This window comes from Xiphophorus maculatus, chromosome 22 (genome assembly GCF_002775205.1).
Source record: "Xiphophorus maculatus strain JP 163 A chromosome 22, X_maculatus-5.0-male, whole genome shotgun sequence".
NCBI classification, from domain to species: domain Eukaryota; kingdom Metazoa; phylum Chordata; class Actinopteri; order Cyprinodontiformes; family Poeciliidae; genus Xiphophorus; species Xiphophorus maculatus.
In genome coordinates, this window is record NC_036464.1 from 25,180,006 (window position 1) to 25,251,513 (window position 71,508).

General features: G+C 38.8%; 3 protein-coding genes across 4 annotated transcripts in view; 2 read left to right on the forward strand and 1 right to left on the reverse strand.

Moving 5' to 3' along the window:
- The first annotated feature begins 229 nt into the window (after positions 1-229).
- LOC102227130 (B-cadherin-like) lies at positions 230-27,246 on the forward strand. Its single transcript, XM_023327861.1, has 18 exons — positions 230-529; positions 1,297-1,411; positions 2,863-2,951; positions 4,214-4,384; positions 7,924-8,046; positions 8,240-8,395; positions 9,375-9,519; positions 18,435-18,607; positions 19,422-19,550; positions 21,414-21,599; positions 22,521-22,765; positions 23,155-23,297; positions 23,624-23,715; positions 24,406-24,538; positions 25,364-25,585; positions 25,989-26,125; positions 26,323-26,466; positions 26,565-27,246. The coding sequence occupies exons 1-18, from the start codon at positions 479-481 to the stop codon at positions 26,775-26,777; spliced, it is 2,667 nt and encodes an 888-aa protein (XP_023183629.1). The 5' UTR covers positions 230-478; the 3' UTR covers positions 26,778-27,246.
- A 780-nt stretch (positions 27,247-28,026) lies between these two features.
- LOC102227391 (cadherin-1-like) lies at positions 28,027-40,758 on the reverse strand. Its single transcript, XM_023327862.1, has 17 exons — positions 40,480-40,758; positions 39,530-39,638; positions 38,881-38,969; positions 37,769-37,978; positions 37,454-37,576; positions 36,984-37,139; positions 36,499-36,646; positions 35,343-35,515; positions 33,665-33,793; positions 33,219-33,404; positions 32,821-33,065; positions 32,415-32,557; positions 31,385-31,476; positions 31,104-31,236; positions 30,509-30,730; positions 28,955-29,085; positions 28,027-28,510 (listed from the first exon to the last, which is right to left on the reverse strand). The coding sequence occupies exons 1-17, from the start codon at positions 40,525-40,527 to the stop codon at positions 28,436-28,438; spliced, it is 2,412 nt and encodes an 803-aa protein (XP_023183630.1). The 5' UTR covers positions 40,528-40,758; the 3' UTR covers positions 28,027-28,435.
- A 10,576-nt stretch (positions 40,759-51,334) lies between these two features.
- Positions 51,335-71,508, forward strand: part of LOC102232938 (blastomere cadherin-like) — a 24,885-nt gene continuing 4,711 nt past the window's right edge. The window contains exons 1-23 of one of the 2 annotated variants that reach the window (XM_023327858.1): positions 51,335-51,513; positions 52,765-52,879; positions 54,184-54,272; positions 54,767-54,940; positions 59,758-59,892; positions 60,037-60,192; positions 60,581-60,716; positions 61,294-61,466; positions 61,825-61,932; positions 62,218-62,337; positions 62,893-63,048; positions 63,498-63,633; positions 64,211-64,383; positions 64,743-64,850; positions 64,955-65,050; positions 65,670-65,768; positions 65,861-66,016; positions 67,836-67,980; positions 69,083-69,255; positions 70,124-70,228; positions 70,305-70,376; positions 70,623-70,778; positions 71,439-71,508. The exon at positions 71,439-71,508 is cut by the window's right edge and continues 75 nt beyond it. In XM_023327858.1, the coding sequence (XP_023183626.1) occupies positions 51,463-51,513; positions 52,765-52,879; positions 54,184-54,272; positions 54,767-54,940; positions 59,758-59,892; positions 60,037-60,192; positions 60,581-60,716; positions 61,294-61,466; positions 61,825-61,932; positions 62,218-62,337; positions 62,893-63,048; positions 63,498-63,633; positions 64,211-64,383; positions 64,743-64,850; positions 64,955-65,050; positions 65,670-65,768; positions 65,861-66,016; positions 67,836-67,980; positions 69,083-69,255; positions 70,124-70,228; positions 70,305-70,376; positions 70,623-70,778; positions 71,439-71,508 (2,902 nt within the window). In that variant the 5' untranslated portion in view covers positions 51,335-51,462. The remainder of the gene's footprint in view (positions 51,514-52,764; positions 52,880-54,183; positions 54,273-54,766; positions 54,941-59,757; positions 59,893-60,036; positions 60,193-60,580; positions 60,717-61,293; positions 61,467-61,824; positions 61,933-62,217; positions 62,338-62,892; positions 63,049-63,497; positions 63,634-64,210; positions 64,384-64,742; positions 64,851-64,954; positions 65,051-65,669; positions 65,769-65,860; positions 66,017-67,835; positions 67,981-69,082; positions 69,256-70,123; positions 70,229-70,304; positions 70,377-70,622; positions 70,779-71,438) is intronic. The other variant, XM_023327859.1, reaches the window with a different exon arrangement.

The following is a 71,508-nucleotide window of genomic DNA, read 5'->3' on the forward strand; positions in this document are numbered from 1 at the left end:
TTTGTTGTATTAGATCAGCCATATATGGTGATATGAATCATCATTCTGACAGTAGATTGCAAAGTGAAAATAAAACTGTGGCCGGAAAATATTCAAATAAGTGTTCTACACAGCTCTCTTTTGGTACTTGTGGGCGTGTGTGTGTGTGTGTGTGCGGGGCTGTGTGTACTTACCTGTGGGTAGGTGTGCAATAGTTGTTTCCTTACTAATGCATTAAATACCTACAAACCTTGCGGTACCTGCCACTTCAGTTTTGCTCTGTTTCCGTGACCATACAAAGAATCCGGAACAAGTTCACCTGTAACATGATAAACACTGAAACCACCCACAGCAGCTCATCCACACTCTGACACCTCTTCAGAAAACATCCCAGAGAGGCTCTGCATATCAAGTTTACAGATAAGATCTACACATTTATTTTTGTTTTCTTCCTTCCTTTTCTTTGGTGAAGAGTTTTGACAGAAGGTTTTCCACACAAATGGGAACCAATTGGCTCATTATTTGGAGCGTTGCGATCACTTTATTTCAGGTAAGACTTCCTCTTCTCATCCCAAATAATATCCGTTGTGTCAAATATTTGTTTAATAAAATGTAAATCTTTTAAAGACATTTTCTTCCCTCTTTTGTCAGAATGGTTGTTTTTTTAAAGCATGTTTTAATATTTTTTCTCTATGTCCTTCTTGCATCAAATAGTAATTTATGTTGCGAAATCATCTATTTGTTGTAATTTAATTTAAAAATAACATATTACAAATTCATCACACTGTGAACCAGCTGCTTCTGTTGAAGTTCATGGTAGATCCACAGTAAACTCACTGCATTGTTGGCTAAAATATCCGTTAATAAAATCTTTTCAACTGTAAGGGTTATACAATGTTTCTCAAATGAAAGGAACTGGTTTATTTTAAATTAACTTAGTTAGGAGATAATTTACTCACATAAAGAAAAGGGAGGCATTTCCTTTAAACTCATTTAAAGGTACTGGTCTCCCATTACTGCTAGTCTTTAGCGTTTTAATGAATGCTTCAGTTCTGACTTTTGATACCCAGGAACAAAACATTTCTTCCTGCCAAAACAGCCATTTCTATAGTTTCGTCTTTGTGTTTTTTTTTTTTCTTCTTCTTCTTTTACTGTTTAAATATTTTCTAAAGACAATTTCAAAACTCTCTTTGATTTGACATTATTTCACTGCCTATTTGAACATATTTGGCATTCACTGCCAAATATGTTCAGGTTTCAATTACTAAGGTTCCGCAGCAACTTGATGTTCTGCTGGGTGTCGTTCTTCTCATTCAGGCCTCCACAGTCGCGGCTGCAGAGGAGTCATCATGTGTGCCTGGGTTTCAGTCCAAGCTGTTGATATTGAATGTGACCCACAAGCACCTGAGACGTGGCACAATACTGGGCAAAGGTGAGAACATTTCATCAAGTCATCTGCTCACTCACTTTTTCATACTCACATTCTCAAAATGGGATAAAATCTTATTATTTAATATGACCTTTTATCTGAATAAAAGGTCAATGGTCATTGATTGCCTGAATTATGAGCAGGCAGTCATTGGGAAAGCCACCCATCTCACGGTCTCAGGTTTTATTTTGTACTCATGCTTCAACGCTTCCCCCATCAGGGTAAAACATGCTCCCAAACCTGTTTTTCAGGTTTTGCTTTTAAGGGTTCAGAATGTTAGATGCCATAGCCCCAAGCAACAGGCATCTGAGAATGTACATATAAACTGTACATGTGTACTAACAAATACTAGACAGCTGTTTCTTGAAATACCACTTAGCCATTTATTTGTTTGCTTACACTTTTTCTCCAAAATGAAAAGACGTGCACGCTACTAAACTTGGTATAGTAGAGTGTGTTTATGATAGATAGCATTTCGCAATCTTTTTAATGAAATCGTTATGCGGTCAAATGATAAAGGTTGTTGTCGTCTTTCTGGTTGGTATAGGAGTAGCGTGAGCGTTTCACATTCTTCCAGAGTTACTTTAGTTGGAAATGATTTGATCATTCCTGTTCCGGCACATTGTTGTCTCAGACGCTTCACTACGTTTTTACGTGCATCGTCATGATTTCAGATGTTGAGTTTCTGTGGTCTGTACTGTACTTCAGTCATACTAGCTCAACAAGTTTTAAAAAGAGAGAATCAGTTAAAAAAATTAATTGTATTTTTTCCAATTTAAAATGTGTTTCTTTTCAAACAAGATCAAGTAAAATTTTATGCTCCATTAGAACTTTTACATTTCATCATTCGTACATTTCCTTGTTACTTACTTTGGTCTTAGTTCATCCCTTAGTTTATTTCTTCTGGAATCTCTTTGTACTTTATCTCCTTAGCTTGTCTCAGAGTGTGTATACATAGATCAGGTTTATATCGTATATTCTGCACTATAAGCCGTTACTTTTCCCCCCACACTTTGAACCATGAGGCTTTTAGCCCGGTGCGGCTTTTCTGTGGATTTTTCTTCAACCTGAACTCTTTAGCAGGAAGTGAATCATTGGAAGTCAAAATTGGAAATCAAAGAATAAAGCGCTAATTTTCATGTAGAGCAAGCACATGCTAGCAGCAGGCACGACAGAGAAATTTCTTCAAACTCACATCCCCTCATCATGGAAAAGAAGTTCATATGATGCAGCTTTTAAGTTGAAGGCTATTGATCTGGCAGTAGTATTGAGGAATTTTAATAATCGAGGTACTGGAGTCATTCGAGGAATCGTTTCAGCCTTTATCAATTAATACTATGATGTTCTTTTTATTATTTTTATTTTAATTCTGACATAATTTCCTAATAGACATAATTCCCAGTAGCAGTTTCTAATATACATGTTTAACATTTTGTTATTTTGTTGATTTCCAGTTGGCTTCACTGACTGCTCAGACCACACAAGATCCCTTTTCAGCTCTGATGACAACCGTTTTCTGGTCCGGACAGATGGGCTGTTAATGGTGAGTACAAACATGCAGAACCCAGACAATATATAATCATCTAGAAGCCTTAAAATAATTGGATTATAATCTGTGTTAATTGAGCACTACTGGTGTATTTAGATTAAAAAAACAACTTGCACAATATAAAACTTACAATGTGTTTAAATGCCAGGATAATTTTGTGTCCAGGCAACGTTAATTATTATCACTATGTTATTCTTAGCTTTCTAGTATTTGAATATATTCAACATTTTATTATAAAATGCAACTTCTACTCATTAGTTGTGGAAACCATGTCATTAGTTTGTCCGTGCTCAAAAATATTCAAACTCTAAGCATAACTTTGATTTCATAACATAGTTTCTCAAATGACACAGGAAAATATGTTCCAGATATGTTTTTGGTATTGCAACAATCAAACATTTTAGAGAATGCATGTTAAAGCTGCAGTATGTAAGTATGTATGTCGTGACAGTTCGGTATGAGACAGAGCACTGGGAGAAGACTTCTCTGCCTTCTCCCAGTGCTCCCAGTGCTATCGAGAAGCAACCAATCAGAGCCATGAGGCAGATTTTAGTGCTGTCAATCACAATCACTCATGGCGCTGCTCTGACCCCCCTTCCCATCCCTCGCTCTTCCCTTTGCTCTCTGCTACACTGCAGCTGTCAGAGACTGACTGTAGTGAATGATCATGCTAGTTGGCATGGCCATTGATGACGGTGGATAAACGGTTTTCCTCCGCTAATTTAAGCACATTTAGCAGCCCGTACATGAGGTTTTTTTCTGACAGAGCGAAGACCTGCCTATCGCTCTGATTGGTTGGTTGTTTTTGGTCGGGATCAGTGCAGTTCTTCAATTATAGCTCTGGGGAGGAGGTGGAGGAGATGGATTGTTTTTTCACAAATTATCTGTCTCATAGTAAACTGTCACGCCATGGTGACCGTTTTAACAAATGAAAAAAATATACTTTTTATGAGATGGACTGGCAACCCCAGTAGGGATAAGTGTGTAAAGATGATGGATGGATGGATGGATGGATGGATATTTTTTATTAAAGTTACATACTGCAGCTTTAATCAATATCATATTCTCACATCTATCTCTGCTTTAAGTAGAACGACGGCGTGCCCTGGTTCCTATAGTAACACTGAGGGGCTAATGTAAGGTGTACAAACAGTGTTACATTTTGAAATATTTTGAATTGTTTCCATAGAATTAGTTTGGGAACCCAGACTGGTAGAAACATTGTACTAATGACTGTGGTACTTGGCCTAATGCAGGTAAAGAGACAGGTCATTCTTCATGAGGGGAACCAGCGCTTCTCCGTCCACTCCCTGACTGCACGAGGTCAGAAGCTGACTCTTCCTGTCATGGTTTTGTACCGACGGATTCACCACAGGAACAAGGAGCCGCTCGATCACACTGAAATGAGTTCCACTAATGACACAAAGGTAGGTTTAGAGATTCTTAGTGTAGTTCAGTTCCCTCAGGTTAAAATGAAACAATTCATGTTCATAGTTCAAAGCTCAAAGCTCGAGCATAAAGTAATGATTCTTCATCCATCGTTTTATCTCAGCTAAGTCTGAACATATCAGTTGTCGTCATGCAGCATTTTCACCTAAAAAAATTATTTAGGTGAAAATTTCTTTTCACATAACTTAGAAGTTGGTGTAAAACTAATGTTTGTTTTATCCACATAAATTATCTTGCTCAGCAGTAAATTAATATATCGCCAGCTACACCTTAGAGTAGCTCATTGATAAATTAATGCAGTAGCCATGTAGCCTGATGTAAAAAGATTTTGCTAGACAATGTCAAATATTTATACGTTTGATTAGTGTAATCAAACGTTATCAAACACATCGTTTTGAAGCCAAAAAGCTCTGAAATGTTTAGGGCCAACCATTAGAATCAGCTCATTTAAAGTTAAAGCTCAGTTTCACACAAATACAAAGATGCTAACTAAATGCTTGGCTGTTGAACTGGACCATTCATGTTGCTGTCAAGCCGTTTCTATTAGCAGCTCCACAAATCTTTCTGATAAACATTACATTACCAAGACTCATGAAAACATACCTATATTGGCTTTTTTTTTCTATTCTTCTTCTTTCTTTTCTCTCTCTGAAGGAGAAATCCTTTTTTGAGATTGTTTTGCTAACTCATCTTCCACCGGAGCTTTGGAGTTTTATGTGCACGTTGCACGGCAGCTCATGTAACCGGTACATCGTGACCTAGTAGGTCACCACAATACATTGCAAAACAATTAATTTTTTAAAATTTTTCTTGTCCGTATAAAAATAATTTCTGCATACATTATCAAATATATATTATTGTAAAAAAAAAATCCCTACTTTATAATAAAATTGTGTGTTTTTGTTAATATAATCACATAGAAGTCATTACTAAAAAAAAAAAATCACTTCCACTTAGTTTGAGTTTGCTTATGCCTGAGAATCATGGCAGAAAAATGGATGAATATGCACTTTAAAATATTAGTTTTAATTTGTACCCACATAGGCAGCCAGGTTATTGCAGTTTTTTATTCTGTTCCTTCCAACATATTTGCTTGTTTATTGAACAGAACACATTTATGAAATGATTTGTTATGGCAATGAGCCGCTGTTTATGAGTGCGTATTTTGATGTAATAAATGCTTGTGTTCAATATTCCTCTGTGTGTTTGAGATTGTGCTATCATCCATCTCTGGGTAAATGTTACAAATGTTTGATTGTCTGCTGTCACTACGTGGACAAACACGTAGTGACAGCAGACAATCGGCTGCATTCTGTCGTTGACTTTACAGCAACTCCTCATAACGAGTATGCATGTAGTGACAGTGGAGAGGAAAAAAATATTTTAATAAAATACAGAGAAATCCTGGAGGACAATTTGATTCCATCTGCCAGAGAACTGCAGCTTTGGAGAGCATTTATCCTTAAAGCAAAACTATGGCCCTAAGCATTCGGCTAAAGCTACACAGAAATGGTTTGAAGACAACAAGGCGGATGTTCTTGAGTGGCCCAGTCAAAGACCCGACCTCAGTCGGATAGGGAAATTTTGGTTGTACTTCAACCAAAATTGAAGTACAATCAGCTGTTCACAGCTGATCCCCACCAACCTGACAGAGCTTGAACAGTTTCAAAGGAAGAATGGAGTAAATTTGCAGCCTCCAGATGTTAACGTCTGACAGAGTGTGATCCACACAGACTCAGGCTAAGTCAGCAGTTTCATAAGGCCCCGAGGGCTTCAGGGGCCCCATAAATGCTAATATTTTAACTCCAATCACAGATGTATAATTGTAACATTTGTTTATTGAGATTATCAATGTTGCTAAGTTTGATTTAATGGTTTCAGCATACATAATTTAAAATATTTTAAATTGTTTCACAACTAAGTGTAAGATTTTAAGGAGCTGGCAAGTTTGCTTTGTAAAGGCTCAAAGAACAACATTCATAGTTAAACTGTTTTGTTACCATAGCAACAATCTGATGCTGTGAGTTTAATCTTTGTTTGTTCACAAATACAAATTAGTAAACTGCGATTATAACTTATTGCTTTTTAGGTTGGCCAATGAAACTACTCCCCTCCTTCCAGATTTCACTAAATCTAACACAGAGGTTATTAGAGGTGCTGGTGTTTTTAGTGGCAAGAGGGGCCCCCAAGTCAAATTCTGCTGAAGGCCTCATGCAGCCTTGGACCGGCCCTGCATGAGTTAAATCCGCTGCACTGCAGAGAAATGCGCAACAAACGGGAGATTTAATTAAATGCTGCTAATGTGATGTTAGTAGCTCTTCCAGTTTCGTGTCTGTTGAGTTTTTGTTTTTTTACCCCTCCAGGGGGTCTTTTTGTGGGCTCTAGAGTCCCTTTTTACAAAGTAGGCTGACAGGAAAGGGGGAAGGAAGACATGCGGTAAATGTCGTCGGGTCCGGGAGTCGAACCCACGACAGCCGCGTCGAGGACTTGAGGCCTCCAAATGTGGGTCGCGCTATGCCCTACGCCACCACGGCACGCCCGTGTCTGTTGAGTTTTTAATCAGAGTCACAGAAATTGTTTTGGTTGGTCGAGTTTATGGGAGGAGTTTCTCAGACCTTTGTGCGGCCGCTCGACTAAGTGAACAGGACGTTTTATTTTATTGGGACGTCACAAACGTTTGATCGTCAATGCCTCAAGACTCTGAAACCGATCGATTGAAATCCCTAGGAGAAGTTTGATCAAATGCAGGGGCTGTAAACGAGGTGAAATGAGGTCAAAATTGGAACTTCAATCCAAAATGGTCAACTTTCTGTTTGGTGTTGTGCATGGCTGCAAGAGACTTTTCTGTAGGTCTTGGGGAGTTCTAGTAGTGGACCAGATTGTATGCCTGCACAATAAATATTAATGCGCAGGGTGTTTTGAAAATTGTCAACTGCACCAGTTGAGCCGTTTCTATTCCAAATTTTGCGATAATGTTAAAATGCGGAGATTTCATGCAGGGATGCTAAGTTCACCAAGTCTGGTGAGTTTTCAGATATGTTTAGGCCTCCAAAGAGCCAATTTGTTTAAACTGAACCATAATAAAAACATTACAATAAGCCGACTCAGCGCTTTGCTGCTTGGGCTTAAATATAAAACATCCAAGGAAGTGAATACTCTTTGTGGGCTCTGTACTTATGTAACCCTCACACTACCAAGGAGCTGTGTTGTGTTGAACAAATGCTTTTTAAAGCAGAGAGGTTTTTCTGTGAAACACTGCCACTTTGTGGCTGTATTTAACATTTTCTGCTTCCATTCTTCTTTTTTTTGCATTCTATTTTTTTTGTACTGTCTTCATGTCCCACATGTCTTTTTATGACTGGTTTATTTGAACTTCTGGCCCAGAGAAAATTTATATTAAGAGCTTCATGTCAGACGGCAACTTTATTGTGTTAAATTTGAAGTCGGGATGCATTTGTCTATCTGGAGGCCATTTAGTTTCAGTAGTTTACTGATTAAAATATTTTTGTTTCCACAGGTTCCCATTCTGTATTTCCCAAAATCTAATCCAGGACTGAAGAGGAGGAAGAGAGCCTGGTCTATCCCTCCCATTGGTTTTCCTGAGAATTTCAGAGGACCTTATCCCCATTCTCTTGCTCAGGTTGGAGAAATTAAAATGTATATGGTTGTGCTTGTATGTATTTGTGTATGAATGAATGAAATTGGAAAAATGACATTCAGTGTAATTTTATTTGCTCTTTCAATTATACCTTGTATTTTAAGATTTATTCCTCCACTATGTTTTGTGCTTTGTTTAAATGTGTCTCGATATAACCTTGGTCTTTGTTGTCCAGATTCGCTCTGATGAAGATAAAGTGAAGAAGATCTATTACAGAATCACTGGACCTGGAGCAGATCAGCCTCCTGTTGGTCTTTTCACCATGGATAGAGTCACTGGTCATCTGTATGTCACACAGGAACTGGACAGAGAGAAACAGGACAAGTACATGGTCAGTGTTTTGTGTTGTAGCTTTAAGCCTGACACTTTTCTATTCGCTATTTGTTAAAGATTCTAGTTAAGGTAAAGTAATTTTATTTATACAGCTCATTTTCAGCAGTAAGACAGTTCAAAGTGCTTTGCATGAATTAGACCGAAATACAAACAAAAGAATAAAGGAAAGACCACAAAGAAAAACAGAAAAGTATAAATTAGATATTGGTTTTCCATGTTTGGTAAGATTAGTGAGGCATGAAACTAAATGTTGGTTCTCTGTGTTTTATTCTATAAAGTTGATGGTGCTAAATGTTGATCTAAGGCAGTGGTTCCCAAAGATTTTCTGGGCCCCCCTATGGACTACAATAAAATCCCCCAAAAAGAAAAAAAAATCAACTGACATAAACCTATACACATATTTTATTTTCAAACTCCACTGAAGTTTATTTCACACTTCAGGTTGCAACAAAACTACAAACCATCTTTACAGTGAAACACTTTTGTGTAACTGTTTTTTGGTTTTTTTTTTTAATTCATCCATACCGCTTCCCGTGCCCCCCTGCAATGGCACGGCGCCCTCTATAGGGGGCGCGCCCCACACGTTGGGAACCACTGATCTAAGGTAATGAGTTAGGAGTTTCTCTGGATTCTAAGTTTGTTCTAATTCCCAGTTTGCTCTGGGTTGAGTGAAGTATCCTTTTGTTTTAATAGGTTTGATTTCTGTTCTGGGTTGAGTGAAATATATAAACTAATAAGAATAAGTAATTCATCATTTATAAACCAGTAGAGGGTTCTCTGGATTATTGTTAAGACTGATTACAATTAATTTTCTGAAACAATTCTCAAGTTTACAATAATGCTCAAATTGTTTGCCATCTGTGATTAAATATATTGAAAAAAGTTTGTAAAATGGAAAAATAAAATATACCCTAAATGCAACATAAAACTAAAGTGACCATATTGTTTTAATATGTTGAAATTGTAATTTTTTACAGCTTCAAGCTCTTGCCAAGACAGAGGGTGGTGCAAATGCAGAGGAGCCTACGGATATTATGATCAATGTAATTGACCAGAATGACAACAAACCTGTTTTCAATCAGTCTACCTATAAGGGAGAAGTTCCAGAGGCTTCAGAAAAAGGTAAAGTCCCAGGATTCAGATAATGAACATGCAAAAAGAAAATGTTCTACTTTATGCAAAGAAAATTGTTAGTATGCTTTGAACTGTTGGCAAGATCCTTTGAACAATTTTAAGACTACCTATAATTGGTGCATGCAAAGGGACCTATTATGCAAAAATGACTTTTTGCACTTTTTCGCTGTTAGTTGTTTTGATGGACAGCGGAAAAAGTCTAGCTGTCTGACTAGCTGTCTGTATATATTATATATATATATATATATATATATATATATATATATATATATATATATATATATATATATATATATATATATATATATATATAGAAGGGGTCTCACTCCCAGAAGGAACAATAGCAGACATAGAGGACAGTTACAAGTACCTAGGTATACCACAAGCAAATGGCAACCTCGATGAGGTCACAAGGAAAGGAGCCACAGCTAAATACCTCCAACGAATAAGGCAAGTCCTGAGAAGCCAGCTCAATGGCAAGAACAAAATCCGCGCAATAAACAGCTATGCCCTGCCAGTAATCAGATACCCTGCTGGAATAATTAGCTGGCCAAAGGAGGAGATAAAAGCCACTGATATTAAGACTAGAAAACTACTAACAATGCATGGAGGATTCCATCCCAAATCCAGCACCCTGAGACTGTACACGAGCCGCAAGGAAGGAGGCAGAGGACTAGTGAGTGTGAGAACCACAGTCCAGGACGAAACAACTAAGATCCATAAATACATCAGGGACAAAGCCTCAACAGACAATGTGCTCAGTGAATATCTCAGACAACAGGGAACGGAGGTTGAGGTGCCAGAGATACCATCATGGCAGGACAAGCCCCTACATGGGATGTACCACCAGCAAATAACCCAAGTGGCTGATATCAGTAAATCCTACCAATGGCTGGAAAAAGCTGGACTCAAGGACAGCACAGAGGCCCTCATCCTGGCCGCCCAGGAACAGGCCCTAAACACCAGAGCAATAGAGGCCCAGATATACCACACCAGACAAGACCCAAGGTGTAGGTTGTGCAAGGAGGCCCCTGAGACAGTCCAGCACATAACAGCAGGGTGCAAGATACTGGCAGGGAAAGCGTACATGGAACGACATAACCAAGTTGCAGGCATAGTGTACAGAAACATCTGTGCAGAATATGGACTGGAAACCCCGGGATCAAAGTGGGAAACACCCCCAAAGGTGGCGGAGAACGCCAGAGCTAAGATCCTGTGGGACTTCCAGATCCAGACAGACAAAATGGTAATGGCGAACCAACCAGACATTGTCGTAGTGGATAAACAACAGAGGAAAGCCGTTGTGATAGATGTAGCAATACCAAGCGACTGCAACATCAGGAAAAAGGAGCACGAGAAACTAGAGAAATACCAGGGCCTCAGGGAGGAACTGGAGAGGGCCTGGAAGGTGAAGACCACAGTGGTGCCTGTGGTCATCGGGGCCCTCGGGGCAGTCACCCCCAAACTGGACCAATGGCTACAACAGATCCCAGGAACAACATCAGACATCTCAGTCCAGAAATGTGCAGTCCTTGGCACAGCCAAGATACTGCGCAGAACCCTCAAGCTCCCAGGCCTCTGGTAGAGGACCCGAGCTCAGAGGATAAGAACCACCCGCGGTGGGTGAGAAGGGAATTTATATATATATATATACACTGCTCAAAAAAATAAAGGGAACACTTAAACAACACAATATAACTCCAAGTAAATCAAACTTCTGTGAAATCAAACTGTCAACTTAGGAAGCAACACTGATTGACAATCAATTTCACCTGCTGTTGTGCAAATGGAATAGACAACAGGTGGAAATTATTGGCAATTAGCAAGGCACACTCAATAAAGGAGTGGTTCTGCAGTTGGGACCACAGACCACTTCTGAGTACCTATGCTGTCTGGCTGATGTTTTGGTCAGTTTTGAATGTTGGTGGTGCTTTCACACTCGTGGTAGCATGAGACGGACTCCACAACCCACACAAGTGGCTCAGGTAGTGCAGCTCATCCAGGATGGCACATCAATGCGAGCTGTGGCAAGAAGGTTTGCTGTGTCTGTCAGCGTAGTGTCCAGAGGCTGGTGGCGCTACCAGGAGACAGGCCAGTATACCAGGAGACGTGGAGGAGGCCGTAGGAGGGCAACAACCCAGCAGCAGGACCGCTACCTCCGCCTTTGGGCAAGAAGGAACAGGAGGAGCACTGCCAGAGCCCTGCAAAATGACCTCCAGCAGGCCACAAATGTGCATGTGTCTGCACAAATGGTTAGAAACCGACTCCATGGATGGGGATGGTATGAGGGCCCGACGTCCACAGATGGGGGTTGTGCTCACAGCCCAACACCGTGCAGGATGCTTGGCATTTGCCAGAGAACACCAGGATTGGCAAATTCGCCACTGGCGCCTTGTGCTCTTCACAGATGAAAGCAGGTTCACACTGAGCACATGTGACAGACGTGACAGAGTCTGGCGATGCCGTGGAGAGCGGTCTGCTGCCTGCAACATCCTTCAGCATGACCGGCAGTGGGTCAGTAATGGTGTGGGGTGGCATTTCTTTGGAGGGCCGCACAGCCCTCCATGTGCTCACCAGAGGTAGCCTGACTGCGATTAGGTACCGAGATGAGATCCTCAGACCCCTTGTGAGACCATATGCTGGTGCGGTTGGCCCTGGGTTCCTCCTAATGCAGGACAATGCTAGACCTCATGTGGCTGGAGTGTGTCAGCAGTTCCTGCAAGATGAAGGCATTGAAGCTATGGACTGGCCAGCCCGTTCCCCAGACCTGAATCCAATTGAGCACATCTGGGACATCATGTCTCGCTCCATCCACCAACGTGCTTTAGTCCAGGTCTGGGAGGAGATCCCTCAGGAGACCATCCTCATCCTCATCAGGAGCATGCCCAGGCGTTGTAGGGAGGTCATACAGGCACGTGGAGGCCACACACAATACTGAGCCTCATTTTGACTTGTTTTAAGGACATTACATTAAAGTTGGATCAGCGTGTAGTGTTATTTCACTTTAATTTTGTGTGTGGCTCCAAATCCAGGCCTCCATTGGTTAATAAATTTGATTTCCATTGATGATTTTTGTGTGATTTTGTTGTCAGCACATTCAACTTTGTACAGAACAAAGTATTCAATGACAATATTTCTTTCATTCAGATCTAGAATGTGTTATTTGAGTGTTCCCTTTATTTTTTGAGCAGTGTAAATATATATATATACATATACTGTATATATATTTATGGATATAGATGTGTAGATTATATATATATATATATATATATATATATATATATATATATATATATATATATATATATATAGAGAGAGAGAGAGAGAGAGATATCTATATATATATTTATATCTATATCTACACTATATACATATAGAGATATCTATAGATATAGATGTGTAGATTATATATACATATATAAACAGATAGATCTATATACACATATAGATCTATCTGTATGTATATATATATATATAGAGAGAGATATGTATATCTATATAGATATATATTTCTTTATCTAGGTAGATGGATCTATGTAGATAGATATATCTATATATCTAGATCTCTCTCTCTCTATATATATATATTTAGATATATAGATAGATATCTAAATCTATATTTCTGATTTATTTATAAATCAGATATATATATATAGGTTTATGGATATATAGATCTATAGATTTATGGATTACAGATAGAGCTACAGATATAGATGTGTAGATTATATATACATACATATACATAGGTATATAGACATAGATCTATATATATGTAGATATATATATATATATATATATAGATAGATTGATATCTAAATCTATATTTCTGATTTATATAGAAATATATATATATATTTCTATAGATAGATAGATAGATAGATAGATAGATAGATAGATAGATAGATAGATAGATAGATAGATAGATAGATAGATAGATAGATAGATAGATAGATAGATAGATAGATAGATAGATAGATAGATATAGAGAGAGGGACATAAATTTAGATATAGATATATCTTTCCCAGAAAGATAACTAGTTTTCCAAATTTTTCCCAATTTGTATAGGTTTAAACTTCTAAAAGGCTCTTTTTGTTCCACGTTGTTTACATTTTCTTTTTCTAAATCTCCCTGTAATTAATAAATGTGGTTGTCTTATTTTCTGTTTAGAATTAGAAATAAAAATCTTACAATGGATGAACATGAGCACTGATGTCTTTGCTTTTTAATATTATCTAAAATGTCCAATTAACAACATCAGTAGCTCTTTTTAAATTCCCACCAATCACTCAACCCACACGTGGCCCCACCCCGTTGACTTCCTGTTTTGTCTTTGCTCTGAGAATACTTTCCTCAACAGATCGTTCTGGTATTTGAGTTTAGCACTTAGTTTACGATTTATGTCGAACATCTCATCAAGTTGTCTCATTAAGTATTTCTGTAGTTCGATATTTCCCAATTCAGGTTCCTTAGATTTGGCCTGACACAAACACGTTGCTTGACTTGTTGTGGAAATCACAGTGTCCTTGGAATAACACTGATTTTCCAAGGAAGCTACCTGTTCACCGTGTTTTGCCGGAACTGAAACATCTTGCCCTTCGATATGTTCAGCGAAGAAATTTAGGTCAATGCGAGGTTCTGATTCAGGGAACACTTTCCAAAATGTTTTCTTTCCTCTGCTGGGCAAAGCTGACTGATAACTTGGTTTTTCCGGCAGAGGGCCGTTATTGACGTCACTATTTTGTGTCAAAAACGTTAGATCTACACAAGCGTCTGACTCGGGGAAAGATTTCCATAATAGTGGCGTCTTCTTGATGTGCTTTGTCTTTGATGTCTGTTTCTCCCCTTTTTGATCCACTTTCTTCTGTGATTTCAAGATGGATTTCTTTTTGGTGACCAGCTGTGTTGTAAAAATCACAGGTTCTTCTGTACAAATCTCCTTTTTCAAGGAATCTTCCTGATCACCTTCTTCAGACAGAGAAGTGTCCTGTTTATTAACATTTTCAGGGCAAGACTTAAAGGACTCTTCCTTCTCTACTACATTGATTGTCTCCTGCAGTACAGAGATTGATGCTTTTTCAGTAACTGGTGAAACATCTTCCGTTCCAGTTCCTTCAGATGAAATCCTTAGATCAGTGGGGGTATGTTTCTCCAGCCAGATTTGAAACGGTATCTTTTTCTTCTTGTGGCGCCTGGTGGTTGGTGGCTGTTCCTCCTCTTGCTGATCCAGTGTCTCCTGTGTTTTGGAGATGAAATCTTGTTCAGTAACCAGTGGTGTTTCCTCGGCGCGTATCTCCTTTTTTAAGGAATCTTCCTGATCACCTTTTTCAGTCAGAGAAGTGTTTTGCTTATTAACATTTTCAGAGCAAGACTTAAAGGACTCTTCCTTCTCTGCTACATTGATTGTCTCCTGCAGTACAGAGATCGATGCTTTTTCGGTAACTGGTGAAACATCTTCCGTTCCAGTAGTTTCAGATGAAATCCTTAGATCAGTGGGGGCATGTTTCTCCAACCAGATTTGAAACGGTATCTTTTTCTTCTTGTGGCGCCTGGTGGTTGGTGGCTGTTCCTCCTCTTGCTGATCAAGTGTCTCCTGTGTTTTGGAGATGAAACCCTGTTCAATGACCAGTGGTGTTTCCTCGGTGCATATCTCCTTTTTCAAGGAATCTTCCTGATCACCTTCTTCTTCAGTCAGAGAAGTGTCTTGCTTATCAATATTTTCAGTGCAAGACTTAAAGGACTCTTCCTTCTCTACTAGATCGATTGTCTCCTGCAGTACAGAGATCGATGCTTTTTCAGTAACTGGTGAAACATCTTCCGTTCCAGTACTTTCAGATGAAATCCTTAGATCAGCAGGGGCATGTTTCTCCAACCAGATTTGAAACGGTATCTTTTTCTTCTTGTGGCGCCTGGTGGTTGGTAGCTGTTCCTCCTCTTGCTGATCCAGTGTCTCCTGTGTTTTGGAGATGAAACCCTGTTCAGTGACCAGTGGTGTTTCCTCGGCGCATATCTCCTTTTTCAAGGAATCTTCCTGATCACCTTCTTCTTCAGTCAGAGAAGTGTCTTGCTTATCAACATTTTCAGTGCAAGACTTAAAGGACTCTTCCTTCTCTACTAGATCGATTGTCTCCTGCAGTACAGAGATCGATGCTTTTTCGGTAACTGGTGAAACATCTTCTGTTCCAGTACTTTCAGATGAAATCCTTAGATCAGCAGGGGCATGTTTCTCCAACCAGATTTGAAACGGTATCTTTTTCTTCTTGTGGCGCCTGGTGGTTGGTGGCTGTTCCTCCTCTTGCTGATCCAGTGTCTCCTGTGTTTTGGAGATGAAATCTTGTTCAGTGACCAGTGGTGTTTCCTCGGTGCAAATCTCCTTTTTTAAGGAAACAGCCTGATCACTTTCCTCTTCAGTCAGAGAAGTGTCTTGCTTATTAACATTTTCAGTGCAAGACTTAAAGGATTGTTCCTTCTCTGCTAGATCGATTGTCTCCTGCAGTACAGAGATCGATGCTTTTTCGGTAACTGGTGAAACGTCTTCCGTTCCAGTACCTTCAGATGAAATCCTTAGATCAGCAGGGGCATGTTTCTCCAACCAGATATGAAATGGTATCTTTTTCTTCTTGTTGCGCCTGGTGGTTGGTGGCTGTTCCTCAGACTTAGAGGGCTGTTCCTTCTCTGCTATATCTATTGTCTCCTGCACTCTAGTGATGGACTCTTCTTCACTGAGCAGTGAATCGTTCTGCTTTTCAATATTTCCTGCAGAAATCTCTTGGTCAATGGGGACGTGTTCCTCCGACCAGGTTTTAAATGGTACCTGGTTCTTCCCATTGGTCTCACTCTCAGGTGTCGGTCTGTCCCCTTTGTGATCCACTGTCTCCTTTGCTTTGGGAATCGATCCATTTTCAACCACCATTGAAGCGTCCTGCTGTTGGATATTTTCAGCAGAAATCTTTAGCTCCTCAGGTGCGTGCAGCTCCCACCAGACTGCAAATGACACCTTCTTCTTCTTGTGCTTGGGTGGCTTGGGTGGCTGTAATTCCCTTTCGACAATGTTGTCGAATTCAACCTCTTCAACTCTAGGCTGGTTGGACTGCATTGTAACCTTTGCTTGTTTCAGGTTCTAAGATAAATCACTTCTCTAGAAACTCAGTAAAGATTTCAAGTTAAGTTTGATGTCGATCTCTAAAAGAAATGTTCACCAAACAAAGTTGAAGATCTTACTGTGAACTGCTCAATAAACTCTCAAGAGGAACGTATCAACAACGGCTGCTAAACGGTTGTGATGAAAGTAGATCGATGTGAGGAACTTATATAATCACTGGTGATGTCAGAATTCTGCTTTTGGAGTTTTATTATCATGTCACATTGTGATGTCACAGTTTCATTTCATATTCAGAAGGTGGACTGCAGAAAGCCTCAGTGGGCTTTTAAACTGTCACTGGTTGCCATAGTTACTGGGCTGAGCAAGAAGCAGGGACTATGGATGTTAATTTTAAAGTCCGTTCCCCAGACCTGAATCCGATTGAGCGCATCTGGGACATCATGTCTCGCTCCATCCACCAACGTCACGTTGCACCACAGACTGTCCAGGAGTTGGCGGATGCTTTAGTCCAGGTCTGGGAGGAGATCCCTCAGGAGACCATCCTCATCCTCATCAGGAGCATGCCCAGGCGTTGTAGGGAGGTCATACAGGCACGTGGAGGCCACACACAATACTGAGCCTCATTTTGACTTGTTTTAAGGACATTACATTAAAGTTGGATCAGCGTGTAGTGTTATTTCACTTTAATTTTGTGTGTGGCTCCAAATCCAGGCCTCCATTGGTTAATTAATTTGATTTCCATTGATGATTTTTGTGTGATTTTGTTGTCAGCACATTCAACTTTGTACAGAACAAAGTATTCAATGACAATATTTCTTTCATTCAGATCTAGGATGTGTTATTTGAGTGTTCCCTTTATTTATTTGAGCAGCGTATATATATACAGTATATATATGTGTGTGTGTGTGTGTGAGGGGGGGGGGTGCGGGCGTGTGTGTGTTAACAGTGGTGACATATGCACTAACTTGATGCACAGCTGTGGAGGCATCTCGAGCAGCAATCCTGCTGTGTGTACAGCCCTGTGCACACAGCAGTGAATGTTTATAAGAAAGGGACGGTCATTTTGACATGAAAGCCGTGCAGCTCTGGCCAGACAACCCATCATCGCGTTTGCTCTGTCACTTCCAAGTCCAACAACATGAGCCATGGTCTCCTCACGACTCGACAGCATACGTTTGATTTTTTTCTGTGACGCATTCAGCAGTGCCCGACTAAATTGCATAATTGCCAATGAACACAGTTTCAGACTCTTCTTTCTGTTGAAGTGTCAAGTACATGATTAGCATCTTCTCCACTGCAATATTGGTGGTTTCATCTGCTGCTTTTGTCGTTTTAATGGGTTAAGTTTTCAAATTCTTTGGTTTTCTCGGAAGCCTGTTCGCAGCGTGGTCATCACGATGACACTCAAATCAGAAATCAAAGTTTCTGCTTTTAAAAGTAATTACAATGGGTTTTGGCGCAGGGGTTAAGCACATCCCACCTATGGAGACCTTAGTTCTCAACTCAGTTGTCGCAGGTTCAATTCCCGGCCTGGCGACCTGTGCCGCATGTCTTCCCCATTCTCTCATTACCCACTTTCCTGTCAATTCACTATCAAATAAAGGCCAGTAGAGCCAATAAAACCTTTTAAAAATAATAATTACAATGCTAATTGATTTAAAATCAACCCTTTCCTGATCTAAAATAAACACTTTGTTATATTCATGCCAAATTGTTGTTGAGTTTCTTAGTTCAGAAACTCACCAACTCTTAAATCTAAATAGCTGCTGCTCTCACTGTTGTTCGTTGTTTCCTCTTGATTAGGTTTTGACGTGATTCAGGTTGTGGCCACAGATGCTGATGAGCCAAATAATGACAACTCTGATATCAGGTACCGTATAAAGAGTCAGAAGCCAGAGGATCCCAGTCCCAACATGTTTACCATCAATCCAACAACTGGAGTCATCAGAGTCAACGAAGCTGAACTGGACCGAGAGGTGAGAATTCTGACAGTTTTGGCTCATCTGACTAAAATCAGAATTAGGCTAATGTGTATTTTTATTATGAAACGCACAGATTTGGGAAGATGATGTAGAATTTCAAAAGCAGAAGTTCGAGAGGAAACCTGCTTTGTTCCTTTTGCACCTTGCAATGGAATCACTCAAACGCAAAGCTGCTGTGAATTACAGTAACAAATAAAAATAAATACATATGCCATTGACCTTGCTTGAGTAATACAGAGAAAAAATAGTAAGTAAATTGGCAAAATGCTTGAGTAAAATAGTGATTTCTATTGGTTTAACTAAATCCTGCTCTATCTGGACCATTTCACAATTCAATCTGGTCTGGCATTTAAGAACAGATCATTCAATAATTCCCAAGAATAAAAACTCCAAGAAACAAAGAGTTTCAATATTATTCTTAAATATTATAACTTATAATTAACTGAAGTTGACATGAAAAGAACACAAGGCAATTGTACTGTCCATCATTTCCCCTCCTCTCCTTCAGTGTCCTGTATCAGATTCTATGTTCTCTGCTTGAAGCTACAAACACACATACCTGTTGCAGATTTAATTTATAAATTAGCATGATTTCATTAAATCTTTTTTTATATGTTTCTCAGAATGTGCTGTTTGTTGGAACCTAAATAATTTCTAAACTAAGTTTTTCTTAAAGGCATCCAAGCTCTGCCTTGATAACTGAGGACTGAAATAGTGTTGAATATTTTAGAAAGCTGATTTTCTACAGTTCAGTGACAATGAACTAAAAGTGTCTTTGTTTAATTAAAGTCAACATTTCATTCTACAGAAAGTCCCAAAGTATGAACTGGAAGTACAGGCAGCTGACGACAAAGGAGAAGGTTTGACTGGATTTACCAAAGTGATTATCAAAGTTACGGACCGCAACGATCACGCTCCAGTCTTTACAGAGTCCAGAGTAAGTACAACACATGACTGCTTTTTAAAAAAATTTAAACCTGTTGATAGGTATTTTCTGAACCTATATAAAAAGAACCACAGACAACGTTACTTAGTTTTCAACCAAATTCTTGCAATAATTGAGAAGGCACAGAGGATCAGCTCCTACAGACCGATCTTCTTGCCTTCTGCCATTCTGCTGCAGAACTTTTCTTTTTATTAGCAGGGAATTTGAGTGAATGGAAAGTGAGAGAGTGATCTTAACAAAAAGGGGGGCTACCCTGATAACAAGGAAGGGAAAACAGAAATTAAATTCTACACACAGACAATTAGAGGCAACTAAGGAGTATCTCAGGAAGTCCTCCTAAAGAAGCAACTGCAAAAACATGCTTGAGTTCAAGGAAAGGTTAGTTAGTCTTACACACAGTTTAACAAGTTCTTCCTCTCTGAGGTGAGAACACTAAACCTTAAAATATGAAAACAACTAGTAATATAAAACTACTAATGTAAGAAAGATAACAAAACATAATAATTCTAACACCTGTTCATTTGTTAATGGATGGCTTTGTATGAAAGTCTCTACATATAAATTAGTTGCACTTCAAACTTGAACTTTTTTAAATAGAGAACCACCTTACAGATATCAATTTTTTTCATATTTTTAAAATATTGTCTGTTTTGTCCCAAAGAAATTCTCATTTTTGAAGGAGAAAAACCCAAAATATTCAATATTTTTCAAAAATAAACAGCAAAGTTGAATATTTTTGATGTGAATGTTCCAGTCTTGATCAGGTAAAAAAAAATAACAGGATTGATGTAGAGTATATGCATTATCATTTTTGGAGTAATAAGAGTTAAAACTGACACTTAAAACATTTGTCAAAAAAAAAAAAAATAATTTTTTGAAGGCAAAACCCCCCAAAATATGCAGTATTTTTAACATCACCAAATCATTCCATATATTTACTGATGACCTCCCCTGTAGCTAATCTTGCAGGATTAGCTGCAATAAGTCTGGAAAGAGAGATGAATATGTCATGTTGGGGTTTAGGTATCTAGCCCACATGCAGAACACCACAGGAGACAACAAATTAGTTGAATATTTATTATAAGACAATAACCCAGTAAAGATGTTGGCGTGGTTAGGGTCCAGACTGGGGGGGGATGCTGCTAACTGCGGCTCACTGCAGAACAGTGAAAAGGAAATGGTGAGTTCAAAGGTAGCTGGGAAACAGGATGTGGGAAACATCCTCAGACTTGTAATCTGGTAAAATCATCTCCTTTACATCATTGTCGTCTCACCAGGACTATTTGTTTGTTCAATATCTTTATCGCTATGCATTTTGGAAGGTTATAGAACCATTTTCCCATTTGAAAGTTGATCAAATAAATGAGCGAGGCCTGTGGTAATATCAGGGAGGTCATCACACCCAAACAAGTTTTTCTTGTGTTTTGAAGACAGAATCTTGGATTAGTTTGGTTTTCATTGAAAAGTTATTTTAAAATGCTGTGATAACTGTTCACTGAAAATATGTGGTTATAATAGCAGTCAGTGGGACCAAAATGGGACAGAAGGTTTTAAGTGTACACAAAGTGCTTATCTTTTGTTCTGCATACCTTATAATCAAAGGGACAATAATTTTTAAAAGAAAATTTTAAAAAGTCTTGGCCAAGTTTCATAGAATTAACTTTTAGTCCAACTGAGATGTTGAATCAAAAAAAAGCAGTAAAGCAGGATTTCCCATTTTGGTCAGCCAAGAATCCCCAAGGGTTAAAGGACAAGTTGTGTAGATAAATATGTATATATGTATGCAAATCTGTGAAGATAATTTGGAATTTGTTGTGGTGAGCAACCTTAAAAATGTCTTCTGTCTCCTCTCAGTATGAGGCCACAGTTGAAGAGAATAAAGTAGACGCTCTAGTTGTTAAGATGTTGGTGAAGGACGGTGATGAGCCTCATACCATGGCCTGGAATGCAAAGTTCAGCATCATTGATGGAGATCCAGGAAATCTGTTTACTGTGGAAACAGGAACAAACAAACAAGAAGGAATCATCACTACTGTTAAGGTAGGAGCCAAAGCCGAACAGTCGACGCTCAGTCACATGGTTTCAGCACACACCTTTCACACAGCGGCGCAGACCTTTTGGGGGACATCCTCATGCTTCAGTTTACTTCACGCCTCTACCCACTGGGAGTCCCGCTCCCTCCCTGAATTCTCTTTTTTGCTTTTATGAAACAGTCTCAGAGAGGGCGGCACATGTTTCTGCAGACACCCTGCTCCGTGAACAACAACATTAAAATTTCCATCCAGGAGGTTTAGGACATTAGACGGTCTTTTTGTTATAGTAGATATTTAGTGAAGAATCCTATAATTGTACATAATTGCTCATTGTGTCGGGTAAACATTGCTCAAAAGTGTTTATATCTGGGGGGCTGTGGTGGCGTAGGGGCAAAGCACGACTCACGTATTGAGGCCTTAGTCCTCATGGCAGTGGTCACAGGTTCGATTCCAGGCATGGTGACATTTTCCACATGTCTTCCCCCTCTCTCATTACCCTGTTTCCTGCAGAAACAAACACCGTATAGTGGAAGCCAACTAGTTGGAGATAAAAATATCAATACTGCTGCCTGAGTATATTTCGGCATAAAATACAGCAACAGACTTCTGACCAATCAGACAACACTTTGCACAGAGCTCTGTCGAAATAATTCAGCCACGGCCTGGTGTTCGGCACGCGGATGACTCTCTGAAAACAAAAGGACATTTTTGTCACACGTCAACGTCAATGACAATGAGAGCTGATTTTACCACTTTGGATGAAATATGTAGGAGCTTTAATTGTGTTTTATGTGGGGTAACTCATTGCTACATTTAATACAGTGTGTTGTAGTTCTGCTATGGATTGTACTGTACTATGTCTGTGTCAAAGCTTTAGCACTAATGTCTGATCAGTTGATCAATGATGATCTTTCTTCCACTAAACCAGGGTCTGGACTTTGAGAAAACCAGTAAGCACACTCTACTGGTCACAGTGGAGAATGAGGCTCCTTTTGCTGTCCCCTTGGTCACTTCCACTGCTACAGTGGTGGTGACTGTGGAGGATATCAATGAACCTCCCATCTTTGAACTCATAGAGAAGCATGTTTCCAAAAGTGAGGATCTTGCTGTGAACAGCACTGTGGTGCGATACACAGCTACTGATCCAGACGTTGGACGCAAACAGAAAGTCATGTAAGGAACCTTTAAACTCTACATTCCATCTGTTTGAAGGGAAATTTGCTACACTTTTTATTTTAGGGTTTATCAGATCTCTTTTCCCCAGCAACAACTGAGCAAACATTAATCTTGAAAACCTTATTACAATGTTTCTTTATGTTGAGCAAATGTTGATTATATGACCAAACATCAACTCCAAATTAACAAATTCAGTCACATTCTGTGCAATTCAATGCAACATTAATCATAATGCAGAACTACATATTAGTAAGTAAGTGCTCTGTCTGCTGAAACCAGCAGAGTCTTATCTAACTCCTCACGTTGTCTCTCATTTCAACATGTGCTACTTTGCTCCACATTATGACGTTGGGCTCATGCTATTTTTTACCGTCCTACATGTGCAGGTATAAGGTGATCAAGGACCAAGGTGACTGGCTCAATGTCGACAAGGAAACCGGAATAATCACAGTGAAAACCCAAATGAATAGAGAATCTCCACTTGTCACGGAGGAGAAATACACAGCCCTGATTGGTGCATATGATGATGGTAGGTGTGAGGGTTAATTGATTTGTACCGCAGCATAAGAGGGCATTTTGGAATCAAATGTGAAGTCAAACCTAATTGAACAGCTTCGTTTATATGGTCGGCTGTGAGCTGAACTCAAATGTAAGACCTCAGACGTTAAGGGTCCTCCACTTCTGTAGCCTTAGGAAGCCTTCTGCTTTAGCTTGCTTTGTGGGACTTCTCTCTAGAAGAATCACAAGTATTGCAGTTTTAGATTTCCTCACCTTGTCACAAGAGTCTCAGTAGATTGTTGAAGCCATCCGTGTCATTGCTCGCGATTTCCTGACCGATGTCTGTCATCTCACCAGATCAGATCCCAGCTACAGGAACCGGTACTTTGATTATTAAGCTGGAAGATGTCAATGACAACGCTCCCACCATTGTTGAGCGTGATTTTGAGGTACGTCAGCAGAGCATTTTGTTGCTGCATATTTTTCAGCCAGATAAAATCAAATGGAAATCTTTGTTTATTCTTATTTAATTGATTTTTTTTCTAATTTCTACTGAATTTTTAAACTTAAAAATCATCAATTATTTACAAGCAACAGTGTCTCAACACCAGCGTCATGTACTCGTACGATTAAAAACAAGTAGTTACTCAGAACCAATACCACTTTTGTTCTGGGTGTTTCCTCCTGAGCTGGGTTAGAACAAACTCCGTACCAGGTGGTGGTGGTAACACACCAACAAGTTATGTGCTGAAGAAAAAAATAATAATAAGAAAAGAGAAATTAGGTGGCAGGAGGGGGTCAAAATGTCCGTACTAAAAGATATTTGAAGATAAACATGGTAGATACTAAAATACATTTTATTTTGTTATTTATTTTCTCATTTTTATTACTTATTATTTTGTATGTCATGCAGTAGTTTTGATTTGTTTGCGTTTTTTTTAAATTATTATTATTTTGTGATGTATAAGTAAAAACTTATTAACTACTCGGTAGTGGTTCTGGGAATCTACAAGTACCTAAACTGAAGCAGTAGTACTTTGTACTCAGCCTGGAAAAAACTGCCATTGGGACACGCCTACTTACAAGTGTGCTGTAGCATATTCACCAGTGATTCAAATCCATTTTCTTTCCCCCTACAGATGTGTAACAAGAAACCAATTCCTCATGTGCTGAATGTGATGGATAAAGATGGAACAGGTTTTACTTTTCCATACAGTGTCAACCTGCGGCACGATTCAAAGGCTAAGTGGACCGTTAAGATGAACGAGAGTGGTACGTTTACCTTTTATACTAAAATGATTACAAATCTGTTCCTAAGAACAGGACACGATCCCAACAAATTGAAGAGCGCACCTCTTTCACAAATCGTCTTTCACCTGCAAAGATGTCCCATAGAGACCAACTGATCTGTTCTGTGAACCACTGAAGGTTTGTCAGGTTCGGTGTCTCCAACCCGGGTCCTCCAGGCTCACCGCCCTGCAGGTTTTAGGTGTTTCCTTGCTTCAGCCTGGGTGATCTCAATTCACAGGTTTTTGCTGAACTGCAATCAGCTGAATCAGGTGTAGTAAAGCGACGAATCAGCTACAACATTCAGGGCCTTGAGGGAGCCAGGGTTGGGAAACACTGATAGGGGACGCAGAGGTTTTGATGGACCATTAATAAATCACACAAAGTGTCAAAATAAATGACAGCCAGATGAAAAATATGGTCGACTTGGAGCAGCCTAATGAGTCACAGCTGACCAGGAAGATCCGTATCAATCCACTTCACTTCATGTTTTGTTAGATACTTGTTTTTAATTGGAGTTTTTTTTTTTTGGACCCAACTAAAACAGATGGGTCCCTCCTGACTCACTGTTTCTGCTTTCCGCTGCTCTTTAGTTTCCTACAAACCTCCCATATAAAATCTTTGTCTCACCGGGAAAGTGGCAAATGTAATTTAAGTTAAAACTGCCGATTTGTTTTCTAGTGCCCCTCTAAACCTCACCCAGGCTGCCACTGGCGTTTTTTTGAGAATCGATTAAAATAAAGATGTGAACTTGAGAAAAATCAAATGGTGGAAAAATTATTTCTGTTTTTTGTTTTTTGTTGCTTCCAGGCACAGGCATTATCGTGAGATTAAAGCCTGATATTGAAGAAGGAACCTACAAGGTGGCCTTGAGTGTTTCAGACAACCAAGGTCTGTCACAGGTCAGCACGGTCACAGCTAACGTGTGCGACTGCACTGGAACACCAATCTGCAAGAAATCAGAATCAAGAGCTGCTGGCTCCAGTTCTTGGGTCATTGCAGGAGTTCTTTTATTGGTGCTGGTGGGAGCTGGTGAGTTTTAAATGTTCATTCATGGATGGATAGAGAAATATTCTCTTTAATCATGAAACTCAAAATAACAACGCACATTGGGACCAGAAAATAACCAACCAAATTCAGTGATGCTGACCAAACAGCAAACAAATGGGAAAATATGCTTTGGTTCTGAAAATTATAATCACAAGTACTGGATAAAGCTGATATTATTTATATTTGTTGTTAAGATACTGACCCATTTGATACATTCCAATACAGTATTATTGAAAAGTCAGTTCATTTCAGTAACTCCATCACCAAGTGAGACACATTTGACAAAGCAGTCTTTGTTTTGTTTTAGCACATCATCACAACATTTAAAATGAACATATTACAAGAAACCAATAACATAATATACAATTTGTGCTTCTGTTTTTAGTGATTGCCTTGACTATGTATTTAAAGTCGAAAGGAAAAAATGAAGCTGGAGTGAAAAGAAATGAAAAAAGTAAAGATGATGACAGGGATGAGCTTATTATCTCTAATGAAGAGGGCGGTGGAGAGAGCATTCAGCAGGTAAACAGTGACATGTCTACAGCTGACACATAAAATATTGTTACATTTGTTTAAAATCCACAATAAATCGTGATTCCAACATAGTAATAATTGAAAAACATTCGACTTGGCATATTTCTTCCTAACAATTCAAATGGATGATTGCGAATTGGAAAATAACCCAATATGTTAACGGTAATTCTCTCTCTCTCTGTCAGAGTTATAGTGAGAGTGTGCTCCACTTTGCTCTGACCAACAAGCCTGACATGTCCAGGACCATCATGGCTCCTCCACTTGAAAGCGGTCCCCGGTACAGAACTCGGCCCACCAACCCAGATGAGCTCAGGGATTTTATTGACCATGTGAGCAAAACCCTTGAGAAATGAGAGCAAATGTTTCCCATTGTGTTACGTCTAGTTTTAAACACCAGATTTGTTAACTTTTGTCTGCCATAATTCAGAACCTGAAGGTGGCAGATAACGACCTCACTGCTCCCCCCTACGACTCCCTGCTGGTGTTTGATTTGGAAGGAGGCGGTTCTGAAGCAGAAAAACTCTCGTCTCTGTGCTCCTCGAGCGACGGAGACCAGGACTACGATTCCCTCAGAGAATTTGGCCCTCGCTTCAAGAAACTGGCCGACATGTACGGAGGAGGAGAGGATGACATGATGTGAATGTACCAGTACTGAGAAAAATGGCTGCATGCATGCAGTCTGACTGTGACAATGTGTGAAATCGATATCTGTGTGACAATGTGTAATCAGTCCTATTTCTTCCTCTTTCAGCTGTTCTTCATTAGGATCTTCAGGTTAAAGCCTTACATTAGTTTTAGTTCTTCATTTATGATTCTATTCTTTATTAGACATACAAACTTGAAAGCTCAGTTTTACTGGTGTGATTTGTGGAGAATGTAACCAATATAGTAAGCACTTTTCCTCTTGTTTTATTTTTTTTATTAATATTTCCATCAGTGTTTATTTTTCAGTACATTAGATCCATGCAAAGTTCTACAGCCATTGTGCCATTAGCAAGTTGATGAGGTTGTTTTTGTTTTGTTTTTGTACAAAAAAAGATGTCTGCAATATTTGAAGATAACATATGACAAATGCTTTTTAATAAATTCTTTAACTAAATATGTCTTTATTCACTGGTCCTGTGATGGTTTATTTGGTTAGGAGAGCGATTTTGCTCTTTTTAATGCATAATGACTATAATAAATGTAGTACATAATATCTATAGTTGTGCATGCAGTCATTTTCAATAAGTTCTATTTTTGTAAGTCCATTTATTTTAGTAACAAATAAGTGACACAGATCAATTCCAAAGAGACTGCTTTCAAACCTTTATTTTATTAATGATTTTCTGCTTACAACTGATGCAAAGACGACATTTTAGATTAGAAAATGATACATCAGTGAAAAAGTAATGCCAAAATGTTTGCTTAATGAAAACTAATACCTGCTTAAAGTTCCTGCTAAAAACTTTATTTATATGGTGCCTTGAAAAATTAACACAAGGTGTTTCAAGAAACAGAAAAAAACAAACAAGGCAAAATTAAACGGCAAATAAAACAAATATCTGGTCTATACAGGAAGCTACTGGATCAGCTGATCTCTGAGTCAAAGGAAGGAAATCTTGGATCTGGAGAAGAATGTAAATGGTTTATAGCCTTTTAAATATAGAACCGAAAAATCTTTACTGGCATTAAAGCAATGAACCTTTTGTTACAGAGGCTTAGCATGTTTTTGAATGTTTTGCTGATTTATCATAATGAGCTCCAAGTCTTCAAGGTCGAATTGCCTCCTTACCATCACCCTAATCTTTTGCTCACTCCACAGAAACTCTTAAGAGATTCCCTTATAGATTTCCAGATGAGCCTCTCCAAAAATGTTAATATTATGTCCAGGCAGTAGAAACATGATGGTGAATTTTGAAGTTTATCTTAAAACTCCCAAACACCAAAGATGCACATGTTGCACAACATTTTTGTTGCTCAGTGTTTGCTCAGTAGCACCAGCAATGGAGAAAACAAAGTCTATGTATTGGAAAAAAATAAAATAAACAAATATAACAAAGGTTAAAAGTTCCACCTTTGAAAGGCTTGCAGAAAGCTAACTCCCCAAATAGTGAACAATGGAAAACATCTTCTCTGACCTCTCAACAAGAGGTCATTACAATGAATGAAATTAAACTAAAACGGTTCATTACAAAATATCCCAACAACCACGAAATGTTCAGCATGTTACTACAGACACATTTAAAACCCATGCAGCAATTTTCTTTAAATGTACCAAACATGTACAATCCGTTTTCATCCTGTTCTCCATTATTATCAGACAGTTTCTGAAAGTGGTTCCCCTTCAGCCAGATATTCATATTCCGGGTCTTGCGAGTCAGAACCGCCTCCCTTACAGTCAAACACCAGCAGGATGTTTCAGGCCGGAGCAGTCAGGAAGAAAAGAAGGAAAAGTTAGTATAACATGGAACAGCTTATCTATAATAGAATTGATGCACGTTATTTTTGTTTAGGTTTCACAAAGAATAATGCGAATTGTCTTTAAAAAATGTTTGTGAAAGGAGAACAATAGCATTGCTGGGGTTTTACTTCACTTACAGGATGATCACAGCTGAAGAACTAAACAAGATCAAGAAAAAATATTTATATTATTGGTTTTTTTCCATCCATTGGCCTATGTCGTTTGGAAGAGTCTCCTAGGCACATGAACTTTTCCCCATCAACAGTTCAGCTTCAAGTAAGGCATAACACTTTGCTTACGATTCATATTGTCTAGAAGATGTTTTTGCTGAAACACGACGGGGTGAGCAGAATCAACCTCCATCAAATGTTCACCTGAATGTCCTCTCTGTCGTTCCTCTCCTCCTCCTCCAACATGTTGTCTGCCGTGCTGAGATCTTTGAGTTCAACAGGTTTCTCCTCTGCTCTCCTTCGTCTCACAAACAGGAACAATGGCAGCCCCAGCACTAAATGGAGAGAAGGCGACTAATCACCAAATTGTTCAACCCCAACACAATTCCATGAAGTTGGAAGCATCTCGGGCTCTTGTTCACGAATGAGGGAAGAAGAGAGCGGGAGGTCGACAGGCGGATTGGCAGTGAAGCGGGCGCTGTACCGGTCCATCGTGGTGAAGAGAGAGCTCTGTCAAAATTGAAGCTCTCGATTTACCAGTCGATCTATGTTCCTATCCTCTTCTATGGTCATGAGCTTTGGGTCATGACCGAAAGAACAAAGTCACAGATACCAGGGGCCGAAATGGGTTTTCTCCTCAGGGTGTCTGGCCTTTTCCTTAGAGGAGAGAAGCTCAGTCATCCGGGAGGGACTCAGAGTAGAGCCTCTACTCCTTCAAATCAAGAGGAGCCAGTTGAGGTGGATCGGGCGTCTCAATGTTCATATACAGCAACCACAGACAAAATACAGAAAGCAACCAGAGCCCAGCAAAAGAAACGGCTCCCAATTAGTAATAATTAGCTAACGATTTAGCTTAGCTTAGGAATTTAGTTGGAAAACATAGAAAGAACCATTCCAGATAAAATGTCACACAATACTGAAATAATAATTAATAAAAATGAACTTACAAACGAAAAATATAAAAGGAACAAACGTGTCTGATGTACAGTCACTGACGTTTACAACCAGGGCGGTTCTGCTCAGCTGGCCAAATTAAATACGATGAAAAATGTCCACTTGGTGTCAGTAAGGCTCTATTATACCACTTATGATTTAGTATAAGGAAAACTAAACATTATGACGGAGTCAGCACACAGACCAGTGCACAGAAAATCTGTTTTTATCAACCAAACTCAGGACAGGATTGATGGACAACACAAGGAGACGTTCTGAACAAAGACTGTCACTGACTCAATGTGACCTCCTGGTTTCCATAGTTAGAAAACGTTTAAACTATTTGTAAAGGCAGATAGTCCTACTTGTCAGATGTGGATACAGTTGGTATTTGTACCTTTGGAAATGAGTCAAGCAGATGTCAGGCCAGCAGGAAACGAGAAACAAATGAGTTTGTGAGGCAGGGAGCTGACTTGGTTTTCACTCTGACTTCACACCAGACTAATGTATGCTTTAATGAAGAAATCTATTCTAAGGTTGGACTGTTTTGATGCTTCCGGAATCATTGAAGGTAAAATTTAGTGTGTATAGCAATAAAATGCATTAGTTTTAGTGAAGTATTTAAAACATTGTTGTGTAAATTATTAAATGTCCAACTTCATGCGCCTCAGTGTTTGCCCAGCACGTTTATATTAGTGCAATGCTACAAAGTTTGCAGAAACTTTGAGTTTAAACTCATTCTCCATCTCTTAAATTAAAAGCTGTGTCTTTAATTTGAAGAAGGCTTTATATTTGTATAGCAACACAATCAAATTTCAAACTCACTGATCAGCAGCACCACGATGGCCTTCAGTATTCCCAGGATGACTGGAGAGTTGGAGCCACCAACATCTTTCTCCCGACAGCTCACGTCTTCTCCAGCGCAGTCACACACTCTGGCTGTGACTGTGCTGACCTGAGACAGACCCTGGCTGTCTGCAATGCTCATGGCCACAGTGTAATCTCCAATCTCCAGCTCACGGTTTAAAGTCAGGATAATTCCTGTTCCTGCAAAATAAGACAACAACAAACATTAATTTTGTCAGGAATTCCACCAGATTTAAGTGTTTTGGGTTTATTCACACCAGGAAAATGCTTCGATCATTCTTTGCAGTTTAGATTATGTTAGTGGTCAGTTTCTATTTGCCAATTCCTTCCTCTTAGTTTTGCTTTGTCTGCGTTTGACTCATTGGCAACAGTTTCATTCACTGGGAACTTGATGTGCTCACAGAATGAGCACATTCTCTGATGTTCTCATTCAAGCTCATCAGAGAATGTGCTAACCCTAACCTTAATGCTAGGGTTAGGGTTAGTGCTCAAAGAATGAGTAGATTCTTTGAGCACATTATGATCAAAGGTTGGGTATAGCTGATACACATACTGGTGCTGATCATCCTAGCAGTCCAGTTAGCCTTCGCAGAGCCAACTAGGCTGACGTTGTATGGAGAAGTAAAGCCTGGTCCATCTCGGTCTGTCACAGTCAGCAGCTGAGGAACTGGTATCTTGCTACACACCTGTGGAAACAAGCTAGATTTGAAACGTCCACTTTAATACCGATTTATTTTTTATTTCAAAAGTTAACAATTCTATATCAAGTATATGAAATTCTATTTTAATGTTTATATGTAAGACTATTTTAATTGCACCAAAAAAAAGACATACTGTGAATTTGCGTTCCTCAATGGTAGGGGGGCTGTCGTTGACATCCTGAAGATGAAGAACCAGAGTTCCAGTTGCTGTAGCTGGGATTTGATCTGGTAAGACGACAGACATACAGCAGTAGCAGCAGGAGCCATTCTGGGGACGCCTTTAGCAATCTGCTGAGGAAAACGTCTAAACTTTTCAAGAGCTGAAGAAATCATAAGAGTAAGATTAAAGAGCTCTATAAAGTACAATTTAAAGGGAGGTACAATGTATAAATAAACTTTTTTGAGCTTCAGCTCATTTTATAAGGTGATTCCCTCATCCGAGCATACATTTAGGGTTGCTTTGATACTTTCATGTATGTTTGAGGAATCATTTAATCTCCCATGGCAATTACTTATGGGTGCCTAAACACTGGCTCATGCAAAACACAGACTCTTTACTTCTCCCACTCAGCTCCCCCAGACTAGCAGCAGCAGCAATTAAACACCTGGTGCTGCTGTACGTCTACTGAGCTCATCACAAAAACTACTTCCTGGTCCAATGCTCCTAAGAACAGTTGTAAATGGCATAATGGAGTAGCACTGTTGTGATGACATGCTGAAGTGTCGGAAAGAACAGGAGCTTTTTAAAGAGACAGAGGCCCAATTTCAAGGCATCAAATTGCAAAGTCAAATTTGTTTCTAGTTATATTTGTTACATTCAGCTGTTATCAAAACATATCATAGTTATATGTTATAATGGCACTATGTGCCTGGAAAATGCATTGTATCCCCTCCAATCCCTTTAATACAAAAAGCCATTCATAATGTTTTACAGGAAGTAATAAACTAATGAAAGACTACTTCCAGGCTAAGAAAACCTCAAATGCTACAGCTAGCATTCCAGTTAAAAGCTCTTCCAAAGCTGGATAAAGGAGGTTTCTTCAGAACAGAGAATCACAACTTCAGTTTTTTCCAAGTTGTTTTCATTTTCAAATCCAAAGGATTTGAACATATTCTTTGTCTAAGTTTCTCTCCTACAGCTCCAGAACAAGACTCACACCTACCATCATCATATGCACCAATCAGGGCTGAGTATTTATCCTCCTTGACAAGTGGAGATTCTCTGTCCATTTGGTTTCTCACTTTTATCTCACCAGTCTCCTTATCAATGTCAAACCAGCCAGCTGGGTCACTAATTATTTCATACCTGGAACAATAAAGACAAACCATAAAAACATGTTCAAACATCAGTTCCAGCTTTATAATGTGGGACAGAGAGATGCATGTTGGGACAGGAGACAAATATCCTCATATTTTAGATTTACAAAGTTCTGATTTGCAGTTCATTTCATGAAGTAAGAAATCTGCCCACCCAGTTTCTGAGTACTCATTAAACAGACAGATCTGGAATATAACTTGGTTAAAATAGCTGTGTAAAAATGTGAAATTTCATTTCTTTAAGTTCCTTACATGACTTTCTGTTTGCGTCCAGTGTCTGGATCAGTAGCTGTGTATCGCACCACAGTGCTGTTCTCAGCAAGATCCTCACTTTTAGAAACATGCTTCTCTTTAGGATCAAACATCAGAGGTTCATTGACATCCTCCACAGTCACCACCACTGTAGCAGTGGAAGTGACCAAGGGGACAGCAAAAGGAGCCTCATTCTCCACTGTGACCAGTAGAGTGTGCTTACTGGTTCTCTCAAAGTCCAGACCCTGGTTTAGTGGAAGAAAGGTTTAATGGTAACTCAGACATGAACAGTTCAGGCTGAACTTCAGCTGATAAATGTAACTGAATTTTGCTTAAAAACAAAATACTTTGAAATAGTTACATTTGGTCCAACAGTCAGAACCTGCTGTTCCTCCTACCTTAGCAGTACTGATGATTCCTTCTTGTTTGTTTGTTCCTGTTTCCACAGTAAACAGATTTCCTGGATCTCCATCAATGATGCTGAACTTTGCATTCCAGGCCATGGTATGAGGCTCATCACCGTCCTTCACCAACATCTTAACAACTAGAGCGTCTACTTTATTCTCTTCAACTGTAGCGTTATACTGAGACAGAAGATGTGGAAGAGAAGCTGTCAGTTTGCAGAAAAAATACACATGGACATTTTACGATCATCCATCATTTTACATCATATGTTTTGTACTTTAAAGACTCACTAATAGCAGTCAGAGTGATCTACTGCTTTACTGACCATCTGCTGCACAAATCAATTGTGATAAACTGATTTGAATAAAATATTCACAAGTAATTACTAGGCAACAAAATGAACAAAAAATTAATAAAAGCAGTCATGTCTTATACTTACAAAGGGCTCTATAAAGATTGGAGTGTGATCGTTGAGGTCGGTCACTTTGATAATCACTTTGGTAAATCCAGTCAAACCTTCTCCCTTGTTGTCAGCTGCCTGTACTTCCAGTGTGTACTGAGGGATTTTCTGTTTTAACAAACATGAACTTTAATCATATGAATCTGTCATAAAGTGGGGGTGGAAGATGGTGAGCGAAACGCAGCAGACGAGTCAGATGGTTTTAATAATGAATATCCAGAATTACACAGTCCAATAATGTCCAGAATACTGGGCAGCATGGCCAAGCAGAAGGCAGGGCTCGACGCCGGTAGCAACCGGTTACACAAATGATGAGACGACAGACTGAGGAACATCAGACGACAGAGACTAGAAGCCAAATGAGACGAGGACCCGACAAGGAACAAGGAGCACAGGTGGGGTCAAATACACAGGGAGTAACCAAGGAAACGAGACACACCAGGGAGCAATCAAAGGGTAAGACAGGACAACACGGAGACTCAGAGACACAGGAACTCAAAATAAACACACAGAGAAACTCAAATCATGACAGAATCAACATCTTCAGCATCACTCAGCTTCAAACTGGCTCACATTGTTAACTTCAGCGTTAAATTTGAACAACACAATAAGTTTTTTCTTTTTTCTGGCGTTGTCTAAAATGTAGCAAGTCTGAGAAAAATCCAAAATATAACCAGAACTGCAAGCAGTTTAAATGGGTTCCTCGCCCGACCCAGATGTAGACATCACTTGATGTGGGTTTAATATGAATTTCATACCCAGATTCAAATCTGCAGCCTTCTGATTCTGAGTCCATTAGTGAAATAGTTCATTATTTCACTGTGAGCTATTTCACAGTGAAATATCTGACAACCAACAATTTGGTTGTCAGTGAAACCGAATTCAAAATTACTTTATTGATCCCACAAGGACATGAAATGAAGTGAATGGTTGTGAGTGTGTGCTGGTCAGCCACAATAAAGTGGATGTGGATTAAGTCATTTAAAGTTGATAGAAGTTGGTATAAATATACAAATGAAGCACCCTGACTGGGTTTCTATACTGTTGTTGACACAGATAAGGTGGGTTTGGCATCATCATGTGGCCAAATAGGATGACTATGTGGTCAGATCACAGTCCTATGTGGCTCCCCTGCTTGTAATTGGTTTTCACATATAGAAATATTGAAAATTACCCTAAAATGTTCCAGTTTGAGCTAAAAAATTTGAAAATTACACCAAATAACAAAACTTGCTTCTCTTTTACAATGTTTTTTAATGCTGTTCTGTTGAAGCATAAATGGGAAAAAAACAACATTAAGCATTATGGGCTCTTAGTGTGAAAGTTTGATTTGCTGTGATCCAAACAAAGACGCTTCGATTCTTACCAAACTTTGAAGAGTGACTGAGGTTGATGTGTTTAGTTTTCGAGTTATAAGCATAAACGCGTATTTTCTGCTATAGTGCCACCTACAGGTGCACATGCCTGAATATGTGCAGCTCAGTAGCGTTGTGGGTCCTGAAGCCGAGTAATAAATAAAAGTTGTAATAAGTTACGTGGGGTAGACTGCAGTATGAGTTTCAGTGGAGAAACATGATAGTAAGAATTATATTTTGTCATGCATTGGCTGTCATGGCATTAGCCATCCCACATCCCTAACAACTGTCAGAATTCTCACCTCTCGGTCCAGTCCAGCTTCGTTGACTCTGATGACTCCAGTTGCTGGATTGATGGTAAACATGTTGGGACTGGGATCCTCTGGTTTCTGACTCATTACATGATACCTGATATCAGAGTTGTCAGTATTTGGCTCATCAGCATCTGTGGCCACAACCTGAATCACCTGAAAACCTAATCAAGAGGAAACACAAAGCAGATCAGTGAGAGCAGATTCACCAGTTTATCAACAGAGGTTTAACAGTGAGGCTGAGCTGAACTGAGCGTAAAAACCGAAGGCTGCTTCTCCTTGTTTGACTCGGTTCTGTTCATGCATGACTGAGAACTAGTTCGCTTTGGATCTGTGAACTTAGTTCAGATTTGGTTCAAAACCTATGAACATAAATCAGTTCAGTGCTGTCACTGGGTTTTGTTAAATTCTGATAATTATTTGCCACCAGAATAAAATGTATTTATTTTTATCCCATTTAGGGCAGATAATAGGGATACAAAATTAACAAGATTGTGTTGTTGAGGCAGAATGGGACTTAGAATAAAATGTGATCTTTTCACCATAGAAATATGTTTCCACGCTGAGCTTTTCAGACAATATGTGTATTTATATCAGTAAATGTGTCTTGATGGTCTGAGGTAGATCTGTTGAATGTTGGATTAAGCATTTTGTTCTTATTCTTTGGTCTTTGTCTCTTTAGTCTTAGTCATTATTCTCTGAGAGGACATAAACAATTTTATGGATTTCTGCTTTACACATGTACTATATGTCAATAAATATACTACCAATGTAATACCATATTTAAATTTCTTAATTAAACTTAAAGACCATTTCAATGGCATTAATACCACTAGAAAGGGTATTAATGCCCTTTTCCTTACAGTGACCATTAGAACTTTGATGAAAAACTCATCAATGTTCTAGTTTTGTTTAAGTACAGAGTTTATCTGAAAGTTTTGTTTCCAAGCAGGTCAATAATCTAGTGTGATGTTAATGTTGGGCCAAAGATTTAACCATTAATTGTCCCAAGTCATCCTTGGACTAAATGTTTGTGATAAGAAATTACATTTCACCAAACATAAAATATATTTTATGTGTATAAAAGAACAGTTTTGTATGTAAGATATTATTTATGTGTGTTCAGCACCTGAAGCCAGGAATTTACCTTCTTGTGAGGCCTCTGGAACTTCTCCCACATAGACAGACTGACTGAAAACAGGTTTGTTGTCATTCTGGTCAATTACTTTGATTATAATTTCCATCGGCTCCTCTGCTTTTCCATCGGCTCCCTCTGCCACAGAATGGGCTTGAAGCTATAAATATGATACAGTTTTCCATCACCAAGAAAATGATATTGTGTGTTGCTGCTTTCAGTTCATGTTTATTTTTGATCCTATCTTTTTATTTATATTCAATATCTTTGAATGACTATAATCCACAGCTCTAAAACAGATGATTCAATTCTCTCCGGAGTCACACGAAAACGTTGCAATTTGATTTAGAAAACCTTTGATTTCAGATGTTTGAGATATTGTAGAAAGATTCACCTGTTGGCAAGAATCATGCCGCCATAAAAGCACATTAAAATGTTCTAACAGATTAAATTAGGCAGAACAGCATCAAGTTTAAACTGACAGAGAAAACACTGACCGTGTACTTGTCCACTTTCTCTCTGTCCAGTTCCTGTGTGACATGCAGATGACCAGTGTCTCTGTTCATGGTGAAAAGACCAACAGGAGGCTGATCTGCTCCTGGACCAGTGATGCTGTAATAGATCTTCTTCACTTTATCTTCATCAGAGCGAATCTGGACAAAACAGACCAACTTTCAGCTTACACAACTATAACAACAGTTATTAGTTGCAAATGTCTGATTCTGTATTAATTTAGACCTAAGAGAGATATTTTTAGTTAAAGCATTGATTATATTGTAGTTCTGACAAAAACAAACAATAGGTCAGAAAACAACAGGAAATAAAAAGGAAGTAGAAAGTTTGAGGCCAATCTAAATTATCCTATAAAATATAACACAGAACAGATTGGGTTACATTTTCCCTAATTCTTTTAAAACAAAAAACAAAACAAAACAAAAAAACTGTAGGACATTTTAGTTCCTCCTACCACGACAAGAAACAGAGGAAAAGGTCCTCTGCTATGTTCAGGAACATTAATAGGAGGGATAACCCAGCCTCTCTTTCTCCTCTTCAGCCCTGGATTAGATTTGGGGAAATCCAGGATGGGGATCTGAGAGAAGGAAATATTAAATACATCCAGGGAGGATCAGCATCTCACAGAGAAACATCTCTACATATCAAACCTTCTTAAAGAAGAAAAGCTGCTCAGTGGAGATTAGATGAGTTTATAACAGGTAAGATGCATTTTTTCTACTTTCTAGAAGAACAACTTTCCTTTCTGGTCCACTTTACCAGATCTCACCTGCTGATTACTATCAGAGTCCAGGTGATCATGAAGCTGGTTGCTGAGTTTGTGAGCCTCATGATGATATTCAGCATCCAGACGGTTGTTCATATAGTGATGATCTTGATACAGCAACCTGACAGGAAGAGTCATTTTCTGACCTTGTGAATCCCAGGCATGGACCGAGAAGTTCTGGTTCCCCTCATGAAGGACAACCTGTCTCTTTACCTGGACGGAGACAAGAGCAAAGGTCATTGGCCTGGTGTCTCTTTAACTCTCAGAAGTGATGAGATCATGTGATTCTGTTTAAAGCCAGCCTGGGTTTATAAAACTTCTCTTCAGGAACAATGACAAGCGTTCCAAAAATGCTAAACAGAACCACCTTTATCAGTTTTTATTTTAAATTTTAGTAATGTTGATTATATATTATTGATATTTTGATAAAAATTCATGTTTTTCTTTCCAGAAAAGAAAAGGAGAACTTTTTATGATACTTAAGTATTTTTATTGGCCACTATCACTTCCTCCTTTCACAATCATAAAAATACACTAAATATTTTCTGCCTAGAGACAATTCAGTAATTAACAGCTCCTGTAGAGTCCCCCATTTAATATAGGACCATCACAGATATTATTATTTGATTTCTATATTCTGCCCAGCGGCAGATGATAAGTAACATTTTTGTCAACCAGACTCCCTCCATGCAGTTTTTATGGTCTGAAAACAATCAACAGCTTTTCAGTAATAAGTGGCTTAAAACAAGCAGCTTAAAGCAACAGCTAGAAATGACTGACCTGCTCAGATCATCATTTGGTCAGATGGTATCAATGTTATTTGATTGTCAAATAATAGCAAGTCTGAGGTAAGACACATTTGACATAATAATAATAATAATAATAATAATAATAATAATAATAATAATAATAATAATAATAATAATAATAATAATAATAATAATAATAATAATAATAATAATAATAATAATAATAATGCATTTTATTTGACAGTGCCTTTCAAAAGACCCCATGACACTTTTAAGCATTATGTGAGAGTCATGAGTCAAGCATGTGAGAGTCATGTGACATGTCGTCCAATAACAATACGGGTTTCCAGCAAGTCTGTTACTCACAGTTATTATTCCCTCAGTCTCTACAACTAAACGGCTGTCATCTGTGCTGAAGAGAAATCTTGTGCGGGTCGTGCAGTCAGTGAAGCCAACTGGAAATAAATACATTTAAATAAATTGATATATTTAAAAAATACAATGATTCCAATAAAAACAAAGAACTCTCGGTTTTGTCCACAAGCACAAAGTAAGGCAATACTAACTAGAAGTAATAGAAATAAGACATATTTAGAAAACAGAAACTACAAAGGAATTGTGAAAATGTAAGCACCATTTAATTTTTTTATTTTTAAACCAAGACATTTTAAAACATACATTGGAAAGTGAATTTTTTACACTTCAGATTTTCAGGCAGATAGTTTTTAAGCATTTAATCTTAGAGTCCTGCAACTTTTACATGCGTCCCTTGTCCTACATGCTAGGATTAAATGATGAAACTGCCTCACTAGCATGCAGTCAAGCTCTGCAGAGCTCTGCTAACAGCCAATACTGGCGCCACTGCTGAAGCAGAGACATGAGTGGTGGAGTGATGGAGGAGATGGAGGGAGGGAAAGACTAACCATCTCTGGGTTAAACTCTCTCCCAGGCAGTAAGCTCCCCCGCTGACCCCAGTAGGCACCCTGGTTTATAGAGATGGAGGGAATACTGATACCTTTGCTCAGTCTTGTGCCTGGCTTCAGGTTCTTTCTGCTCACTTTTAATATAAACAGCTCCGACTCAAATCCAGGTTCACACGATGACCCATCTGCAGCAGCTGAGGTCTAGAAGAGGAGACACGGTGAATTTATTTATTAGATCAATTCTAATCTGTGGTGTCATAAACAGTTTGGTTTCATACATTGTCAGAGATTGGAATCGTTTCATTTTCCTTTTCGTGGGTGATGGATTGAAGTTTTGTAAATTTACTCACCTGTAAAAATCTTCATTGCTGATGGCAGAATATTAATACAATGATCAAATTAGATGTCAAATATTTCAGGGTTTCTCCCAGTGTTTTATAAGCCTGGCGGGCCACCAGGCTTTACTTGTGTCTCCACCAGTCTAAGGATTGCTTATTTATTCAAGTCTTTTTAAAATGTTTGCATTTTTAAGACTTTATAGTTGGTGTTCAGGTATTAATCTTTCAATAACACATAATTATTAAATGATATTTTCAAATTTATTGTCAACTTTAAACATTTTTTTACTCAAAAACACGACATTGGTGAATGAATAACCAGCCACAGGGCTTAGCCAGTCTTCTGGGGGAAAACCTGCATTTCATCACATTTTTAATTGATTACAGGACTACTGAACAAGAAAATAAAAACAACCTCCCCTCATTAGCATTACTGGAAACTTAATGAGGTTAACCCCAAACAATGAAATCAAACTGTTTGTATAGTAAAACAGACCATATACTGTTTGAGCTAAATGTTAGAACCATGTATAATTTTGGCCTTAAACTTTTAAACCTAATATTCAACACCATTTTTTCAGGTGCTATTACACAAAATGTAGATAAACACACATGGTTTTAAAAAGCTTAACAAATATTAGAAATGGAGAATTACTGAAATTTAATGAGCTTGTTAAAATCGTAAAGAGGGGAAGATTTCTTACCTGACACAAGATCCAAACACTCCAAACTACAAACCAAGTGGTCTCCATTTGTGGAAGTTCTGGTGATTTACTTTTATGACCAAAAATGTTTGGAAAAATCAAAAAGTCAGCGTCTGAATTTGTTCCGATGAACAATTTCCCTGAAGATTTCTTTACATGTCTGCAGTCTGCACACAAACCACCAGATGAGCAGACACAAAAACCCACAAAAAACAAATGAGAAGTAAAAGCACAAAAATCAAAAGTTCCTTTTTTTCCCTTTTGTCAGATTCATCATTTTAATTAGGTTTCATTTGGCTTATTTTATGTCCATTTTCAAACTTTCCCAGCTGCAGCAAGTGAGTTCTGGTAAACTTTATGTGATAGGCCGAGTTAAACTGAAGTATGTGTATCATTCAAAATGTAAGGATCAGCATGCATAAACACAGAATCTGATAGAGCTTCAGACCTTCCTTCTTTCACATCCTCTTTCAATTGACTGAATGAGTTAAAAATCCTCGTGCGAAGCTGTGGAAACATTTTGACTTTAAGATGATGTGACATAAACTGTAAAGAGATAGTTTGGACATTTCAAAGCCGGGTCTATGAAGCTCTTAGGAGCCGAAAACATTTGCTAATCCCACCAAAGACTCTGTTAAAACATGTTGGTGGTGAAATTTCCATAGGGATTAGAAATTCACCAGATGTTAATTAACTAAAAAATGCAATGTCAAGTTTGACATTGCACTTTTTTTGTTGTAAAAAATTATCACTGGAACTGATGCTGTTAAATGAGGTTGTAGCCGTTTAAGCACTTTAAAAAAAAGTAAAAAATGAGACATTTGTTTAGAAATTAGTCAAACTTTATGTAATTTAACCATTTTGGGAACATTGAATTGTGAAAATTTTCTTCAACAGTTTACTTCCCAAACTTTCTAAAAAAAACCCCAAAAACATTTACACCCGGTTTTGAATCACAACATGGCTCCAGTCAAAGAAGAGCACAGTTTAGGTTGGACAAACCTAAACTGGATTGTTGGACAAACACTGCAATGTGCAAACACATTGCAGTGTTTAGAGGTTTTGACTCCAGAATGTATTTTTTCTACTTAGACTTAGACTTAGACTGACTTTATTGTCATTTTGCATGCACAGGGTGTATACAGAACGAAATTTCGTTGCATACGGCTCAGGACAATGTTTTGAGGTTCCGATGTTGTGAGGTTACTCCAGAATAAAATAAAATACAGTATAAAATATGAACATAAATATGAATATAAAATATAAAGTGCAGGAATGACAGTAAAATAGAAGTTATTTAGCTCTGTACATGTGCAAGGTATGAAGTGGAGACCAGATGTCAGATACATGTCAAAATGGAGAAATAAATCACATTTATGCATTCCACGGCAATGCAGAATTAATATAAAAAACACTGAAAAGTTAAATAGCAGCAGAATGAATTTTAAAATGTTATTTTGCCAACCCTACATTCTGTTTCAGGTAACATGTTGACTGACTTTACATTGCTTGGTTGACCTGCTAGACGTTACAGAGCATAACACACTTTGAGGAGATGGACAACAGCACCTATTGTGACCCTGCGGGGGTGTTAATGGATGGATTTAAGGACAACGTCCATCAGCCAAAGTGTGACACACAGAACAATAAATTGCAACAATTCAAACAAAAAACAACAATTACAGTGGAATGAACTACATGTCTCAGTTGGCTGGAATCTGAGAGGACAGGAAGAAGACCCAGACGAACGCTGATGATGTCGACAAGGAGGAAGCAAAAGCACAAAGGCAGTGACAGCAGTGGTAAGCATTAATATCAGTCAACCTTAAATGTTAAAAGGTTCTCAGTCTATTCGGTCTTTCAGCAGGTAATGCGTACAGCAGTAGAACACATACAGTATGTAAGCTTGGACAAAGAGCTTCATGAAACAGGAAAGTTCAAGGTTAGCCTTTAAAAACTACTGACCAAAAGTGCTATATTTAACAAAAGACCTGCCTGACTTGCCACTAAAGCAGAATTTATCTCGATCGTTTTTGTATTTTGAGCTGAAAGAAGCTGGTTGATAAGACATTGGCATGAGAATATTAATCTGCTGACTGATTTAGTGAATGTCAGCTCCAACCTGTGCTCGCTCATTGTCCATGTGTGACTTGAAGTATAAGAAAACAATAAGTAAATGTGAACATTATCCTAAAGTTTCGATTTTGATTAATAAAATCATGTTAGTTTAGCAACAGCAATATAATTATTAATTTCTGTTTATGTTGGAAACAACTAGACAGGTACATTTTTAATATTTATATCATGCTTTCCATTTCTGCCTAGAGGAGGTTTTGTCGAATATGTAAACACCATAAATAAATATATTTCCATTAAGTGTCAAAGGTTTTCCAGTAGGTGGAGACATATTTTCATGCACAGCAACTGTACCGCTGTACCTACAACTTGGATGTTGATATTTAAAGATACTAGAACAAATATAAAGCATTTTTGTTTTATCTATAACTTCTCTTTGGGATTAATACAATAGTTTTGAATTTGAATTTTGAATTGAATGTAAACTTTACAAACTTCAACACTTATTGTATCAATCAGAATGTTTTTGTTTTCTCCTGTGAACCACTTGAATTATTATTTACACACACTTCAACAAAATTGTTGGTGCCTCTCTACAAAGTAGTAGAAATCTCCTTTGTAATAACTTGAAATTGACAAATGTAATAATAATAATCTAATAATCTTTAAGAAATCTACTGAAAATGAACCAATACAAGTTACACTGTGGATTTTAAAATGTGGTTCAACATAATTAAAAAAACAAACTAATGAAACAGGCCTGGCTCTAATTGATGGCACTACTAGAAAAGATTGAACATATTTTGACCATAATGTTCCAATTTTTCAATCTTCAATCTCTTCATCCTTTGAAGAGAGAAACTTGCAAGGTGAGAACAGAAATACAGTCAAAGGAGTCAGCCAAGTCTGCTTTGTCTAACAGTGGATTCTAGCTTCCTTTTATATGTTCTGGTCAGAGAAGAGAGACTTGATAGGAATATAAGTGTGAATCCTTGACTCTTATGTACCAAGGATTCTGTGGAGCCCAACATAGAGGGTCTTGCCATTTGTCTCTTGCTAAGGAAAGGGAGTTGTTCTTTAATGCTAAAGACAGCAGAACATTTCTGGGTTGTGAAAGTAACAGTCTCCAGGATCAAGGATCTCTCCCTTGACACTGCAGAGGTCAGTGTGAGAGCAGCTTGACCAATCATATGATAAGACTATGCAGATAATCTAAAACTGAAGAGGGGTGAGGAGCACATTATATGTCCTGTGAGAAAATTCTCATTATTACATAACATGAAATATAACAGGAAACTCACTTTCTTTTTCTATCAAACAAGTTCAAACGAGATCCACACAAAAAAAAGTTTCCACACATTTTCATTAATTTTCCTCACCACCCCTCTGTTTATCTGACAGATACCGTTGGCTGTGGGGCGTATTGCAGAACACCAACTTGTTCAATCTTGTTGTTGAAAACATTCAGGTTTATCTTCGGTTTTCAATCCTAATCAGAAGAACATTTTCAGTGAGGGGCAACATAAACTCAGCAGGTGGAAGAGGACAACTTTAAAGCTGTAGAGTTGTTTTTTGCCTCTTGGAGAAATCGACACCTTTTAACAACAAAGACAGATTTGTCTTATATATTTGTGTTTGTGATAATTGTTGGTCAAGGTTGTTGTTTGTTCACGCTGAGAAGTTTATGTCCAAGTTGCTCTGTGATTTCCAAGGCTTCTTCAAATTTTAAACAAATAATTCGGCCAATATTTTTTAATCACAGAGCAATAAGTAAACCTTTCTTTCAGTTTAGTAATTTACTGAAATTACTTAAATTAGATTTCAATATAAATATTATATTTACAGTGAAATATTGTGATATTTCACTGTAAATATAATTTTTAAAATGAAAAGTAATTTAGTCATCGATTTCCTGGTGTTTTTGGAGTTTGTTTACTGTTCTAACAAAAACTAGCATTTAAATATTTATTTAGTAACACTTTATTTGAAGGGGTGTGCATAACACTGTCATAAACTGTCATCAACATGAAGAAGTCTTCATGAATATTTATGACTGATGTCATTAAGTGTCATTCGGATAATAATGACATTTTCAATGCAAAGTTGACATTATTTAAAAATCTCTTTGTTACAACCACTTGATATCCACTTGACATTGACCTAGACAAAGATCTTCATAACTGGTCCTACTTGCTTCACTTTACTTGAGGTAAGCATTAATTTTAATGACTGTTATTATAGCATTTGACAGTGTAATAACATGTAATGACATCTGTAACTAGTCCAAAGTGTAAGGGAATATAGTAATGACACAATTACAATAGTCTTAACAATATAACATGGTAATGTATTAATACATAAACAAAATTTTGATAATAACTGTTATGACATATTTATGACAAATTCTTGGTTAAAGTCAAGTTGTCATAACAAAGACATTTTGGCCTATTTAATGACAAGGTGTCACAACAAAGGCATTTTGATTAATGTCAAATTGGCATTGAAAGTGACATTATTTACCAAAAGACACTTAATGACAACAGTCATAAATATTCATAAAGACTTTTTTATGTTTATGACAGGTGCTCTGTCATGTTTATGACAATGTTATCTCAGTCTTATGCACAACCCTTCAAATAAAGTGTTACTAAATAAATATTTAAATGCTGGTCTTTGTTAGAACAGTAAACGAACTCCAAAAACACCAGGAAGACAAAGATGAAATTATTTTTCATTGTAAATATTATATTTACAGAGCTCTGTAAATATAATATATAGTGAAATGTAATTTAAGTAATTTCAGTAAATTACTAAACTGAAAGAAAGGTTTACTTATTGCTCTGTGATTAAAATATATTGGCCGCATGATTTGTTTAAAATTTGAAGAACACTTGGAAATCGCAGAGCAACTTGGACATAAACTTCTCAGTGTGGACAACAAACTATCAAAAAACACAAATATGAAACCAATCCGCTTTTGTTGTTACAAGGTGTCGATTTCTCCAAGAGGCAAAAAACAACTCTACAGCTTTAAAGTTGTCCTCTTCCACCTGCTGAGTTTATGTTGCCCCTCACTGAAAATGTTCTTCTGATTAGGATTGAAAACCGAAGATGAACCTGAATGTTTTCAACAACAAGATTGAACAAGTTGGTGTTCTGCAATACGCCCCACAGCCAACGGTATCTATGAGATAAACAGAGGGGTGGTGAGGAAAATTAGTGAAAATGTGTGGAAACTTTTTTTTGTGTGGATCTCGTTTGAACTTGTTTGATAGAAAAAGAAAGTGAGTTTCCTGTTATATTTCATGTTATATAATAATGAGAATTTTCTCACAGGACATTTAATGTGCTCCTCACCCCTCTTCAGTTTTAGATTATCTGCATAGTCTTATCATATGATTGGTCAAGCTGCTCTCACACTGACCTCTGCAGTGTCAAGGGAGAGATCCTTGATCCTGGAGACTGTTACTTTCCCAACCCAGAAATTTTCTGCTGTCTTTAGCATTAAAGAACAACTCCCTTTCCTTAGTAATACACCGTGTTCCATTTTATTATGCAAACTGGATTTAAGTGTCATAAAGATAAAAGATTTTGTTGTGCTATTAAATTTATAGATGGTATTGTGTGTCAGGGCTCTTTGAATCACTATAACTAATTTCAGAGAGCTGGTTGATTAGTTTGTCTGGTGATCTCAATGAATGGAAATCTACTTAAGAAGGATGTTCCACATTATTAAACAGGCCACAGGTTTCAAGCTATATGGGAAAGAGATAGAATCTCTGAAAATCATCAGGTAGTGTAGTGCCGTATGACAAGATATGAAAACATTAGATATTTAATGAAAACTGAAGCTGTGAAGAGATTTGTGGCTGATTCAGAACAAAGACGGGTTTGTACAGATAAAGGCAGAATGAGGAAGGTTTCTGTTAGACAAATTCATCACATTAAGAGAGCAGCTGTTAAAATGCCCTTACAAAGCAGCAAACAGATATTTGAAGCTGCTGGAGCCTCTGGACCTCAAGGTGGTGGATCCTCCAGAGGCTTACAGTGAATGAACCTACTATTTGGCCCCTAACCAGAGGTCACAAGCAGAAACGGTCTCAGTGGGCCCAGCTGTACATGAAGATTAATTTTCAAATAGACTTGTTCACTGATGACTGCTGTGCAACCCTGGATGGTCCAGATGGACGCAGTAGTGCAGGGATGGCCAACCCGCGGCTCTCGAGCCGCATGCGGCTCCTTGACCGGTTCCATGCGGCTCTTCCGGCCATATAGTGGCATTCTGCCAGACGTGCAATAATGACGAAAAGTAGTCAAATGAACTGTCAATTATTGACAACAGCAGCACGCCATTACTGTTGGCCGTAACCACGCAAAAACAACACAAACAAAAAACAGTCTTTGTTTCTCTTGCAGCCTTACTCTTTCCAGTCATTTGCCACCTGCTCTCACACAAACCTCCGCTCACCCCTCACTCTCACTCCCCCGACCCCTCGCTCTCTCATCCATCCTGATGCATTCGCGGACAATGGAAAATCATACACTCTAATTTTAATCTCTAAACAGCGTAACATCCAGTAACATTTAGCACATACTGTAGGGTCGCTATAATATCCAAGTTTCGCTTCGCTTGAGTGCAATGCGGTATTTTCGTCAAATGCGCATGTGCGCAGTTTTTCAGTAAGAGTAAAATCATTTGAGTAAACCTTTCGCGCTCAAAATGGCAGGGAAAAAATGCACAGGAAAACGAAAATATGAAGATTAACACAGGACGTTTTTGACAGAGTGGGAGAATTTATATTTTTTTGTTGAACGTAGTGGAAAGCCATTCTGCCTTATATGTCAGGTGTCCTTGTCGCATTTTAAGGCTTCAAACCTTCAGCGCCACTTCAGTGTTAAAATAGTGTGTGAAATTTACAATAAATCTGGCTGAGCAAAAGTATGAGTATGAGGAAGGGATGGGTTGATGTTCATGTGTGCCCATGTATATGGCATATGATGTGGCTCTTTGCGGTAACTTGGTAAAAAATGTGGCTCTTGGTCTTTGTCTGGTTGGCCACCCCTGCAGTAGTGGATTGGTGGTGGATGGCCACCACATCCCAACACGGCTGTGACGTCAGCAAGGAGGTGGTGGAGTCATGCTGTGGGCCAAAATCATGGGGAGAGAATCATTGGTCGGCCCCTTCAGAGTCCATGAAGGTGTGACCTCCCCGAATGACCTCAGCAAAGCAGATGGACTTTCTGACTGATCACTTTCTTTCATGGTTCAAAAAGAAGAGCTTCAGTAGCAAAATCATCTTCATGCATGACAATGCACCATCTCATGCTGCAAGGAATACCACTGTGTCATTGGCTGCTATGGGCATAAAAGGGGAGAAACTCATGGTGTGGTCACCATCCTCCTCTGACCTCTGACCTCAACCCTATTGAGAACCTTTGGAGTTTCCTCAAGCAGAAGATCTGAGGGTGGAATGCAGTTCATATCCAACCAGCAGCTCTCGGAAGATATTCTGACATCCTGCAAAGAAATTCAAGCAGAAACTTTCCACAAACTCACAAGTTCAATGGAAGCAAGAATTGTGCAGGTTGAGTTTTTTATTTTTGAAAAAAAATACTGTTCTCATGGGGAGCTTTGTTCAGTAAAATTTCAATCTGAGAATGTGGGGGTTTAACACTGCTTATCCGGCTTAAAAAGTTACTTCTGGTTTTAGAAGATCGCTTTTGTTTTACTCAGATCTTTGGAAGATCTGAATCTTCCAAGGATGTGTTGCTGGATGTGTTGCTAAAGTCAGTGCCTGGACCAGGTTTCAGAAAATGCCTCAAAAACACATTTGGTCCCCTTGCATGTGTTGCTTGAATAAAACCTTAATACTTGAATATTAGAAAAGTTTTTAGATATGTATTTCTCCTAAATTATTTCTAAGTAGTTTAGATTTAAACTTATTATTGTTTAGTTTTATTTTTCTAAGAAAGAGGAGTTTTGAATAATTCATCATTAGCTATTAAGACATCCTAAACAGTGTGTATAGCTCTTTAATTTATGTTTCCAAATGTTTAAGAGTTTATGGTTAGGGATGAATTACCAATAAGTCTACTTTTGATTTGTTGTCTTTAATGATTGATTGGTACCAAGATGAAGCTGCAAGTTTGTTTGTCTGAGTGGTGATGCTCCATACATGTTTGATCATTGAGTTTTAGAGTATGTTCTGGTTTTTATGTAAAATTGTATTTTTTGCTGGGTTTTTTTGTGACTAAAGATAAGCTCTATTTGTTTTATCTCTTAAATCCCATCCTTAATGTATAATCATATACAATGGCATAGCAATAATATTGTTAATTAAATATATTCAAGAAAAACAAACACATTCACAAACCTGGATTATTGTATTGTTGATATTTCAGTGTTCCCTCAAAACATTGCTTTGGACTTTTGTGAAGGTCTAGATCTTGAATTATAGCTTTTTTTGCTTTGTTTTTTCCTTTACCGCTCAGACTGGCGCTTCCAGCAGAGGGATCCCCAATGTTGGAGGGACTTCCAGACAATGGTAAGGAACACGGTAAGGTGTGGTCAAATGAAACTGACATGGTTTCTGAAGACCACGGAGAGGGGTGGAGGTGTAGTTCACCTCCGCAGTCTGTGGACTGTGCTACCAGCTCCAGTAGTAGCTCTACTACCAGCTCCAGTGGTAGCTCTACTACCAGCTGCAGTAGTAGCTCTACTACCAGCTCCAGTGGTAGCTCTACTACCAGCTGCAGTGGTAGCTCTACTACCAGCTCCAGTGAAGACGAGGTAGGTAATGCCTGTTCTACCATGCTTTCCATCAAGAGAAAACATTGGAAGATGATATAAATAATACACACCGAAGTAAAACATATACAATGAAATATAAAACCTTGTCATAATGATCAAATCATGAGGGGTGCATGCATGTTTGAGCTTGTATGAAGAAATTTGTTTGCATAGATAAGAGAAAATGTATCAGTTGTCAAAACATGCTTAACCTTGCAGGGCTGTGGGGGCTGATACGTGTCTCCACTCTTCACTGGAAAAGAGCCTGGCAACACCCAAGACAGATCACTAGTGTGTGTGCATGGGTGCATGTGTGTTTAATTGTCTATATTACACAAAGAGGACCACTTTCACTCTTTTTTTCAAAAAATGTCATTTGTGAAAAGTGGGGACATATTTCTGATCCCCATCATTTGCAGTTATACTGAGCTCCATCACCTACATTTAGAAGTGTGGATTAAATTTTGGTTAAGGTTTAAGTAAAGGAATTATGGAGTGAAAAATCTTTTTGACACTATTTTCACTCCATAAGGAATACACTAGTAATGGTAAGTGTCAAGCTTAGGCTATAGAAATGAATGGAAGTCCATGAAAAGTTCTTGGACTTTTAATGTACCAAGAACTTTTGGTCCATGAAAAAAGATCCAGACTCTGGATCTGTGTGTGTGAAATACAGACACGCACACACATGTGTATGTGGAATGCAGCTCTGTAAGCTTGTCCATGCAGAAAGGACTCAGCCTTGTATCCATATACTTCTTCTGTAAATAGAATATTCATGCCTGTGATGGCTTGATGTAAACACTTCACTGTTACAGAACAATTGATTTCTATTTAACTCACAGCCAAACATTTCAGCCACAAAAAATATGCATACATTAAGAACGCAAAGCAAATGGAAACTTATAGTTTATTTTTTTATTAAGCTTTTTTTTCTTCTTCTTTTTCATATTTTGCAGTTTTGGAGTTTTGACATAGAAGATTGTGATCCACCAGTCAACCTAAACTTTAGCCTTTATTAATGTAGGTATGAATGGTGTTGTTGTTGTTGTTATCCTAACATCTGTTCTGTTCTTTAAATAAAACCACAGAGAAAAACACATTCCATGACATGTCAGTCATGACAAGACTCGTTTAACACAAAAACACTTCTCTCAAACCATAGATAATTTAACTAAGTGATAAACAACTTGAAGATGTTTATCATTTAGGCCTTGCTGACACAGAGCTGGACTTCAGTGAAACTGTGACATTTTGGTTGTGATCCAGCTTCTTGTCTCTCTTTACATGTCTCCAGTAATTGGGGTCTCTGATGCGGCACTCTTTGAAACCGGGTCTCATAGTGAAACTTTTCGGAAACACTCCTCAGGCCCCTCCAGGTGTGAAGAAGTCTGCAGGTGTGAAAGTGCATGTACACAGCGTGCATGTCTAGCTTATTCTAGACATGCACGGGCAAACAAACAAAAAAAAAAAAACAAGTCAAAATCAATAGCATTGTGCTGTGTGTGTGCTACTTAACATGTTCAGTTTAACAACTTCTGATATGAAATATACACTCACTGGCCACTTTATTAGGTACACCTTGCGAGTACCAGGTTGGACCCCTTTTGCTTTCAGAACTGCCTTAATCCTTCGTGGCAGAGATTCAACAAGGTACTGGAAACATATTGACATGTTTCCAGTACCTGGTCCATGTTGACATGATAGCGTCACGCAGTTGCTGCAGATTTGTCGGCTGCACATCCATGATGCGAATCTCCCGTTCCACCACATCCCAAAGGTTTTCCGGTGGATTGAGAACTGGTGACTGTGGAGGCCATTCGAGTTCAGGGAACTCATTGTCGTGTTCAAGAAACCAGTCTGAGATGATTTGCACTTTATTTAACAGCAAGTAACAGAAGCTCTGAGTTTCTGTCTCCGCCTCTCTGCAGTCAGCATGACCAAATCAGGAACCTAGATCCTGCACACATACATGCTGATGTCACACACTTAATATTCCTGCAGCAGCTTCCCCAGATTGGTTTCACTCAGAGATAAGAAGGAAGGGACCAACTATTATTCCTTTTAAACTGCAACCAGTTTAAAAGGAATAACAAAGCATTCTACACAGAGGAGAGATGGGGACCATTTGGTTCCCAGTTTGGTGTGCTTTATTCTTGAATGTTCAGGTAAGATTTTCTTCTGCAATCTGCTTTTGTGTTTTTTATTATAAACATGATCTGGATAATCTATAACAGATCGGGAATCTGCTTCCTCAAAAGTAATACCAAAAACTTTGAATTGTGTTTTTTTTTTGTTTTGGCTCACAAATATTTCTGGAAACACACAACTCATAAGTAAATAAAGTTAGCTCATGTGTTAGTCTGAGGTTCCTCTCACTTAGTTTTGGCACATCTACTGAGTCCATTGAGACATGTTTGTCTAAACCAGCAGTCTGCTATCTTCATTTCTTTGGATCTTGCACAATGGCTCTTACAAATGTTAGCAAAAATAGTAATGTTTTCAAATATAGATAAGAAAAATTGCAGTTTTAGTTTTCAGTTTGGAATAATTGCACTAAATTGCCATAAAATAACGACACTTTGTATTTAAATCTATTTTTCTTGTCATTAGGCAGAAACTGTGGACATTATTAAACAAGTTTTTCCACACATATCAAATTCCCATAGAAAAAAAATATATCCATCTTCTTCTGGCAAAAGGTTTTTTTTCTTTTATTTAAACCCACAGAAAATTAATAAAATTGTTTTTTAAAAGTTAAATAAATGTCCTATATTGAGACCCAGAAAAAAAAAGTTTTTGAATTTTTTTTTTTTTTTTCACTACATGACTCTTTGGAGTGAAAAAACATCACTACAATTGAAAAAGTTTCTAAACATGTTTTTATTTATTTTTTACAGTATGTCCTTTGGAGAGGACATCGGGACTCTCTTGTGGCAAATTTGAACACATTTCGAGGCCCAGGATGTCCTCTCTAAGGACCAACAGGATTTAACACAGTGGCATGTATGGTTTCAGAGTTATGAACAAAAAAACCTATGTCCTCCACAGAGGACAAAAATGTATTGCTGGGTCTCAGGAGGATAGAAGATATTTATCAACATTGTCAAATGGTCCTTTTTCAAAAAGTCAGGTAACATTTGCTCTTCTGAACAAATTGTAGTTATCTGGTTTGAGCCTGAGACAAAACTGACTTTTTGTAGTGAAATGGTTGCAGAAACTACGGAAACTCTAAAACAGCACATGCCTATACATATGAACTATTAATACAGGACATTAACTTAACTTTTTGAAGAAGAAAAAAAGAAAAACAGAAAGACTGCAAAGTCTTGACAGTCTAAACATTAACTATCTTTGAAGATTAACAGTTTTCAGTGACTGTCTCCCATTTGCTAGAGATGCACTTTTTTCTTTCCCAGGCTTCACCAGCAGGGCACACAGAAGACCAAATATGTGAACCAGAATTTGACTCAGAATCAGTTATTTTTAAGGTGACTGAAAAGCATCTGAGGCCAACCACAATCGTGGGAAAAGGTGAGATGAACTGTGGACTGTGTGCTCTCACTGTGGGCCAGCTTTGATTCGGGGAGAATAGCAGTTATGTTCTGATTGGAAAGATTTGAGATTAATTTTAGATCCTGCATTATTTGTTAATGCCCCCTTTTGGACATATGCTGTTATGTCATGATCTGTAGGTATTTTGTTTTGATTATTGGATACTTTGTAGATGCCATTTTGTTTCTTAATTTCTTAATTCTTTCTGTTTTTTTTTTTAAACAGTTTCGTTAATGTTATTCTTTAGTTTTTGTTTTGTAAGATGTTGTGTGTCCTACTGAGTTCCCTCTGTGCATATTTTGGTACTACTAGTCCCCTTCTCAGTTCCTTCCTCAATCTCCCTCAGCTGTTCCAAGGATAGTCCTAAGAATTTTGGGACTAACCTGTTTTTTAGCCTACATCAAAATTTGACTCAGCCTGGCTTCATTGTTCATTTATGGATTCGTTTGTTTCTGTTACCCAAGTTCCATGTTCTGGTTTTTCCTTATCTTGTCAAGTCAAGTTTATTTGTATAGCATACTTCAGAAACAAGGCAGTTTAAGGTGCTTTACATGACAAAAAAACAATATAGTGCCCAATTATGAAGCAAGCAGTAAACCTTACGATTAATGTTGTCCCAGAGCCTATACCTTCCTTTAATTTGATTATGATTTTTTCCTCAACGATAATCCTCCTAATGTCCTCTTTTCATTTGGATCCACCTCAACTACACCACATGACAATAGAATATAGCCACATAATGGTCACTGCAGACATACTTGCTGCATTTCCATCACAAATGTGCTCAAAACATTGTCAGATGTAAAAAAAACAACAACACAATTTTGCAGTTGCAAGTGGATCTAAAAGTTGCAGGATGGCAGATGTCGAGCACTGGATCTGAGTACCCCTTCTCTAAGCAGTATGCAGCAGCTAAACCAGCATCAGGAGGTGCTGAGCTCACAGATGGGTCCCAGTTTTGACTTTCTGTGTTTTCAAATCCACTGCCTTCAGTCACCTGCTTAGATTCTTCCCCTGAGGTTCTTGGGCTTTTGGGTCCATCTCAAATGCTTAACCTGACACTAAACACTAACACGCTGTCTACTCATCTACGTGTTAGTGTATGAGAGCGAAGGCATTCAAAACATGGCTAGGTGAATCTATCTCTAATGCACAGTGTTTTGAGTGGTTAAAATAAGATGACAAGCAAACATGGTCTCAGTCCATTTACTAACACAACTTCATTTTATCCTGAAATTCCAAACCTTTGAATTGGAGAGCTAACATTTTTCCTTCTGCCTCAGTGAACTTCACCGACTGCACAGATGTCACAAGGCTTATTTTCACCACTTACGATTCCCATTTCTATGTTGAGACTGATGGGACAGTAACGGTAAGCAGAGTTTCAACAATCAGAAATATTAGAGGAGAGGGGTTAACTTTCCTTCATGGTATTAATGATTTCCTCCTCAAACAGCATGTGATGTTTTGCTTCAACAATCATTAGTACTCAAAGCTCGCTGCAAATTTAGCTCAAGTTTAGTTTAATCCCTCTTTAAATGTTGTTCTATCTATATTTATCTACAGCACTCTCCTGAGGTACAGTCAGAAAACTTACTGTAAGGCACTTTAAGATGAAATTTGAGTCAAAACCTCAACTTTTTTCAGTCCTTCTGTTGTAGATTTGCAGTTGCATATGAAATCATTTCTCTGTTTTAATCACCAACAGGAGTGCTAATAATTATGTGCTAAAACAACTGAAAATTAATCTTTCACAGATTTCATACAATGCAGCTACTGTAATGACTCCTTACTTTGGCTGCTATACACAGAATATAACAAGAGTCTAGTTGCTAATTCATGGCAACGATTTCGTTTGGTCTTCAGGTTTCGAGATGGTTGGTTCTTCAGGAGGGACAACGACGTTTCGACATCCACTCCTGGGATTCAAAAGGCAAGAAACGGACTGTCTCTGTTGTGGTTCAGTACCAAGGGGATCATGACGCAGCCCACAGCATCCAGAGTGATTTTCCCCTTAAGGACATCACAAATAACTTGGAGGCAAGTATAAAGGAACTAAACTGTCAGTTTACATTCCTACAGCCACCTGTTTCCTCTCCAGCCCTCTGGGAGGCGCAGCAGGTATATAAAACTAAATGACTGACGACTCAGGAGTTTCTAGAGCTGTTAATAATAGCTTGACATTTTCTTTTCACTGTGTAATCTCTTGTGTTGTATTTGTTGCTGTTTATTGGCCAGGACTCCCTTGAAAAATAGGCTATTAAACTCAATGCATTTTTATCCTGGTAAAATGAAGGTTAAATAAAAAATGCTAAAATTGAACATGCACTAGCACCTATTGATATAAATAATATACTTCTTCTTCCTATTATTACTATTATTATTATTATTATTATTATTATACTCCTTAGAATAATGTTCCATGTTTGGTCTGATTGATGTTGATTTTGATTCACAAAGTACCAGCATTTTTTTTATTCTGTTTTTCTTTACAAAATTGTTAAAAATCAAAATTCTGTTTTGTCAAGAAACATCTAAATGATTGTAAATTATTTACTAAAGATGTCATTCCTTGGTGTAGCAGTCAGAATGCAGAGACCAGATATTAGTTGAGGAGTAGTAATTTGTTAATAGTATTGTACTGAGCTGGTATTGAATGTTCACTACCAGCTCAGGACAATAAACCTGAAAAATCTGTGAATGGGACTTTTCCCACTCACAGATTGATAGGTGTGGTAGGAAGCAGATGAACTAATTAGACGATATCTAGAACAGCTGTGGCAAAAGGAATGCAGGCAAACTGAGGGAGCAGACTATCTACCACAAGGGGAGCTGAACTCAGTGAAACCACAAACTACAAAAGGGAAAAGACTAATGCCGATCAAAGAGAAATAAATCCAAGTGCACAAAAATAAAACATAACATAAGAATAGACTAAGAAACTAAACACAAAAAGAATTAACTAATATGGCAAGACCTTTCTGTTAATAATAAACACACAGAAATGAACTCAATGTGGCTAGACCTTTTTATAATATAAACAAACAACAAGGAACAAGAAACACAATCATAAATGAAAGCCAAATCCCAAACATACAAGAATTGTAACAATACTGTACAGTTTAGTCTGCAAAAGATCAAATATTTGTGTGATTCTTTCTGAATGCCTACAGGTTCCAGTCCTGCATTTCCCATCATCCAGTGAAGGACTGAGGAGGAAAAAGAGATGGATTATTCCTCCTATTAATATTGTAGAGAATTCCAGAGGACCTTTCCCTTTATTTGTTGCTCAGATGAGAGGAAGTAAATGTTCATGGCCGTCTTGTTATAGAATAGAATAGAATAGAATAGAATAGAATAGAATAGAATAGAAGTACTTTATTCATCCCAGCAGGGAAATTACTTCGCAGTTACAGCATAGAGACGAGACACAATAACAACTACCACTGAGTAGTAGTTGTCTATAAATTGTAAAAATATGAATGCTGTTAATATAAAAAGCAACTTAAGAGCAGTCCTTGCAAAAATTAAAAAAAAAAAAATGTAGATATGTATATGTAAATATATGTACAGCAAGTGTGCCATAGTGCAATTGTGCAAAATCAGACTGATTAGTGCAGAACAATGATTTAGCTTTTATTGTACAGTGAGATGGCATGTGGCAGGAAGGATTTCCTGTATCTGTCTCTACGACAGCAGAGCTGGAGCAGCCTATGTGAGAAGGTGCTCCGCTGTCTGTCCACTATGTGGTGGAGAGGGTGCTGTTTATTGTCCATAATAGACAGAACCTTCTTCAATGTCCTCCTCTCCACCACAGTTTCCAGGGACTCCAGCCTTAGTCCCAGTACAGAGCCAACTTTCCTGATGATTTTGTCTAGTCTATTAGAGTCGCCGGCTCTGATGCTGCTTCCCCAACACACAGCAGCAAAGAAGATGGCACCGGAAATAACACTGTGATAAAAGGTCTCCAACATCTTGCTGCACACATTGAAGGATCTCAGCTTCCTTAAAAATTAGAGTCTGCTCATCCCCTTCTTGCACACAGCGTCAGTGTTAGATGCCCAGTCCAGTCTGTTGCCGATTACAACTCCCAGGTATTTGTAATCCTCCACCTCCTCCACCACTTCCCCTTTGATCTTCAGTGGCCGTGAAGGTATCTTCTTCCTTCTGAAGTCAATCACCATCTCTCTGGTCTTACTAATGTTGAGCCTCAGGTGATTCTGCTCAGACCACTCCACAAAGCTGTCCACCAGTGTCCTGTACTCCCCCTTCCCTCCATCCCCTATACACCCGACAACTGCTGAGTCATCAGAAAACTTCTGTAGGTGACATGATTCAGAGTTGTACTGGAAATCAGTGGTGTACAAGGTGAAGAGAAAGGGAGAAAGCACAGTTCCCTGTGGAGCTCCTACGTCACTGACCACCACATCAGACAGGACACTGCCCAGACGGACAAACTGTGGCCTGCCTGTCAAGTAGTCAGTCACCCAGGAGATCACTGAGTCGTTGACACCTATCCTCCGCAGCTTCTCACCCAGCAGCAGAGGCTGGATGGTGTTGAAGGCACTGGAGAAATCAAAGTCTCACAGTGTCTCCTCCACCATCCAGGTGCGAAAGTGCTTGTTGCAGCAGGAAGATGACGGCATTGTCCACTCCTAAGTGGGGCTGGTAGGCAAATTGCAGGGGGTCTAGAAACGTCCTCACCTGAGGCCTCAGCAGGGCCAGGACCAGTCTCTCCATGACCTTCATCACATGAGATGTGAGAGCAACTGGTCTGTAGTCCTCTGGGTCGGATGGCCTTGGCTTCTTGGGAACAGGAACCACATGTGATGTCTTCCACCGCAGCGGGACTCTCTCCAGCCTCAAGCTGAGGTTGTACATGTGTGCCAGTACAGGGCACAGCTGGCCGGAGCAGGTCTTCAGGATCTGTGTTGTAATGCCATCAGGTCCTGCAGCCTTCCCCTGGTGTAATCGCTCCAAATGTCTCTTAACCTGGCCTGTAGACACCGTTAGCTGGGGGTGGGTGTTGTTGTCTGCAGTGGAGATGGGGGAGGGGGGCTGAAGGAGAGGTGGTGTGCAGGAGAATGCCGGTAGGTGGTTTGAACAACTTGGGGCAGTGTGGATGTGTGGGGGGATGGTGGTGGTATGGGAGTAGCAGGAGGTGAGCTAAACCTGTTGAAAAACTGGTTAAACTGGTTTGCTCTATCCCGGCCCCCAGACATCTGTGTGTCCTTCCCCTTCATTCCAGCGATGTTCTTCATTCCTTTCCACACATCTCTCACACTGTTCTGCTCGAGTTTGGACTCAAGCTTCCTCCTGTAGTTGTCCTTGCTTGTCCTCAGTGTCTCTCTGTGTTCACGCTGGACTCTCCTCTGCTCCTCCTTATCTCCAGACCTGAAAGCCATCTTCTTTTTGTTTAAAAGTGCCTTCAGGTCGCTGGTAATCCAGGGTTTATTGTTGGAGAAGCAGTGAACGGTCCGGGCTGGCATGACAGTGTCCTCACAGAATCTGATCCTCCCCATGAGGCCCACAGAGCACATCCCAGTCTGTCGACCCAAAGCAGTCCTGCAGTGCCTCAGGTGCCTCCTGTGTCCACCTCCTCACTGTCCTGATGCGCACAGGCTGCCTACTCACTAAGGGGACATACTTGGGAGTCATCCTTACCAAGATGTGGTCTGACCTGCCAAGGGGACCCACCCCTCTTCTTCCGACTCTTGGAAAAGTCCCTGTCCCCCCCGCACCAAGGAAAATCCAGGGACCTCCACGCTGCAGTGCGGAATAAGCGAGTGCAGCCAGGTTTCCGTGAAGCAGAAGATACTGCACTCCCTGTACTCCTTCTGGGTCCTAACCAGCGCCGTGATTTCATCTGTCTTATTCCCCAAAGACCTCACGTTCCCCACAATAATCGCCGGTTTGTGCCGTCTCCTCTTACCCCTCCGTTTAGCTCCAGCCCTGCAGCCCGGTCGTCTCCTCCATAGCTCCTTTGGGACCACCGGCCTGTCTCTGGGCCGCAGCAGAGGCTTACACAGCGCAATCAGCTGTTCACGCTTGTAAACAATGCCCCTGCTCCGTTCGGCGAGGTTCTCCGTAGCAATCATGCCTCTACTCCGTAAAGAACACCGACAGAACCACATCCAGCCCTTGTGGGAGCTTAACTGATGATCTACGGGTTCTTTAAGCACGGATCCTTAATCAGTTACAGCAAATATACACAGATTAACACACATACGACGGGAGCTGCAACTGCAGGCAGCCAGCCAAGCCGGCGTCATTTTGGATATATAATGAGCAGGGTGTTTTGAAAGTTGCAGAGTGGTGGTGTTGAGCCGTGATTTTTTTGTGACAATGTTAAAATATATAAATTTTATGCAGGCCTAAAGCGTCCACCAAGTTTGGCAAGTTTTCAGATATGTTTAGGCCTCCAGAGAGCCAATTTGTTTAAACTGAACCATAATAGAAACATTACAATAAGCCGACTCAGCGCTTCCTTCTTGGGCTTAAATATAAAACATCCAAGGAAGTGAATGCTCTTTGTGGGCTCTGTACTTATGTAACCCTCACACTACCAAGGAACTGTGTTGTGTTGAACAAATGCTTTTTAAAGCAGAGATGTTTTTCTGTGAAACACTGCCACTTTGTGGCTGTATTTAACATTTTCTGCTTCTATGCTTTTTTTTGTACTGTCTTCATGTCCCACATGTCTTTTTATGACTGGTTTATTTGAACTTCTGGCCCAGAGAAAATTTATATTAAGAGCTTCATGTCAGACGGCAACTTTATTGTGTTAAATTTCAAGTCGGGATGCATTTGTCTATCTGATTGTTTGTTTACTGATTAGAAAATATTTGTTTCCTTAGGATGCTCCACAGGTTCCCATTCTGTATTTCCCAAAATCTAATTCAGGACTGAAGAGGAGGAAGAGATTCTGGGTTGTCCCTCCTCTTAGTGTTTCTGAGAATCACAGAGGACCTTATCCCCTTGCTCTTGCTCGGGTAAGAGAAATTAAAATGAATGGATAATTCAGTGTAATTTTATTTGCTCTTTCAATTGTACCTTGTATTTTAACATGTATTCCTCCTCTATTTTTGTGCTTTGTTTAACTGTATCTGAATATAACCTTGGTCTGTGTTGTCCAGATTCGCTCTGATATCGATAAAGTGAAGATGACCTATTACAGAATCACTGGTCCTGGAGCTGATGAGTTTCCTGTTGGTCTTTTTACCATGGATAGAAACACTGGTCATCTGTATGTCACACAGGAACTGGACAGAGAGAAACAGGACAAGTACATGGTCAGTGTTTTCTCTCATACCTTTAGCTTGATGCTTTTCTATTCACTGTTAAAGATGAAATATTGAAGAAAGTCGAGATAAAAAAATTTCTGAAACAATTATCAAGTTTACAAAAAATATTCAAATAAAACTGGTCATCTCTGATTAAGAGTTTTTTTCATAGATGTCTGATGATCCCATTCGGAAAAAAAAGAAAGATATAAATATAAATGAACAATCCAAACTTGATAAAATTCATGCTCTTAACAATTGTAAGTTCATGTTGTACTGAATCTTAGGATGCAATATTGGGATGTTGGACTTAACACTTTTTTCTCTTTTTTGCACATTGGAATAATTTGTGTTTTTATTAAAATGAACCAACTGACTAATATTGGTGTGTTTACAGTTCCAGGTACATGCTGTGGTGGACGGTTCAGCCCCTGCTGAGGAGCCTATGGAGATTATTGTCAATGTTATTGACCAGAATGACAACAAACCTGTTTTCACCTTCTTGGGAAATGTGGCCGAGTCTTCATCAATAGGTATTGTTGTTCCATGTAACTTCAGTCCCATAAAACATCTGACCTGAGTGATGCAAATAAACCAACATTCACATCAAATAAATCCCCTTCTATTACATCTCCTATTAAAAGTTGTCCATTTTAATTTGATTTCAGTTATTTGCCCAACCAACAATTAGATCTTTAACTTCATGTGCAAGACTGTCATTGGTTCTCTCTCCCCAGGCTAGGCATAAGTCTCTGCTGAAGCAGGTAGAGATTCTTGCTGTCTTGTTCATGAGGCGTGGCATGATAGAGAAGACTAGACAGACTCAGGATTTATCTGCTCTGAAGCAGTCAAGTGTCATCTGACAGACTGTAGCTTCTGTCTAATCTGAGAAAAAGCTCAGCTCCTCCAGCATGAGCTGGAGAGAGACGTTGGGTAAAGAAACATTTTCCTCCTGAATGAGTTACCGCTCCAACCTTGAATAAATGAATGGAAGGTTTGAATCGCCATTAAATAGAGGGAGGAGTTCTTTCAGGCCCATTAGAAGTTAAAAGTTGCAACCAGCTTCTGAGAAATGTATGTCATTTCCTTTTATGTGATTCTAATCTTCAGGTTCTGAGGTGATGAAGGTTACGGCTACAGATGCTGATGAGCCAAACAATGACAACTCACAAATCAGTTATCGCATTGTGAGCCAGGAACCTCAGCAACCAAATCCATCCATGTTTGTCATAAACCCAACTACTGGAGCCATCAGTGTCAATGCTGCTGGACTGGACAGACAGGTGGGCTTTTAAACACGTTGATAATGTTATAAGTCTTAAATAAGTTGTGGAGCTTAGTAAGAGAGGTAAATAACTGCAAACCTATTGAACAAACATGAACAGTTTTCACCTTTTGTAATGGACCAATTTATTGGTTTCTAAAGAAAACATTTGATAGAAATGACAGCAGGACATTATTATTAAGCTCCTACATGTAACTACATGTAATCACTGAGAGCTTTCTGATTCAAATTTGACAAAATCGAGTTTGTATTAAACTTATCAAATGATGCTAAAAATCTTTAGGATTTTTTTAAAGAGCTCTTTCCTGTAATTTCATTTGAAATAAATTGACATATCAACCTGAATATCCCGACAGAAATACCCAGAGTATACCCTGGAGGTAAAAGCAGCAGATATGAACGGGGAGGGACATTCTGCATTAACAAAAGTAATCATCTCTGTAACTCCTGGCACCGAGCTCCCTGTAAGTACAACCCACCACCCTTCTACAAAATGCATACAGGATAAAACATATCAATGTCTTATTGTTGGCATTACTAGTGGAGAGATAAAGTTACAGCAAGCTGTAAGAGAAAGTTGAACAGTTTGAAAACAAAGAGTGGAATCTGTTTAAATAACCAAAATGTGACAAGGCAGTAATTGGCTGCTTCCCAAACATACAGTTCAAGAATTGTAACAATACTGTACAGTTTAGTCTGCAACAGATCAAATATTTGTGTGATTCTTTCTGAACGCAACTCACCTACAGGTTCCTGTCCTGCATTTCCCATCATCCAGTGAAGGACTGAGGAGGAAAAAGAGATGGATTATTCCTCCTATTAATATTGCAGAGAATTCCAGAGGACCTTTCCCTTTACATATTGCTCAGGTGAGAGAAAGTAAATGTTCATGGCCGTCTTGTTAGATTCTGCTGCGAGACCAGACAGTTTATAAGAGAGGAATAAACACCAGAGGCATAGAGGCAGGAAGTATGAGAATAAAACAAAAGGAAACAGATGGAACAGTAAGGCTGTGAGGAGTAGATGTATTGAAGATGAATGAGTTTGAGTTTCCTACCTGGGGTCAGTTATCCAAAGCAGAAGGTACTGCAGAAGAGAGGAGAAGACAGGGCAGGTAGGGAAGAAAAGGGCAGAGTTACAATGTTGGTGCGATTTGTTTAAGAACAAAACAGTGTGTGTACAAAATGGAGATGAAAACTGGGACATAATTTGGAGATGGTGGCATTTACAAAAAGAAAAGGGGAGCTGAAGGTGGAAGAGCTGAGTATGAGATTTTTATTTCCAGAGAACTAAATGTAGAGGACGAGAAATCTCCATCAGCTCAGGCTAAAGACAAGACAGGCTGGAAATTTATGGAGGGTGTCTTTAAATATTGTAAACATGTTCTATCTGTGGTTTTAACGGTCTGGGTTTGCTTTGTGCAGATTCGTTCTGAAGCTGATAAAATTAAAAAGATCCATTACAAAATCACTGGTCCAGGAGCAGATCAGCCTCCTGTTGGTCTTTTCACCATGGACAGAGACACTGGTCATCTATATGTCACACAGGAACTGGACAGAGAGAAAAAAGACAGATATGAGGTAAGCATGTTGTATGAAGAAAGGTTTTTTTGCTGTACTTTCACAGACTTTATTGTTGTAAATATAAGACTGCTGGATGAACAAAAGAAACAGTTGAATAAAGAACATTTGGCGACCAGAGAAGATAAAAAGTGTATGAAACTTTGTCCTCACATGGATCTTTTATACTGTCGGTTTCACACTTAGCATTTACCAAAATTTTAACAACTAAGAGTTTTTTTCATAGATGTCTGATGATCCCATTCGGAAAAAAGAAAAAATATAATATAAATGAACAATCCAAACTTGATAAAATTCATGCTCTTAACAATTGTAAGTTCATGTTGTACTGAATCTTAGGATGCAATATTGGGATGTTGGACTTAACACTTTTTTCTCTTTTTTGCACATTGGAATAATTTGTGTTTTTATTAAAATGAACCAACTGACTAATATTGGTGTGTTTACAGTTCCAGGTACATGCTGTGGTGGACGGTTCAGCCCCTGCTGAGGAGCCTATGGAGATTATTGTCAATGTTATTGACCAGAATGACAACAAACCTGTTTTCACCTTCTTGGGAAATGTGGCCGAGTCTTCATCAATAGGTATTGTTGTTCCATGTAACTTCAGTCCCATAAAACATCTGACCTGAGTGATGCAAATAAACCAACATTCACATCAAATAAATCCCCTTCTATTACATCTCCTATTAAAAGTTGTCCATTTTAATTTGATTTCAGTTATTTGCCCAACCAACAATTAGATCTTTAACTTCATGTGCAAGACTGTCATTGGTTCTCTCTCCCCAGGCTAGGCATAAGTCTCTGCTGAAGCAGGTAGAGATTCTTGCTGTCTTGTTCATGAGGCGTGGCACGATAGAGAAGACTAGACAGACTCAGGATTTATCTGCTCTGAAGCAGTCAAGTGTCATCTGACAGACTGTAGCTTCTGTCTAATCTGAGAAAAAGCTCAGCTCCTCCAGCATGAGCTGGAGAGAGACGTTGGGTAAAGAAACATTTTCCTCCTGAATGAGTTACTTCTCCAACCTTGAATAAATGAATGGAAGGTTTGAATCGCCATTAAATAGAGGGAGGAGTTCTTTCAGGCCCATTAGAAGTTAAAAGTTGCAACCAGCTTCTGAGAAATGTATGTCATTTCCTTTTATGTGATTCTAATCTTCAGGTTCTGAGGTGATGAAGGTCACGGCTACAGATGCTGATGAGCCAAACAATGACAACTCACAAATCAGTTATCGCATTGTGAGCCAGGAACCTCAGCAACCAAATCCATCCATGTTTGTCATAAACCCAACTACTGGAGCCATCCGTGTCAATGCTGCTGGACTGGACAGACAGGTGGGCTTTTAAACACGTTGATAATGTTATAAGTCTTAAATAAGTTGTGGAGCTTAGTAAGAGAGGTAAATAACTGCAAACCTATTGAACAAACATGAACAGTTTTCACCTTTTGTAATGGACCAATTTATTGGTTTCTAAAGAAAACATTTGATAGAAATGACAGCAGGACATTATTATTAAGCTCCTACATGTAACTACATGTAATCACTGAGAGCTTTCTGATTCAAATTTGACAAAATCGAGTTTGTATTAAACTTATCAAATGATGCTAAAAAATCTTTAGGATTTTTTTAAAGAGCTCTTTCCTGTAATTTCATTTGAAATAAATTAACATATCAACCTGAATATCCCGACAGAAATACCCAGAATATACCCTGGAGGTAAAAGCAGCAGATATGAACGGGGAGGGACATTCTGCATTAACAAAAGTAATCATCTCTGTAACTCCTGGCACCGAGCTCCCTGTAAGTACAACCCACCACCCTTCTACAAAATGCATACAGGACAAAAATAAATAATGTGACAAAGCAGTAATGAGCATTTATGTTCCCAATTTGTATTTTATTAGGCTGCCCAAGGAGGAGGGAGGAGCAGGAGGGATGCAGATCTAAAGATTCATCATTCTTCTTCAGAGAAAATGTTCCTAAATCTGTTACCTCTTCCAGTAAGTTCAATTAGAAGAACTTACTTGAACTTGTTTTTCTGTGGCTCATCAAGACTTTGTCATTGTACAAGGTGTTTAACTGACCATTTGTCTTGTTCTCATGTAGATGTGTTCATCTTTCTAAATTTGTACACTTTGCAACAATGTAATTTTCTTAGCACAATAACGCTCCCATACAACAGGCCTCAGGTCTATGTGGTGCTTCCATGGCAATTCTGCTCTTTGAATGATTTCAGAAAACACATACAAAGAAACCCAGTTGAGGAAACAAGATTGATTATATCATCAACTTGTGGGTTTTCTTCTGTGTCCCATCAATACAGTATTTGAAAGTCAAGGTTGAAATGAAATGGATTGACAGAGGAGATGGTTGTAGATTTCAAAAGAACTTTTGACCTAAAAGACACTCCAAGGATGCAAACACTATTTGCACCGTTGGAGTGGAGAAGAAATGGAAGTGGTTGAGTAGTATAGATAACCTCAGTGTTTACCTTTACAACACACTAACATGGAGACGCAACAGTGAAGCGTCCACATGAAGGAACAGAGCAGACTGGACGAAAGATGCGGCAGGTCTTTAAGTCTGCTTTCTTTAAATGCCATTCTGTTTTCCTCAAAGTCTGAAGAAGGGATGAGGAGAAGGAAGAGAAGCTGGGTTATTCCTCCCCTCAGTGTTCCTGAGAATAGCAGAGGACCGTTTCCTCTAAAACTTGCTCAGGTGAGAGGTAGCTGTACAGTAAATGCTTCTGAACTAAAAGAGCTGTGTGAAGAAACACACAGTGATTTAATAGTTCTGATGGTGCTTTGTAGGTCCGCTCTGACAGAAGTCAAGTGACGAAAATCATTTACAGGCTTCGTGGTCCAGGAGCCGATCAGCCACCTGTAGGCCTTTTCATTATAGACAGCGACTCTGGTTGGTTGGAAGTCACACAAGAACTGGACAGAGAGAACCAGGACAAGTACAGAGTAAGATATTCTGATTCTACTGTCATGTAACATTTTTCAATTCCCTGCTGTTTACCAGTAGGTCAGTGTATGTTTGATGGTCAGTGTTCAACCCTGTCGATTCTTCAATAAAACAACAAAGGACATATTAATAATATGGAGGAACAATTATAAAATTATTTTTAAAAATATATTAAATTAACATACAAAATGTCTTAGGATCGAGCACCAACTAGAGGACCACGCCCGCCTTTTTAGCTGAGACTCTGTTTCCATCTCTTCCGAAGGCTTTTATTGATTGTGCTGCTTTTACATTTGCCCACTGCATTTTTATTGAATTCATTGTAATAAGTTATCACCTTCATTCAGCATATTTTTAAAACATCGCTCACTCCTGCCATTACCCTTTTTCCTAGTTTAACTAGGCTGTGCTGCTGTCTATCTCAATTTTTGCTCACTCATTATTAGCACCACTTGGTGGCCCTGCCCCTAGTACAGTCATCTAAGTCAGACACGTCCTAGTGAGGGACCAGACAAACTTCACTTTGTCTGGTCCCTCATAAGACTCTTTATGTTGAGAACTATCAGTGGATAGTTCTCAACATAGTGGATAGATGTTCCTTCACCCTGACGTGGCCCGCCGGGGCCCCACTCTGTAGCCTGTCCTGGAGTTGGGGCTTGCTGGCAAACACCTGGTGGCTGTTCCTTCACCTATGGAGACAATTGTCTTGCAAGAACACTGATAAAATACTTTGGATAGAAAGTTGGATAGAAGGCGTTAAATGAGGCAGGAAAACCAAAATGGAGCTTTTCATAAACTCCCATGTGGAGCAACGGCCCTCGTGAGTTGAGCCAGTTTCTCCTCCACAAAGGCCTCCAGAAGGAGGAAGTGAATTAAAGATTCACACTGTAGCTCCAAAGTGACAACTCTGGCACGGCTTTCTTAAGACGGGCTCTTTATTAAATGCCGTGAAAACTACAGAAATAAAACACAAAGCTTTAGACAGATACATTTACAAACAGACAGGTGACACGGGCTTTGACAAAAAGGTTACCTCGTGGCCGCCTGCCACTTCGGAGGTCTTTAACAGAATGATTCGTCGTTGTTCACTCTAAACCAAAATATTAAGCAATTAAAACACCATAAAACACCATAACCAATAAATTCACAAAACATTACAAACATAACTACAAAATACCTTGACGACAGGACATGAGGCTGCTACACATAGCTCTGTTCCAGGCTTCTGCTTTTTCTATGTTTATTGAAGTCTCGCAGCCTCACACGTGTACACAAATCTCGCGATAACTTTCGACAAAAAATAATTTGACACGAAATAAAATACAATCATTTAACACAAATCTTAAAATGTGAACCAAACAACTTAAAATACATTATTCTATCTTTCAGAAATAAACACACATTTTTTCAAGAAATAAACTATTTTATTGACACTTACGCACACTATTTGAGAAAACAGTGTACAGTCGCTCACCAACACCTCTGTCTGAGCAACGGTAAAAACATGTAGCTATCAGTAACAGCTCTAGAGTCTCGAGTTGCATTGTCTGCTGAGGAAGCATCACACTCCAACCCCACTTCCAAGTGACATTTCTGAGTACTGTATCAAAGTTTCACAACATAAATCGCTGGAATGTTGTTGCCAGCCATCAGGAGCTTTCTAGCTATTTTGACAAAAGTTAATAAAAAAATACTGGCCATACATTTCTTTGCAGAACAGTTTTTATGTGATCATTTCAAACCACCCAGCACGAATGTTACTGACACTCTCCTGGTGACATGGGGTGAGATATTCTAAGCATAATTGTATCTCTGCAGTTAGAAGCACTTGCAGTGGAAGAAGGACAAGCTGAAGCATCTGAGTCCATTGAAATAATTGTGAATGTAATCGATCAGAATGACAACAAACCAGTTTTCAGCAGAGACACCTTCAAGGGAGAAGTGCCTCAGTCCTCAGCCAAAGGTACGTACTGTCGATCTGATATGAGCTTGAAGAACATGTTTATTGAACACTTTTTTGTTAAGCCTGTCACAATAATCAATAATCAATTAATCATATAATAAATTAAAACAAGATCAATAGTTTCCTTTTGCATAATTTGCTGTTTTTTCTCTTTTCTCTCTCTCTTTCTACCAAAAACTGGATGACAAAAATCTTCTGTCTGGCTCGCTGGTCTCAACTAGCCCTTTTTTAAGGGAAATATAAAGGCCTTCATAATTGATTTTATTTGTTGTTTCTGTTATTTTATTTATGTTGTATATTAAAAATGTCTTTGTGTTCCAGGGTTAAATGTTCATTATAATTGAAAGTTTATTCATCTTTGAGAATGCGTTCTTCCATTACCATTATATTACTTAAAACTGGTCTCAAAACAACAATATTATTGTTTTATTGCAATAATTTACAAACAAAATTTCACCAGGGACAAAATTTGCTGTAACAGACCTAGTCTCTATGCAGGTAAATCAAGAGGTTGTTTGCAGTGACCGCAGGCTCTAACATAGCAATGTCTCAGCTCATCCTGGATGCTGGAATACACAAATAATTTCATTTCAGAAATACACCCGTGCAAATATACCAAAGTATTTCCATCCATCCGTCCATTTTCTAACACCCTCTTCCCTAGTGGGGTTGGGAGGGGTGCTGGTGCCTCTCCAACGAATGTTTCAGGCGAGAGGTGATCGCCAGTCCAAGGTTGGCACAATTACCATACCTGCTGGTGACTAGGCATGGCCAGGCTCAAGTAGCAATTTGGTTATAACTGCAGCTACAGATGAAGCTGGTAAATGGACTGCATCTTCCCCCTGATAGACTGCAAGCCATGAAAAGTCAGCTTGCAGTCACAGTCAAGCTTACCGTGTTCCTGGCAATTTGTTAATCACATTCATAACCAGGAAAGCGGGCGCAACAGACACAGAAGATTGTACTGAATCTGTGAAAGGTGTTTGCAACAATCAGCGGCAGAACATATTTAAGCCTCTGCACTTCATTTCAGATTTTCTATTTTTCTTCCCCTTGAGAGGGTTTTGTGTTTCATTTCCTTTTTTGTGACTCGTACCTTCAGGTTTTGAGGTGATGACGGTTCAGGCCACAGATCCTGATGAGGAAAATTCTGACAACTCCGATGTCTGCTATCGCATTATAAGACAAGAACCCGAAGAACCAAATCCTTCCATGTTTGCAATCAACACGACTACTGGGCTTATCACAGTCGACGCTACAGGGCTGGACAGAGAGGTGAGGTCTAACAAAACAACACAACCACTTTTGTAATGTCCAACTCTAGTAAGCTGCCACTTTCCTTGATAAAAACATGCAGCAAGTTCAACGAAGTTGCCCTCTGTTGTGCAGTCTGCTCTAAGGAATCCAAAACGTCAGTGATAATGTACAACAGGGAGATGTACAATGTCATATACATCTGCTATTGTCTTTATTCCTGCTGCTTATAAATCTAAGAATTTGTAAAAAAAAAAAAAAAAACCTTAAATGATTGATATTAATTCATTCATCTATCAATCAATCAATCAGATCCATAATATGTTTCTGATGATGTAAAAGGTGCCTCTATTGTTCATACGTATATGTTTTCACATTTTGTCACATCACAACCTCAGACTTGGGTTTTGTGGGGCAGGACTGACACAACGTAGTGCATAATTGTGGAAGTCATAGCATACGGTCATAGCATTTGAAATGTTTTCATCAAAACTCTGACAACCGTGTCATATATTCAGCTGAGTCAATACTTAGTAGACTGTATCACACTAGGCTGGAATCTGTTGGCACAGGCTCAAGCCTTTTACAGCATCCAACAGGTTTTCTTACAGGATTCTCCTGTTTAGCTCCATCTATCTGACCTATTGGTAGTGAAGAAATAGACCCCCACATCACTCTTCCCACTAGGTGACTTCTTCTATTGATTAGTTGCACTTCCTTTTCCATTACAGCCCTTAGAACCGTAAGTTTTTTTACATTCTGATGCATTTAAGAAAAAAGCTATTTGTAAGTTCGTTGTAAGAATTGGACGATCCTGCATTTCTGTGCAGTCTGTTAGCTTTTTGTGCCAGTGGAGATTGTAAATAAGTACCTGCATCTTTCGTCACAGAAACACCCGCAGTACACACTGACAGTGGTAGCTGCTGACATGAAAGGCGAGGGGCTGATGGGGATAGCCAAAGTCATCCTGACTATAACTGATAGTTCTTCCCCTGTGAGTACGACACAGCAAGCATTGAAGAACGAACATAGAACACTGTGGCTATCACTGAAGGCTTTGTGCTCCACAGACTGGCTGGGTTATTCCTGACATTACAGTTCCTGAGAACGGAATTGGACCCTTTCCTTTACAGCTGGCTCAGGTAACTTCTCTACACCTCCTTTACACCTGTACATTTGTTTCATCGAAAATATTTTTTTAATGTGTCCATGCCATTGTGATGAGCTGAAAGTGTCCTGCAATAAAGAGCAGAGCTGAGCTTGTCGGGTGAACACACAGTTCTCTGCCTCAGAGATTTTAAACTAATCTTCTGTAAGATATTTATAATCATGGCCTCCTAACTAGCGTTGTTGTCAGTTTATCTGGGTCCCCGTATGATTTGCACCAGATCCGCTTTAATGAGGATGAAACAAAGAAGATCCTTTACAGCATCAGTGGACCAGGAGCAGATCAGCCTCCTGTTGGTCTTTTTACCATGGACGGAGACACTGGTCACCTGTATGTAACACAGGGACTGGACAGAGAGAACCAGAACAAGTACACAGTAAGATATTCTGTACCTTTATACTGCTGTCATGTAACATTTTTCAACTCCCTGCTGTTTACCAGTAGGTCAGTGTATGTTTGATGGTCAGTGTTCAACCCTGTCAATTCTTCAATAAAACAGCTGAGGACATATTAATATGGAGGAACAATTATAAAATTATAAACAAAAATACTAAATTGACACACAAAATATAATCAGTCAGCAAAGGCCATCCAAGTCTCAAAACAGAATGATGCAGACTGATCTTACCTGCATGTTTTTCTTCTCTTTTTTAAACAACATCTCTGTCTTGACTTTGACCTCCCCATATGATCTTAAGCATCCAAAAAGATTCAGAGTCATTTAAAGTTACAGTGTCCTTAACAATCGGCCGTTTGTATTCCAGCCACTGTGATTGCGATAATAGATGTGTTGCATCACAAGTCTATGTGAGTGAAATGAAAATCCTTAATATGAGGTGATTAAAAATGGCGTCTCTAGTGTTTTCATGCCTTTCCTTTTGTTTTTCCAACCTCTGCAATACACCTGACTGTATGAAAAATGCTCTATAAATAAAGTTTGATTGGTTGGTAGGATTGTGCAGCCATGAAGTGTTTCTTATCATGTTTACTTTGATGTTGAAAATGAGACGCTACATTCTAATCAGTGTTTGTACAGTTGCAGGTAAATGCTGTGGCAGAGGATGGAGGGGCGACAGTAGGACAGACACAGGCTGTGGTCAAAGTTA

Excerpts from the sequence above, each read along its gene's own strand:
- LOC102227130 (XM_023327861.1), top strand. The coding sequence starts at position 479 with ATGGGAACCAATTGGCTCATTATTTGGAGCGTTGCGATCACTTTATTT. Across the intron at positions 2,952-4,213 it reads GGACAGATGGGCTGTTAATG|GTAAAGAGACAGGTCATTCT; the intron begins GTGAGTACAAAC and ends GGCCTAATGCAG. Across the intron at positions 24,539-25,363 it reads CGTTAAGATGAACGAGAGTG|GCACAGGCATTATCGTGAGA; the intron begins GTACGTTTACCT and ends TGTTGCTTCCAG.
- LOC102227391 (XM_023327862.1), bottom strand. The coding sequence starts at position 40,527 with ATGGAGACCACTTGGTTTGTAGTTTGGAGTGTTTGGATCTTGTGTCAG. Across the intron at positions 31,237-31,384 it reads TTGAGGAACGCAAATTCACA|GTGTGTAGCAAGATACCAGT; the intron begins GTATGTCTTTTT and ends TTGTTTCCACAG. Across the intron at positions 29,086-30,508 it reads CATCGTGGTGCTGCTGATCA|TGCTGGGGCTGCCATTGTTC; the intron begins GTGAGTTTGAAA and ends CTCTCCATTTAG.